The following is a 72,089-nucleotide window of genomic DNA, read 5'->3' on the forward strand; positions in this document are numbered from 1 at the left end:
ATGAAGAGGTAACTGCTGTTGAAAAGATACTTTGTTACAATGTCCAAGAGGAGGAGACACACCACACCACACCACACAGGGACACTTAGGGAATCACCAGGGTCAGTCAGGAGACAGAAAGAGTCAGGGAAAACTGTGAGCAGGAGCTTTTATTGTGGTTTCTGCAGGAGGGATTGGGAGAGGCAGGGTAAGTAGATTCAGCCTTAGCTAGTTTGAATAATTTCATCAGGCTCTGGGGCATAGGGGCTGTCCCTAGTTTTCTGGGACCTGTCCTTGGGTGACTAGGGCAGACAAAGAGTGGTCCCTGAGTGTGAGAGTCCAATAGAGGAGGTGGAGAGGTGTGAGAAAGCTGGATTGGCTAGTTTGCATATGAAAGGCACACTCTGGGGCCAGTTCTTTACTTTCTTTAGTACTTGGCTAGTCCTGGGAGGGGCAGTCTCTCTAGCGTCAGCAAAGCCACAAGATGTCAAAACATCAGAACTACAGAACATAAAAAGCCATGACTAATACAGCATTTGAAGAAAAGCATCAGGGGCCTATCTTCCCCAATGGAAGAGAATGAAGTGAGAATTCCTGTAGGGACTTTCAGAGAGCCTCTCTCTACACCCCCAGAAGGTGCCCTCACATGGATACGTGCCATACAGAGGACACCTATGGCCAAGTCAGAAGACAAAGAATATTTAGTGACAAGTTCTTGCCTTTTCCCTCTAATTTCGCTTCTTTGGCCTGGCCCTATCCTCAGGGAAACAGGGAGCAGTAGAGCTATGAGAAGAAGGAGGATAGAAATGGAAAGAGAATGGGGGAGGGAAAAGGGAATATGGTGCCACACCCACTGCCCACGCCCGGTGCTTATCCTTAGGGTGTGATGCGGGCCTGAGGCGTGATTTGAAGGAAACTGAGAAACTGTATTGCCTGTGAGATTGAGCTTGTTCTTCTTTTCCTTTGTGTTTGTTACTTTTTTTAATTAAAATATACATAATATTTATAATTTCAACCATTTGCAATTATACAATCCAGTGGTGTTAAACTCAGTGGTGAATTTTCCTCCTAGAAGTATAGTTTAGCTGGTATGAGAATGTCTCATGACTAAAAGGGACCAGAAAGGTTTGACCTATTCAACGCGTTACCACGAGGCAGGAAAGGAAAGGATGGAGCCACACTGAGCATCTTCATCACTAAAGAGGAATTTTTGTGGTGTGGTGGAGTCACTCCAGCCTAGCTCTAAATGATCTACTTTTCCAGATGATTCACTTCCTTTTCCTCTTCTTTGTGTTCACCAAGGCCCCCTTTGATCAGAGGTTATGCCTGATGCGTGCACCACAGCTTGAGTTGGCGTGCGTGGAAAATAAACTTAAGCATCTGTAATTCTTCACATTGTTATAAATAAAGTTTCGGTGCCACAGAAGAAATAGTGCTCGATATAAAATTTTCCTTCTCAGCAAGGCAATGTACTTCTATAGAAGGGTGCGCCCTTACAGACAGAGCAATGGTGAGCACACACTTGGACAAGGGAGGAGAAGGGGTTCTTATCCCTGACACACGTGGCCCCTGCTGCTGTGTCATTCCCCTATTGGCTAGGATTAGACCACACAGGCTAAACTAATTCCAATTGGCTAATTTAAAGACAGTGACAGGGTGAGTGGTTTGGCGGGAAGCACAGCAGGAAATCAGAATGAGTCAGGGTGGAGAATGAGTCAGGGCAGAGCAGGTAATTGGAATGAGTCAGGATGGAGCCGGTAATTGAAAAAGATTGCTTTACGAGGAAGTTAAGTTTAAAAGTAGAGGCAAAGAATTGAACATACTGACATATTGATTCTTTGAAGAGAAATTTAGAACACATATCTAACATTGCATTATTGCTCTGCCATTCTAAATGATTTTATCGGCTTCATGTGCTTTCACTGAGCATCATTTAAGCAAGCAAGAAATACCTTTTCTAGATATTCCATTAAAGTCCAAGTTCTGGATCTGGTGATGTAGAAGTGACTATGAACTGCCTCCAGTCATTTTTTTTTTTTTTTTTTTTTTTTTTGAGACGGAGTCTCTCTCTGTTGCCCAGGCTGGAGTTCAGTGGTGCAATCTCAGCTCACTGCAAGTTCCGCCTCCCAGGTTCACGCCATTCTCCTGCTTCAGCCTCGCGAGTAGCTGGTACTACAGGTGCCCGCCACCATACTCGGCTAATTTTTTGTATTTTTAGTAGAGACAGGGTTTCACTGTGTTAGTCAGGATGGTCTCGATCTCCTGACCTCGTGAGCCACCCGCCTCGGCCTCCCAAAGTGCTGGGATTACAGGCTTGAGCCACCACGCCTAGCCACCTCCAGTCATTGAACCATGGCACCAGCAGGGTTCCTTGGGCACATCTCCAACAGCAATTACTCTATCTCACCATGAGAGGTCTGTCTTCTCTCTGCCTTTCTTTTTTTTTTTTTTTTTTTTTTCCTTTTGAGACAGGGTTTCGCTTTGTTTCTGTTGCCCAGGCTGGAGTAAGAGGTGCAATCACGGCTCACTGAAGCCTCAATCTTCTGGGCTCAAGCAGTCCTCCTGTCTCAGCCTCCTGAGTAGCTAGAACTGTAGGAACACACCACCATGCCCAGCTAATTTTAATTTTTTTTGTAGAGATGGGATCTCACTATGTTGCCCAGGCTGGTCTTGAACTCCCAGGTTCAAGTGATCCTTCCACTTCGGCCTTCCAAAGTGTTGGGATTGTAGGCGTGAGTCTCCGCACCTGGGCTTGTATTATTTTCCAACTTAGATGTCCCTACATCAGAGCTACCATATTCTCAGAGTCAGTCACTGTGTAGCACTGTTTCTTACATATGGTGCCTACTCAGCAATTACTTACTGCATTTCACTGAATAGAATGTTTCCTAGATGTTTTTCTCAATTCATTGCACCAAAAGATTACCCACTACCTCCTTGTGGTCTGAGTCCTCTTCTTTCTGGAAGTAGTTCATCCTCAACCAGCTAAAGGTCAAAATATCTCCTCCAATTAGTGATCCCCTGACAGAGGGGCCTTTGATGCGCTTTTTATTTTTAGATGGAGTCTCACTTCTTTGCCCAGGCTGGAGTGCAATGGTATGACTTCGGCTCACTGCAACCTCCACCTCCTGGGTTCAAGCAATTCTCCTCCCTCAGCCTCCCAAGTAGCTGGGATTACAGGCATGTGCCAGCACGCCTGGCTCATTTTTGTATTTTTAGTAGAGATGGGGTTTCACCATATTGGCCAGGCTGGTCTCGAACTCCTGATCTCAAGTGATCTGCCCGCCTTGGCTTCCCAAACTGCTGAGATTACAGGTGTGAGCCGCTGCACCCGACCTATGAACTTCTTTTCCTTTTAAAAATTATTTTTAAAAATTGAGATATAATTTGTGAACCATAAAATTCACCCTTTTTTTTTTTTTTTGAGAGGGAGTCTTGCTCTGTCACCCAGGCTGGAGTGCAATGGCGCTATCTCAGCTCACTGCAACCTTTGCCTCCCAGGTTGAAGCAATTCTCCCACCTCAGCCTCCTGAGTAGCTGGGACTACAGGCATGCGCCACCACACCAGGCTAACTTTTTTGTATTTTTAGTAGAGACGGGGTTTTACCACATTGGCCAGAGTGCTCTTGAACTCATGACCTCAAGTGATCCACCCGTCTCGGCCTCCCAAAGTGGATTCACGCTTTTAATGTTTGCAGGTTGGTGATCTTTAGTGTACTTACGATGTTGTGCAACTATCACAACGCTCTAATTCCAGAACATTTCCATTACCTCAAACCCTTTAGCAGTTGCACCCCATTTCCCTCTTTCTTAGCCCCAGAAACTGCCAATCTCCTTTCTGTCTCCATGGATTTACCTATTCTGAACATTTCACACAATTGAAATCATACAACTTGTAGGCTTCTGTCTTTGAATCACTTCTGATTTCAATTTAACAGTAATTTAATGACTGATCCAAATAACCCATTAATCCATCTGATAATCACCCTCAGAAAAAAAAGATGAAAATAGTTCATTTCAAGAACGTTAAAGCCAGCTAAATAAAGACACCTATTGCCAACTTTTAAGTAGGGAATTAAGCCAGAATAAAAATTTACTCTAACCCTCCCTTCACTCGCTTAGTTTATTCCAATTTATTATTGCCTAGAAGGTTCAAGCAAAGGTGCCAACACATACAAGTCTATCATCATAATCCACACACTGCCCAGGGAACATTCCCCTCTGGAAACAAGAGCTCTGGGGTCTGGAGTCCTAGTACTTGGCCTGGAATCTTGCCTCCACGACTTCCTATCTGTTTGACTTGGGGCCAAATTAATTTACCTCTCTGCTGTTTCATCTGTAAATTAGTAGTTCCTACTCCATAGGGCTGTTGTGGAGACTAAGCGAATTAATGGATATTGAGAATATTAAAGAGGGCTGACCTCACATGGCAAGTGCTCAAAAGCTATTCATGTGGTAAGAGAAATAGATTGCTGTGGAAATGTTGTATTTAGTATTTATGTTCCTTCTATTAACTATGCTCACATAGGTGATGGCAGAGATCATTTCTCACACTTCTCAGAACTACACCAGTCTTTAGCAAAGTCTATTGCCATATCCAGGTGCGAGATCCAAAATAGGTAGCAGCTTTATGGGACAGGCTGTGCGCAGTCAGCACTGGCAGATGCTGCTTTGCATAAGTACCCTGGTGTGAACCTTTTAGCTGGATTGCGGGAAAGCCTGGGCAGGGGCAGCTGCTGACTGCCGGGATGGTTGCGGGGGACTCCCCAGGCACTCTGGGAAACAGCTTTACCCAACTGTAGGGAAGTGTTTTAATATTTTGTCCACTGGCAAACTGAATGTCAGCCTGACTTTACAACTACCGAATGAATCACGTTCTTTCTTACTATCCTAAACCTAAATGAAGCAGAAAATCAATATAATTATAAAATAGTTAATGTCTTTTACACTCCACCCAGTTTCAGGGGAGTTAAAGCAAATTTTCTTTTAGTGAAAAAAAAAGTGTAATGCAGAATTGTGTTTAGATTTTGTGTATCTCTTACACTTCCCAAAAGGATAGATGGACTAGAACCTGGGGAAATGGCCCTGAACTAACCAGTTCCCTCTATTTGCTCATCTGTGTGGCATGAGTATGTTAGATGAGGTAGGAGATGGTTTAGATTCTTTCATCTCTTTCAATTCTGTTATTTTCTTCTTTAGTTACACAGCTCCAGCCAGAGCTATAGCCCAGGGCTTCAGGGTGCAGTCCAAATCCAAGAAAGTAGGAATGCTACGACAAATCCATTGGGTAGAAAAATGCACCCAAGCCACAGAGTGATTCATTTGCCCCTGAAAAGGGTTTTGCTGTTACAAATTTTTGTCCAGAACATTTGAGCCGGTGGTAGTTCAGTCGAGACACAAAGTGGTCAACATTCTTTGAACAAATCTGCTTTTAATGTGTAGAGTGTTCTTGTTTCCAGTTATTATTCTGAGTGATTAAACAAACTGCCAAACTTTCACTGCAGTGGTCATCGTTTATTACTGAGATAGTTACTGGGGACTTAATAGCACTCCATTTGAGACAATATCTTGAGCCTTGTGAATTCAAAAGAAAAGAGATGTATTTTTGGCACAAATTGATGGGGTTTCAAGATTTCTGTAATAGATACATACACAATCATATTGTTGAGTTGAAAGAAATGTGTTTCCAATAAGTAGTATTTACTGGGGTTTAACAACGATGTAATAGTTACCTGTCTATTACATGGTAGTCAAAGCTAAAGAAATGTGTTTTTAATAATCAATTGGCATTTCAAATATATAAGATAACTGCCATATGAAATCGGAACCTAGATACAATCCACATTTGAGACTTGTTTTTGAGAGTCTCATTCATGATTCTGAAGTATTAATGATTGGTTATTGTAAAAGGAATATTATTATCAAAGGGATAATAATTTGTATTCATTTCTCTTATACTTTCTCTGCTTTTCTTCTTTCATTCTCCCTTTTCCTTTTACTTCTCCTTAGCAGTTATTTTATTACACCTTCTATTTTAATTGGTTGGGATTGCATTCGGCCTGTATAAAGAAAATGATCCTTCCTCCCAACCAGAAAGAATAAAAAGTAACTGAATGAATACCTTTTAATCCATGCCAAGAGGAAGAGGTGAGACAAATCGGAGAGCCTGAGTGATGGATACACATGCACTGGCAGATTCCCTTGGGATTAACCCTGCCTGTAACTTTGCAATAAGAATTTGTGCCACTCTGCCAGGTGCAGTGGCTCATGCCAGTAATCTCGGCACTTTGGGAGGCCGAGTCGGGTGGATCACCTGAGGTCAGGAGTTCGAGACCAGCATGATCAACATGATGAAATCCCGTCTCTACTAAAAATACAAAAATTAGCAGGGCCTGGTGGCGCATGCCTGTAATCCCAGCTACTCAGGAGGCTGAGGCAGCAGAATCACTTGAATCCAGGAGGCGGAGGTTGCAGTGAGCCGAGATCGTGCCATTGTGCTCCAGACTGGGCAGCAAGAGCAAAACTCCATCTCAAAAAAAAAAACAAAAAAAGAATTTGTGCCACTCTCCCTCCTTGGGCCACCTTGAGGCCATCCCATTCTCCAACATTCCCGCAGATGTTGCCTCTTATATTCATACATTTGGCAAGTATTTACAAGATGCCTTGCCAATGCTAAATTGCTCTACCAGATGCTGGTGCTACAAAAACAGAAGGCAGAGTACCTGCTTTCAAAGAACTCTCAGTCCAAAAGGAAAGTGGGACTAGACAAGCCATAAGGAGAACGCAGCGTGGAAAGAAGTGGGCACCATCCATGGGAGCCCGAAGAAGGCAGTGACCCACACAGCTCCAGCCAGCTTCATTCGATAGCACACACAGGTAAAGTATGGGGTGAGGACCATTCAAACAGTGATCATGGTGTTGACGCAACCTACTCTCCTGTATTACGTGGCTTAGAAAGCACCTCCTCCGCAGTCCTTCCCTGGCAGGAGCTCTTTCCCTCTCGCTGTCATTCTTCTGCCTGGAATGCTCCTTCCCTGATGGTCTCTGTGGCTGTGCTCTGCTCATACAGCAGATCTCGGCTCAGATCAAAAGAGTTTACCTGAGCACCCTCCCAAAAAGGGTCTTCCCAGTGCCCAGACCCCCTCATTTTTTCACATCAGACACCAAGTGCAAGCTGTAATGATCCCGTGAATGTAATGTTTTTTCAGCTGTCTCTCCCTAGAGCAATGCAGGCTCCATAAGGATACGAGCTGCTTTCAACCCGGTTGACTGCTGCAGTCCTCACAGGCAGGTAGAAGCGTATCTGGTGGTGGCAGGAACTTCATCCTCATTTGTTGAATGAAAGAATTCATGAATTCATGAATCTGCCATGTCGTGCCCAGAAGGCTGGATAATATATGCCACTTTGTGTCCATCATACGATTGCTTTGCCACCTGCCCAGCCAGCACTGCCTCTACAGAAGAAACTTAGAGTGCTTCGTCTAGGAAGGATCCCTGGGACTTGGTACTGAGCATCTTGGACTGGAACCCTGACAATGAGTGCTGACAGCCAATGTCTCCAGCCAGATGTGGCCTGATGTGGCTTCTCGGCATGGAGCTACCTGCAGCCTCCCCGGCCCCTGCCCTGAGAGTGGAGGTGGACAACTGGAGGAAGAGCAGGGCAGGAGGTATGCTCCCGTGATGCCAAAACCTCTTAGGAATGAGAGCTCATTCAGAGCATGTGCCTCAGCTCCCCGCCTCTGCCAAGTGTCAAACTTCATTAAAAGGCTTGGGGGAAGATCAGTTGCAGAGCATGGCTCGTCTGGGCCAAGGTAGGAGTTCTTTCCCCAAGCTCAAAAGGGCTTTGCTTAGCAGCTCTGCAGAGATTGGCAACTGCGGTTGAACTTGTCAGACTGTGAGCTTTCTTCAGGATTTATCCACCCCAACACGAGCACATTCTGAAAAGTAGAAATCTGTTGAGAGGTGATTCATTCCTCTGTGGGGCCTTCTAATTCTACCTCCCACCACTCCCAGCCTGTCTTTCCTCTCTTTTGGAATTCTGAGAGCCCCACGTTAGGAAGTGTTCTTTGCTGCTTAAGGTTATTGATTGTTGGAAGAAATTTATTCCAATAATAAAAATAATAACTTGAATTATTAAAATCCTTTGAAAAATGAGGAATAATGTTTCTAAAGGTACTTTTGAAATTATTGCTACACAAATGTTAGCTCACTTTGGGTTCTGAGCCTGATGAAAAATGTTAAGATAGTGGCATTCCAATATCCATGAAAAGAAATTGAGACTCAGAGAGGTTAAAAAGTTTGCCCAAAGTCACACAGCTGAAAAGCAATGGAGAAAGAACCACAAGACTTCTATTCCCTCTACCATTCCATCTCATTGTGATTCTCTTGGTAATGTCCCTCTAGATACGGTTTAGAGAGACAGAAAGCGAAAAATCCTTCATAACTTGGGAAATACTCCTTTCTTATTTAAAAAATCTAATAGCATACATATCACAGATAAACTGTGAGATTAAATATATCAGCAAACATTCACATATAAGCATGTGTCATATGTGTAAACGCAGCTTACGCAATGAGGTATATGTGGTTTTCATAGGCATTTTTAATATTTCGGAATATGTCCCCAAGGATGAATGTTCTGCAAATACACACAAGTTTCCCTCTTTACAAAGACCCCCAATTTTGTAACTTAATATTTACAAGAAAGTGATAGCTAGTTTTACACTGTTTATACTGTTTTACACAGTATTAAAATTATTACTTGATATTTTAAGCTTTTATGAATAGTGATCTTTTTTATTAGTTTCAGTAATACACATAAAAACTACTTAATCTGAACTCTACTAATTTGAAATTTATAGCCATTCAAACATAAACTCTTACCTTTGTTTGGCTAATGGGAAAAACAGGTAGGCAAATGTAAAATGTAAACTCTAAGTGTTTGATACACTTTAAAAAAATACATATTTCAATCTCTTTAGAACCAGCTGCTTATATTGTATACACATTTTATTTATTAATTAAGAAAAACCCCTAAGGGTTTCTGTGTGCCAATAATTATTGGTTTAACTATAAATTATGGTATAGTCTTGAGAGTAATGCTAATGATTTTTTTAAACTGTATTTTGAAATGTTACTGATTCAGGCTACTAGTTCAGATTAATAGCATTTAATAGCAGTGGAGTTTGAAGCCAGACAGATTTAATTTGAATTCCAGTGCTGCCACTTTTTAACTGATTGTCCTTGAACAAATGACTTAATCCTGATGAATGTCGTCATCTTCTAAACTGGGACATTTCTGAGAGAGGGTAAAGGAGGTGTCAATTACTCTAGGACAAGCCTAATCAGAGGCTGGCCTGGGCAAGCCAGACACATGGTTACTCTATCAAAATGTGACTCTCTCAGTCTTTGGCTTATCTAGGTTGTTGGTAGATGGTGGATGGCGTTTTGTTTCAATTTTTCTGTCACTGCTTTCAACTATAAGGAATCAAATCTCCTTATCCAAGCCCTATGATGTCATCTTGAGTCTGTCACATTGAGTCCTGGGAATTTTTTTTTTCCGAGACGGAGTCTTGCTCTGTCGCCCATGCTGGAGTGCAGTGGCGTGATCTCGGCTCACTGCAACCTCCGCCTCCTGGGTTCAAGCGATGCTCCTGCCTCAGCCTCCCGATTAGCTGGGATAATAGACCCCGCCATCATGCTCAGCTAAGTTTTGTATTTTTAGTAGAGATGGAGTTTCACCATGTTGGCCAGGCTGGTCTCTATCTCCTGACCTCGTGATCCGCCTGTCTCGGCCTCCCAAAGTGCTGGGATTACAGGCATGAGCCACCGTGCCCGGCCAGGAATATTCTTTTTTTTTTTTTTGAGACGGAGTCTCGCTCTGTCGCCCAGGCTGGAGTGGTGTGGCACTATCTCGGCTCACTGCAAGCTCCGCCTCCCGGGTTCATGCCATTCTCCTGCCTCAGCCTCCCAAGTAGCTGGGACTACAGGCGCCCGCCACCACGCCTGGCTAATTTTTTTGTATTTTTAGTAGAGACAGGGTTTCACCATGTTAGCCACGGTGTTCTCTATCTCCTGACCTCGTGATCCGCCCTCCTCAGTCTCCCAAAGTGCTGGGATTACAGGCGTGAGCCACCGCGCCCGCCGGCCAGGAATATTCATATTGAGGTTATCATTAAGTCACACTTTTAGGTGTAGAAAAGTCCTGTAGTCGAGTTGAAAACTTTATATGTTAATTCAAAACTTTCCTTCTCCCCCATATGAGACTTCACCTGTGGTCCTGGCATAGGGGGAAGTGTATTCTCTTTTTTCATTTCTCTTTGCCCTTTTAATCCTCCTTCCTCTTCTCAGTGTACTACTTCCAGCTCCCCTAGGGTGAAGGGAGTTGATAAGGAGATTGTGGGAAAGGGCCTGTGCCATCTGCTGCAGGCTTCCTCGGGCAGTGCACGCACTGTGCGCCATACACGGTATCAAAAATCTGTGCCAGTGGTGGCTTTGATTTGCATCCCTTTGGCTAACGGAGATACTGAGTATTTTTACACTTGTATTCTCCTCTGTAGATTACCTATTTATGTTTTTGGTTGACTTACCTTTCTTGAATTTTTGTAATCGTGTTTTTTTCACTCTCTTAACATAAAAAGGAAATAAACAACTATCTCTATACCTAGAAATGGTAACTATTAACCTTTTAAAACATTTTCTCTACCTTTTTGAAAGCAATTTTATTTTTTAGGGCAGTTTTAGGTTCACAGCAAAATTGAACAGAAGGTACGGAGATTTCCCCAATACCTCCTGCCCCCACATGCACAGCCTCCCCTACTATCAACATCCTCCACCAGGGTGGCACATTTGTTACAGTCGATGGACCGCCATTGACACATCATTTTTACCCAGAGTCCATAGTTTACGTTAGGGCTGACTCTTGGTGTACATTTTGTGGATTTGGACAAATGTATAATGGCAACTATTTAACCATTATAGTATCATACATATTAGTCTCATTGCCCTAAAAATCCTCCGTACTGCACCTATTCATCCCTCAATATAAATGGAGTAATTGACAGTGAGCCCATAGAGTTTTGCATCTGTCTGTTTTTAATAGAAGAAATAAAACACTGAAGATAAAATTGAGGCATACTTTAAAACCATGAAACCATAGGAACCATGAACTCTAGTATATTATTAATGTCCATGTTTTAAGTTTATATAAATGGTAAAATACTCTACCCATATTCTGTCATTTACATCCTTAATCAACAATGTGCTTTTTAGCCAGGAATAGTGGCTCAAGCCTGTAATCCCAGCACTTTGGGAGGTTGAGGCAGGCAGATCACCCGAAGTCAAGGGTTTGAGACCAGGCTGGGCAACAGGGTGAAACCCTGTCTCTACTAAAAATACAAAAGTTAGCCGGGCGTGGTGGCAAGTGCCTGCAATCAATCCCAGCTACTCGGGAGGCCGAGGTACAAGAATTGTTTGAACTCGAGAGGCGAAGGTTGCAGTGAGATGAGATCGCACCACTGCACTCCACTCTGGGCGATAAAGTGAGACTTCCTCTCAAAAAACAAAAACACAATGTGCTTTTTAGATCTTTCCATTTTGTACATAAATATATATTATCTCCACTATAAACATATATTTATAAATAATACTTATTCTTTCCACTATAAGACTATATTTATATATAAATGTATAAGTAAGAATATATTTTCTGTATTATATAATTATACATGTATTTATATATTATATAATTATATATAAGATTATATTTATAACAATATATTATATATTTATAATATGTAAGAATATATTAATATATCAATAATACAAGTAGATATAAAAGTAAATATTTATATTGTATTTATGTAAGTATATAAGTACATTTATATATAAGCATATTTAAATATATATTATATATAACAAATATATAAGAAGATATATTCTTTTAAAAAGTTTCTTTTAATTGCAGTATAGTATTCCAGATGTGTATATGATTATTTAAAACCTTATAGCTGCCCTATAAGATTCTATCACGTTTCTAAGGTTTTACTATTACAAGCAATGCTTCAGTAAACAATCTTTGCACTTATTTTCCTGTGTTTGTGTGCAAATATTTACTGAGGGTAGTTACTTGACGTGTACTCTCTGATAAGATACGTGCATTTTAATTTTGTGTGCTTCTGACAAAATTTCCCCACTCCTGCTAGCAAAGTATGGTACACCCCATGACTCCATATTCTTATTAGTAAGTGACAATAGTACCAAACATTTTCATTTTTATGAATCTGATGAATGAGATTGTTAAACTAAATCTGACCTGCGGATGCTTCTGGACCTGGAGTCCTTATGTAATAAACTGCAACCTAACTTGTTACACAAACAAGCTGAAAGCCTAGCCTACGAGTAGTCTCAGCCAATCACAGCAGCTGAGTTTTCGCAATCACAGACTGCAAACTGATCAGACCCGGAGCTGTTACCAATCAAGCTTTTTTTACCTCACTGGTGTTTTCTTTCCGTAAATTTACCTCCATGCGTGCATCCACCCATAATAAGCATAAAATCACTGTAAAAATCATAAATGAAAAGGCTGATATACAATTGCACAAAAATTAACATTTAACGCCTTCACACGTTTCGGAAGTGCTTCCTGTAGTTCTGGTTCTGAGGATGTCCAGTTACAGAATTGCTCTTTGCTCAATTAAACTGTGTTAAATTTAACTTGTGCAAAGTTTTTATTCTAACAAAATATGAAAGTGTTTTAATTTGTAATTGATTTATTATGCCTCACTGTCCTTTATTTCATTAATATTGAGTGTGACCAATGTTTAGCATGCTTAATATTCATTTCTGTTTCTTCATTTTTTGCCCACTTTTCCTTCAGGATAATAGTTTTTACTGAGCTTTTAATAGATCTGTACTTACTCAGCATATTAGCCTTCATTTTGTTTGATTGTGTATTCTACTTTTATGTATTCTTATGGTGTTTTGGACACTTAGAAATGCTAAGTTTTTGTGTAGTTATATACCTGCCTTTTTCTCTATGATTTCTATAGTGCTTTTGTACTAATGATGATTGGATACATGAAAGAATCTGTTTTCAGATAAGGATGGAATTTTGTTTAAAAAATCCACACTGATGAGGGCGGTGGCTCATGCCTGTAATCCCAGCGCTTTGAGAGGCCTAGACAAGTGGACCTCCTGAGCCCAGGAGTTTGAGACCAGCCTGGGCAACATAGCGAGACCCCATCTCTACAAAAAGTACTAATAGGTGGGCATGGTGGTGTGCACCTGTAATTCTAGCTGCTCAGGAGACTGAGGTAGGAGGATCAATGGAACCTAAGATGTGGAGGCTGCAGTGAGCCATGACTGTGCAATTGCACTCCAGCCTGGGTGACAGAGTGAGACCCTGTCTCAAAAAAAAAAAAAAAAAAATCCACACTATGTAAGTCATATTCTTAAACAGAATAGGAAGTAAAATTATATGAAAAAGTTAATGGAAATAAGTAAAAATATTACCTGAATTTTTAACAACATATGTAATTTGAGTTAAGGCCCCAGATAATGAACATAGCTACTTACCTAGTTTATCCTTTTCAGGTACCAGGATAGTCCCAGTTCAGTGAACCCTAAAACAATGCTTATTGCAATGATTACTTCTGGACATCATGTCACAAACAATAAAATTTTTTTTAAGAACTGTTTTGTGACATTGTACATTTGAGTAACATATTCCTTTTAGTGTATAGATAACCAGCAATGTAAGATTATTCCAGGAATAATTAGACACAACTACAACATAAAAACAAAATTATCATGTGGCCAAACTTGAGCATAATCAGCTTCTTTTAATAAGTGACATTTGAAGTTACCACAGTGAACCTTCCTGATATTACACACAGCCATTATCTGACTGACATTTCCTGTGTGTAAATTCTACTCCATCTGTAATTGTCAGAATTGATTATTTAAGACTCGGCTGGATGCTATACTTTTCTGGACCTGGCATGTGTCTGAGTCACTGCCTCCCAGGATACTATCCTTCATTTGGCGTGCACTAGTGTTCTGTGCCCTTCCAGGACAGGACACCTGGAAAGAAACCCAAGATTCATAGAACAGATTTGTATGGTGTGGTACCGGCATGGAGAAAACACAAATTGTCTACTGGACCGTAATAGATAAAAGTTAGAAGTAAACTATTGGTTTCCAGTGACTGGCATAAAAAAATAGGGCAACAGAAATTCTCATCCACAGTTACTAAATATTAAAATAGCTCCAAACCCAAGTCACTAAAGCTACCCACATGAAAGACACTTTGTGATTCCATGGTTGAAAACAAGCTCTAAACCCAATGGGAATCTTTACAGCAAAGCTGGCCTGTCATTAATCAGCTAAGGGATATGGGTTCAAATGTTTTCTGCTGTATCTTTATATGGGACAGTCTCATTATCTTATTTCAACTGATTCTTTGAGTAAAGATTATTTTCTCAATTTTCCCTGTGGCTGTTGGAATAATGTCATCACTTTTGCTTCATGGAGAATTCTTTTTTGTATCTGGTGGCAGAAGCTCTCCTATTTCCAGATGTAGAGAGGACAGAGCACTTTTGAAACACACACAGTGTCATGTGCTCAGCGCTGGCTGTGTTTTTAATGCAATTTGTTATTTAATCCTCACACAGCTCTGCAAGCTTGAGGTTGTGGTTCACAATTTTTACTGATTGGGCAACTGAGATGCAGAAAGGCCACAGTTACTCAGTTTGTATGTGAGCAGTCCAAGGTTCAAACCCATGTCTGTTGGACAGTAAACTACTTTTCTTTTTACTGTTACACTCTTATTGTACCTGTTTGGTACTCTCATTAAAAAATATATATAGCTGAGTGATCTCGGCCAAGCCACATTATCTTTCTGGCATACTTTATAGTGCATAAAATAAGAGGAGTGAATGAAATAAGTATAAGCGTTGAACCTCATTTTTCTTTCAAATATTTGTTCAGTATATATGATGTACTGAGGATCAAAATACTAAATAATAAATTGGCATTTCACTAGTAACAAAATTTATAAAAACATCCAAGAGTTAACTTAGTAAGAAGTGCTAATGAAAGCACTATCAAATTGACACAATTAACATTCATAAAATATACCATCCCGAAATAGCAGAATACACATTTCTCTCTAGCTCACATGGAACAGTCACTAAAATAGACTGAATTCCAGGACATAAAACACACTTTTATAAATTTAAAATATAGAAATCATACAACATATGTTCTTACACCACAATGGACTTGAACTAGAAATTATTAACAGAAAGAAAAGAACATTCTCAGATTTTTGGAGATTAGACAACATGCTTCTAAGTAATATGTGGATCAAAAAAGAAGTCTCAATATACACTTAGAAAATATTTTGAACTAGGTCCAGGTGCGGTGGCTCACGCCTGTAATCCCAGCACTTGGGAGGTCGAGGCCAGGATCACCTGAGGTCAGCAGTTCAAGACTAGCCTGACCAACATGGCGAAACCCCGTCTCTCCTAAAAATACAAAAATTACCTGGGCGTGGTGGAGCCTGCCTGTAATCCCAGCTACTCAGGAGGCTGAGGCAGTAGAATCGCTTGAACCCGGGAGGCAGAGGTTGCAGTGAGCAGAGATTGGGCCATTGCACTCCAGCGTGGGGGACAGGGCGAGACTCTGTCTCAAAAAAAAAAAAAGAAAAAAGAAAAAAAGAAACTATTTTGAACTAAATAAAAATAGAAATACAACTTATCAAAACTTGTGGCATGCAGTAAAAACGGTGCTTAGAGGGAAATGTATAGTATTAAATGCATATGTCAGAAAAAGAAGATCCAAGTCCAATCTCATACCTTATGAATCTAGAGAAAGAAGGAGTAATTTAAGCCTAAAATGAACATGAAGAAAGAAAAAGTATTTAAGTGAGGGTAGGAAGTGGTGAGAGAGTTGAGAGATTGCCCATGGGTACAATGTTCACTCTTTGGATAATGGGTACACTAGAAGCCCAATCCTCACCAGCACGCAATATACCCACGTAACAAACATGCACATGTACCCCCTGAATCTAAAATAAAATAAAATTTAAAATTTAGATAAAAAAATTAACAAAATTTAAAACAAAAGCTCAATAGAGAAAACCAGTGAAACCAAAAGCTGGTTCTTTGAAAAGATTCATAAAATTCATAGACTTCTAGCCAGGTGTATCAAGGTTAAAAGAGGCAACTAAAGAGGGGGTAATCATTACGGATCTCATCGGCAAAAGGAATTACAATATTCTACCCGATTTAAGGAATGGCTTGACCTTTTAAGAGAAGAAAGAGCTGGTGCTGCTAACAAAATGATCATTTTATTAACAGATGGATGGTGTTGGATGGGAGGATGAAATCATTTTTAGAAGAATATGTCACATCTCAGGAAGAGCCAGTAGATACTGTGGGACCATCAGCAAATGGACACATGAGAAATGAAGGAGCTGGACATGCCAAGGTCAGGATTGGTGGAAACAATCCAACCACAGGGCTATGCCACTCCCCTAAAAGAGAAATGGTCAGTAGTACAAATGTCAATTCCAAAATGAAAGTAGCTGGTGCTTCGCAGCGGCTTGGAAGTAGGTTTTCCTGAGCACCTTCCAGTCCCCTCAAATAAACAAGGAATGTGTGTAAAAATAATGAACTTGCCATTCATATGCAGTTTTAAGGAAGGCTCCTAGACAAATCCTTCCCCCCCTATAAAAGGCTGACCCTAGGACCCTCCTACGTAGAAATTCTGAAGTGGTCATTGCAGCCAGTGAAATCAGGAATAACAAGGAACTTATTTCAGTATCCAAAGGAGTTCCCTATGAGGATGGGTCACAGCTGCAGGAACGTCTCAAAAATCACAGCCACCCACATAGATGACACAGCACCTCATCATGGTTCCGGCTGAGCGGATGAATAATCACCTCCCTAGGGATAAGGCATACAGACCAGATCCCCAGCAGGAGTTCTCAGTGTCAGGGAGCTTGCTAGTGCTCTGTCACACTCACGGCAAGGCTGCTTGGGGGAACAGGGAGAACAGAAAAGGAAGACAAAATCTCAGTGGCGTGGACAGGGCGAACAAGAATACCAATTCCTGCCACAAACAAAAAGTGTATTTCAGATCTTAACTTCAAGTAATTTAATTATTATTATATTGTTCATTTTAAAGCTAAGAAAACAGGTCAGAGCAATCACTTAGTATAGCTAATAAAGTCATGTAACAATTAAGTGACAGAGCTGATTAAGATTCTCTGAACTGAAATAAGATTTTCTGTCTCTATCACCATATGGACTTCCTACTATTAATTCATGGTGTCTAATCAACATTGTCAGCTGTTGCCTTCCCCAGCACCAAGTTTCTGCAGCCGTCAAGCTGAAATTCACACTGTTTTCTAGTCATTCATGAGCAGGTGCATATTAACTTCTCTGGAGTTGTTTATTCCTAAAATGAGAGTAGAATTAATAATATCAACATTAGCAGTTGGGAATATGATACACTATTAATTAAGCTAATTGTAAGTGAATCTAAAATCTAAAAGATTTTATAATCTAAAACCTTAAAATCTAAAAGGTTTACACATATATTTGGTTAAAGGATTCTGTAAAGATGCATAACTTGGGGGAATAAGAGGTATATGTAATCATAAGAGCTGTAAATACAAATAAACTCTTCATAGGAGTAAGTTTAGATTTTGTAGAAAATAAAGAAGCTAGGAAGCCATTTACTGTTAGGGGGTGGAAAAACCTAGGTTATCTATTGTCATGAAATCCAGGGGCAACAAGTTCTCAAAAAAGCATGGAAACTCAGTATTGTTAAAAGCCCAGTACATTCAATGAAAGCAAAGTAACTGGAAGTGGCTAGAAGGAAATCTTTGACGATCTTGATGAGAGAATAATCAAGGAAGTTATTGGAATGAACCCCAGACTGCATGGAATCAAAATTGGCTTGAGGTAAGTGTAGCAGATGGCATAAATGACACACAACTTGGGGCAGGGACCACACACTATTTGCTTAAGTATCTGGGCAATGAAAGGAAGAAACAGCAGTAGTAAAGGGAAGTAATAGTTTTCTTAATAGCTGATGAGATCTGTGCAGTAAGAGTAGAGATGTAAAAAACAGATGGACTTAGTGTTGGAAGCAAAACTCCAAGAAGCTGAGAACGAATGGGATCATGAGCATGACTAGGGGTGTGACACAGTCACCTAGAGACAGAGCTATGTTTTGATGAAGAATGAGATGGATAAAGTTACAGAGATGGTTTCTCTTACTAGAAAAAACTTCAAGTTAGATTTCCTGTTGGGCAAATATTTCAGGAGTAAGCTCTATACCAGGGATCTCAAACTCAAATACCTTCTGGAACCAGGAAGGTGATAGCATGAGTGAGCTGATGTGACAGGCAATTACTTAAGAACCTTAACTTTACTCCAAGTGATATGCTCTCTCCCATTTTTCTTAAAGCACGCAAGCAACCTTCTTAGCTTATCTTTTACTTTCTGAATTTTGATAGAGACATGGTCAGGGAGGAGGGTTTTCCTTTATTGAGAAAACCAACGTTCCATGTGTGCTTATAAATACAACTGCCACTTGATCTCAGAGTCAAAGACACAATACTGAGTCCAAATGGAGTTAGAATGTGTGTCCTAAAGAGAAAGGCAACTAACCAGTTCCTACTCAATTTAATCATGTGAGTGTGTAGGCTAGGAACTGTCAGATATTTTAAGAGAAGCCAGAACTCTACATGTTTATGTGAAATATTCTCATTTTCAATGTTGGCTCAATTGAAAAGCAGAACAAGGCTAGGTAAGCCATCTGGGCAGCAGACCTGCCCATGCATCAATCTCCATCCTCTGTTGCAGACATTCAATTAAACCTGTCACAGACCAGGAAAACCACTTTTGATACCTGAAAGTCAAAGTTACTTGTGGTTTTCTTTGGTTGCACTGATTAAAGGAAAGAGGAAAAAAAAAATCCTTTAATGCCAAGTGAGCAATTTGGGATTAACGGTTTACCTAGACAATTGCTAATTGGGAAAACAGAGCAAGACGCTTAAGCTAAACAGGTTCTGTAACAGTTGAGCAGTTGTTTGTTTGACTTGGATAAAAGGAGGCATTCTTATGGTCGAGGTAGGTTTTGCTTTACCTGCTATGGCACAACTACATGATGTGGTCATCCAACAATGAGGTCTTGGTAAAATAAATTATGGTGAAATGCTATGCAGACATTAAAAAACAATGATTTAGAAAAAGGTTTATTTATCTTGGGAATTTCTTATTCTATATTGGTTATTGTTCCAGACAATGTTACCAAAATTTTAAGTTTTAAAACAGATTAAAATGTTATACGCAGCATGATGCCATGGTTTCGTACGTTATTATCATTATTTTTTAAAATTTTCTAAAATAAGAACTTCTTTTTCCTAGTAGTCTCTTGTTTAGGCTCTGGGATAACGGGAACTGATGCTGCAGAAAGATGTGACTCAGGATTGTGGAACTTTAGGAAACTTGGGGGTTATTTTATGATATCATTCATGCCAAGGGAGCCAAGAAATATCCACATCTATGCTGATTTCAGACTATTTCACAAAGATGCTCCCAAATTCCACATTATAATACCTTTTCAATTTCTTCCCTTCAATTCTGTCTCCCTCCATTTTTGGTGGAGACTGTTGTTTGTCTTCATATATCCATTGCTTCCATGATAGAATTTTAACTGGGCACTGGGATGCTCAAAAAAAAAGGCAACATTTTATCTTCCTTGGCAACTAGAAGTAACATGTGACTTTCTTTTTTTCTTTGCCAGTGTGGTAAAAGAAGAAGGCAACTTTCGGAAACTGTCCTATAGGGCTGTTGTCCCATGACCTGTGCCCTCTTCCTCTTTATAGTCTCTTTCTGCCTCTTCCTGCCTATGTCTGGATGCTGCCATCTTGAATTCCATGGATGACAGCTATGCTCTAGGGGTGACAAGGTTTCATCTGGAAGAAGAAATCTGTGAACATTTTGAAGCAGAGCTTCCAACATCTCTGAGCTATAGCCTCGGAGCCTAATTTCTTCCTAAGAAATATACCTCCCTTACTTACTCTAGAAATAGACATATCTGATATGTGTGCTGGGATGAGGCCCCTTATGAACCACAATCCTGCCTTTACTATTTTAGACAACCAATGACTAGATTCCTTGATACCCCCATTTAAATTTCTAAAATACTAAGTTGATATATTGGGTAAGTAAGAACATCTACTCTCTAATTTTTTTTGTCAGAACTTTGCTCATGGTTTTAAGAACCAAAATTAATAATGCAACTAAAAATCTGTCGAGTCCTCTTATAACCCTATTTACCTATATTAATTTTTTTGCTTTTCTTATGACTTTATTCCACAAAGTAAACATTAAGATTTTCATATTGTGTCCTCGTAAACTATGTGAAATTTTTAATGGCATTTTATTAAAGTTATGCTAAAATGAAGAGAATCTATCACTTTTCTATAGTAAACCTTTTCTCCCAATAAAATATTTTCATGTATTTATTCAAATTTTTCCTGTGCATAGCTATGGCTGTCTATTTTCAGTTTGTCCAGCTTTTTCTTGTTATAAAAATGGACATGATGGCTTCTAAGCTTTTTCCCTGTCAGGACTAAAACTGGAATATCTAAGTCATTTTGAATCACTTCTTTGTATCTCATGACCACTCCAATTTATGGCCTTATTAGTGTTTTTCCATAGCTTTCTAGGAGCTTCCTAATTGACCATTCTGCCACAAGGCTCTTACATTTCCTGACATACAAAACCACACTTCCATTATGCCGTTCCTCTGCTCATCAGCTATCAATGACCAGTTGTTGCCTACTTACAAAAATAAAACTTTTTTATTCCGATATTTAAGGCAGCTTATAGTTGCTTTGGTTTGAACGTGTCCTCCAAATTTTATGTATTAGAAACTGAATCCCCAAATTCATCTGTAGATTGGAGGTAGGGCCAATGGAAACTAATTAGAATTAGACAAGGTCTTCAGGGTGGTACTCCCATGATGGGACTGATGGCTTTATAAGAAGAAGAGAGACCTGAGCTGACAAGCATGCTCTTGTCTTCTTGCCATGTGATGCCTTCTGCCATGTTTTGACACAGCAAGAAGGTCCTCACAAGATGCTGGCCTTCCAAGCAAGACACTTGGACTTCTAAGCTTCCAGAACTGTAAGAAATGCATTTCTTTTCCTTATAAATTACCCAATGTGTGTTATTCTGTTATAGCAATGTAAAACGGACTAGGACATCAGTCTTTCTTCATAATTTGCCTTTGGCTACTTTCCAAGGAGAAGCTCATGATCCAGGCCAGGAATGCTGTGTCATTGCCCCTCCAATGTTAGCTATGTTCATGTTGACTGGAATACTCAATACATTTTGTCCAAAAATTCCTACTTCTGTTTTAAGTATTGTCCAGTTCCATATCCACGAAGCATGTACCTACCATTCTTTGTGCCATATGTTTTTACATGGATGAAAATTATAATATTCCTGGAAGAAACCCCAGAATTCTTTGGATTCCTGAGACAGGTGAAGGGGCTTCCTGAAGGACACATAGCTAGTTGAAGTCAGAACTAGGCTTACAACTCACTTCCCTTTTTCTTTCATCAATTTTGGGTCTCCTAAAGTAGTGATTTGCAAACTCATTGGCATGCAATGAGTTTAAAGAAAGAGAAAAAAAATATTCCTGGAGCCCATCTCCTGAGATTCGGACTTAGTAAATGAGAGTTGGTGCTCAAGATTTTAAATTTTGAGCAAAGAACTCTGATGCTGGTAATTGAAGAATTCACTCACTGTCAAACACTGTCATAGAGGACATTTACAGAACATAGAATGGTGATTGGCCTTCAAGGAATATCTGGCCAACTGGACTGGTAAAAGCATAGTAAAGAAAGTGACTTCCACCTGACTCTATTAAGTTTGTCCAGAAATGGCTGGGCACGATGGCTCACGCCTGCAATCCCAGCACTTTGAGAGGCTGAGGTGGGTGGATCACGAGGTCAGGAGTTTGAGACCAGCCTGGCCAAGACGGTGAACCCCATCTCTTCTAAAAATACAAAAATTAGCCAGGTGTGGTGGCAGGTGCCTGTAATCCCAGCTACTCGGGAGTCTGAGGCAGAAGAATCGCTTGAACCTGGGAGACGAAGGTTGCAGTGAGCTGAGATCGCACCACTGCACTCTAGCCTGGTTGACAGAGCAAGACTCTGTCTCAAAACAAAAAGTTTGTCCAGAAAATAAAAAGGCCTTCTCTTGAACTTTTGGGCTTCCAACTACAAATAAAAATCTTGTTGGCTTATTTAAACATGTATGCCATTAGTTATCAGCAAAATTGGGGAATGGCTTAATACAATTAAATTTTGACACTTTAAATACATGTGTTCACTATTAAACATAAGAAAAACTAACCTCTACCCTCACCCTTCATTTAAGTAAAGGCGAAATATATAATCATTAAGAAATTTGAGGAAATACTGAAAAAATATTAAATAAGAGCTACTATTACAATCACTGTGGAGAACATTGTGGAGATTCCTTAAAGAACTAAAAATAGATCTACCATTTGATCCAGCAATCCCACTACTGGGTATCTACCCGGAGAAAAAGAAGTCATTATACGAAAAAGATACTTGCACTTGCATGCTTATAGCAGCACAATTCGCAGTTGAAAAAATATGGAACCAGCCCGAATGGCCTTCAATCAATGATTGGATAAAGAAAATGTGATATATGTCTGTGTGTATATATATATATATATATATATATATATGGTGATATATATATATAGTGATATATCTATATTTATAGTGATATATCTATATATAGTGATGTATCTATATATAGTGATATATCTATATATAGTGATATATAGTGATATATCTGTTGTGATATATATAATGTGATATATATAATGTGATTATATGTGTGTGTGTATATATATATATATATATATATTCCATGGTGCATGTGTGTATATATATATCTGGATAACTGGACTGGTAGAAGCATAGTAAAGAAAGTGACCTTCACCTGACTCTACTAAGTTTGTCCAGAAATGGCTGGGCACGGTCATGGAATGCTACCCAGCCATAACAAGGAATGAAATAATGACATTCAAAGCAACATAGAAACCAGTTGACAATAAGGCCTACGGTAAAAGAATGCAGATGTAATGAGGCCAGCCATGGGGAGCTGCTGCAAGAAGGAAAGGAGGGAGCCCATTGTGAAAGACCATCAGAAGGTGCAGAGGGTGAGACAAGTAGACAGAGAGGAGAGGGAAAAAGAGAGAGAACACAGCAATGTGGATGGAATTGGAGACCATTATTCTAAATGAAGTAACTCTGGAATGGGAAACCAAGCACCGTATGTTCTCACTTATAAGTGGGAGCTAAGCTATGAGGACACAAAAGTATAAAAATGATGCAATGGACTTTGGGGACTCAGAAGAAAGGGTGGGAGGGAGGTGAGGGAAAAAGACTACACATTGGGTACAGTGTACACTGCTTGGGTAAATGATCAGTAAAGAACTTATTCATGTAACCAAACACCTCCTGTTCTCCAAAACCTATTGAAATTGTATATATATATATATATATATAAATTATCTACTATTTATTAAACTTCGTCTGTGAACATGCATGTTGGCACCTTACATGGATTATTCCATTTAATTCTTACAACTACTCTAAGCTGAAGGAAGTGAGGCTTAGAGAGGTTAAGTCACACCCAAAACACACAGCAGGTAAACAATAGCGCCAGGATTTAAACACGCAGGTCAAATTCTGAAGCCTGTGGCCTTAAACACCAGACTCCCTCTTATGGAAATCCTATCATTTCTAGCCCTGTTGATCACAGGAAAACCTTCTTATCATTTCTTGTACTTCCTCCTAGCCCTTCTTAAGAAATATGAATATAATTCTGAAAAGTCTGGGCTTTGGAGACAAAGTAAGCTTGATTCAATTTCTGACTTTGACATTAACCTTGATTTAACCTTTGACAGTAACTTTGATTTAATATTTCTGAGCCTTAGTTCTACCAGCTGTAAAATAGTGAGAATAATATTTACCTTGTGACTGAAAGCAATTTAATGAGATAATGGTCATGAATGACTTAGCACTGTGCTTAGCTGATTATAAGGACTCAATAAATGCTATTGTAATTAGGTATATAATTCAAATTTTATATATTTAAAAATTGAAGTTATACACAAAGTACAGGTTTATATACTATGTGTTCTGCTACATTTATGATCTAGTTAGGCCAAGTGTCCAAATGCCGGCACTGTATACACTCTTGTCTAAGAAAACATATCCCACCCACCATCCCTGGTATTGGATAGCGGTGATTTATCATAGGTAAATCTTTCCTCTTCCACTCCTCATTCTCAGATCTCATTCTCCTCCCACCCTTTCTACTGAGTCTCCAAAGTCCATTGTATCATTCTTATACTTTTGTGTCCTCATAGCTTAGTTCCCACTTATGAGTGAGAACATACGGTGTTTGGTTTTCCATTCCAGAGTTACTTCATTTAGAATTGGAAGGCACCTGACACAAGGGTAGACAATTCAGCCACAGGCTGGTAACCAACATCCTGGTACAAATAGTTGTACTGAGCTTTTAGAAAGACCACTGAGAAATGCTGTGAAATGAAACCAGTTGACAATAGGGCCTACAGTAAAAGAACGCAGATGTAATGAGGCCAGCCATGGAGAGCTGCTGCAAGAAGGAAAGGAGGTAGCCCATTGTGAAAGACCATCAGAAGGTGCAGAGGGCGAGACAGGTAGACAGAGGGGAGAGGGAAAGAGAGAGAGAACAAACACAGGATTCCAAAGCTGCTTCTGCCTCCAGCTCTGATTTCATTCATTTCCAGAAAGTTAGCCCACAGGGATTTTACTTGGAATTTTCAACATAATTCTTAAGTTAATTTGGAACTAAAGTACACATAAAAATAATTTTTAACAACTGAATATTGAAGAGGGTCTTTCCCTATCAGTTAAAAAATATGTCATAGTTAAAATAGCAAGATACAGTGTGGTGCAGACAGGCTGAGGAGTGGAACTGCAAATGAAGTCCAGAAACATATTATCAGTATAAAAATATTCCATAATGAAGACAACAATTTTAATTCATTGGGGGAACAATGGATTTGCCAGTAAATGATAATGAAGTCATTGGCTCACCAATTTGAAAAATAGCAAGCTGGATTTCTTCCTCATACTCTTTACCAGCATAAATTTCATAAGAATTAATGATTTACATTCAGAGAAAAAATAAAAGTTTTATAAGAAAAGGCAGGTGATTACATAATTTTGGGATGGGTGAAGAGTTTTCTAAGGGCAATATCAATGGCATCAAACATAAAGGAAAATATAGTGGATTTGACTACATGGAAATTAAAACCATTCGCATATAGAAAAGGATTAACTACTAAGAGGCTAATTATAAATTTGAAAAATGTTTTGTACAACTAACAAAGGGTAAGTCCTTTTCATATAGAAAAGACCCTTATAGGCCAGGCATGATGGCTCGCGTGGTGGTCTGTAATCCCAACACTTTGGGAGGCCGAGGCAGGTGGATCTTGAGGTCAAGAGATCAATACCATCCTGGCCAACATGGTGAAACCCGGTCTCTACTAAAAATATAAAAATTAGCTGGGCATGGTGGCACACACCTGTAATCCCAGCTACTCAGGGGGCTGAGGCAGGATAATTGCTTGAATCCAGGAGGTGGAAGTTGTAGTTAGCCAAGATTGTGCCACTGCACTCCAGCCTGGTGACAGGGTGACAGGGTGAGACTGCATCTCAAAAAAAAAAAAGGAAGACCCTTATAAATAATTAAGAAAATAATAAACCCCTATTAGAAAAGTGGGAAGTGGAGACCATATATGGAATAAGGTCCATTTTCTGTTATATATATTTTTTGTAATAGCATATTTATTTATAGGTATATATGTTTATATATGCTTTTTGTAAAAATATATATTTCTATAAAAAGAATAAATTTTATAGTTAAATAAAAACAACTAAGGAGATTTACCCCAAATTATAAAAAGTATAACAGGATGATGGGTGATTTTTATTTGCTTGCTTTTTATCTTTCTGTAATTTCCAAGTTTTTAGTGATAAATAGATTTTACTTCTGGAATGAGAAAAAAGTTTTCAAAAATAGAAGAAATACAAACAATTTGTGAATCACAGTCTAAGTTTGCTGTCTCTATCTTGTTTTCTCTTGATGCTTTGATTTGAGGTGACCACAGATGCTTTCGGGACCCTCGCTGAAGGTCCTCAGTGTAGCATTCCCTGGAGCCCCTGGATGTCCTGGGCTTGGCCAAGAGCTTGGAATGTATTACACAGAGGAAGCCATTGTCAGAGCTGGGCTTGCTGGCTCAGCCTGTCTCCTAAAGGCGGGTTCCTGGGACCAAACCAGAGCACAATGAAGAAAGAAGGGAAAATAGCCATTGGCTTTTACCACAATAGAGAGAGCATGGCTCTAAGAACTTTCCAAGGCGTTTCCAACTTGACATTTCCTTCCTTGACCTTTTAGCTTCTTACTTTCCTTCACATACAGTGGCCCAGAGTTAAATTTAGCATTATCTTTAGAAAAAGGCAATTTCCCCAAGAACTCAAAACTACAAACTTCTGAACTCAAGAAGACAGATTCAGGAATAGCGTTACATTTGGCTTATTTAACACAGAGTTACATATCCTTGGAATAGCTCCTGCCTAACTCAAGAGAGTCAGCAGGTGTCTTCCCAGGATTGAGTGAGACTTGGATATTTTGTGGTCTGTTTCCTGTACAAACGTATGATGTGCTGGAGTGATAACACAGACATTATTACAGCATTCTGCAATGTCTCCTCATTGCTATCCCTTGATCTGCATCCAAACAAACATAAGGAAAGAGATGTTGCTCTTGACTTTAACACTGATGGCAATCTTGGTACTTTGGGTGATGTAGGTGCTGATAGAAGTCAGCAAGGAGGGTCAGATCTTTACGGCTTTGAACCTGTCTACTGCTCCAGCATTATCTCTCAACAAGCCCCAGTCACTTCTTGCCTCCTGTGTTTTGATTTTGCAGAATTTCTTGGGTTGTCTCAGTGGCCCATGTTCTTTGAAAGCCTCTGGTCTTCCTCTTGGAACACTGGCCCCACCTCACCCTCTCCACCAGCAAGGCATGCCTGACCTCTTAGGCTTGCTCAGAGGCTCTTGCAAGCATCCATTGATTTCCTGGAGCCAAGACTTTATATGTTAATTTTCTGTTTACTTCTCTGGCTCCCCTACTCCCTGTGTGCTAAGTAACTGCCAAGTGGTACCACAGCAGACTGCCTAGTGCCTGGATTCTAGCATCCAAACACCTGTGTTCAAATCCCTGTCCTGGACTTGCATTGTTGTCTGTGTGCATTAAGTGGTTGACTCAACATTTTACCTTCTCTTCTTTTACTTGTAAAATGTGGATGAAGATAATGAAACCTATCTTACGAATTTGGAGTAGGGAAAGCACATGAACAACTTAGTCTAGTGTGTGGTTCCCTAGGAAATAGTCAATAAGCTTTAGCCAGTGCAATTAGCCAGTATCATTCTTGTCAGTTAATAGCACAGCCTCTACCACATACAAGGTGCTACTCATATTCCTGTTTGGTTGCTCTTCTCTTCACTGTCTGGCCACACCGATCTGTATGTTCCTAAAACAATTAAACTGTTTTCTGCCACAGGACCTTTGCACTCACTCTTCCCCATGTCTGGAGCACATTCCCCTGACTCTTTCCAGGTGTGGCTGACTTCTCCTCTTCCTATTTCAGCTAAATTGCCACCTCCTCCAAGAGCATTTTGGGCTAACACTATTTAAAGTAGATAACCCCCCTACCCTCTGTTTTATCTGCTATAACAACACTAGATTTATTTCTCCAATAGTTACTTCATTGATTTACTTCTAGAATGCCTGCTTCTTGCACTAACCTGTGTAACCTTCTGAGGGCAGAGGCTTATCAACCTCGTCTCTCAATATCTCCAGTGTCTATCTAGTGTCTAGCACACTACGTAGGTATTTGTTGGATGAATAAATGAATGAATTAATACAAGGACTGAAGGAATGCATGACTTGCAGAAAATTCAGCTATGCAATAGTTGGCAAACACCAAAAGGCCTAGCAGAAAATCCAAGCTCTCCTGCAGAGTCAGCTGCAAATATAGGTCTGTCTTCATTTTCCCTTATCAAGACTGACAAGACGACACAAAGTCCTTTGAGCTCTTTGGAAGGGAATAGCAATGCATAAACACAAAAGATAATCTTGTTTCTTTTTATGAATTCAAAATAATTTTTGAAAATGAACAGGCCCTCTCAAAGCATTATGCCCACACAATCTTTGCTTTAAGTAGCAAAAAACTCCCAAATAGTTTTATGATCTCTAATGTAATGCAGATGTAGAGGGTAAGAATTTGATGGTCAATTAATTTAGAAAGTATCCAGGGCCTAGCAGAGGTTCAACTTATTGACTTTGAAATTTGACTCATGATTCCAATGTTGCCCCCCACTTTTTTCCCCATCTCTAGATATAAAAAGAAAGGAAAGCTTGTAATATTGCTTATGGAATGTTCTAGAGGGGTTGTTAAGCTGTTCTTCATAAAAACTCTTGGACCAAGTTTTCCTGGCCCTTTCCAACTGGGACCGTTCCTGAGCATTGAAGTGAAGTAATATTAAACTGGCAGGCTGCTGAGAGCCGATTATTGTGGGGAGTTGAAAGGAAAGAGCTGGCATCTTTGTGCTTCATTAATCTTCGAAAGAAAGAAAGCTCTGGCCACTGGACCAAATGCCCACATGTCAGAGCTTGATTTCCTGTTCTTCTGGGTTTCAGTCTGAATGCAAAACAAATGTTTCAGGGAGCTCCAAGCAGCTAGGAGGTATGTTCCTTTCCCACGTGACCAGGACTTAAATTCATGAATTAATACCCAAGTCTGAGAAAGCTGATAGTTATCCAGGCTAGAGGCAATATGGTGCCGGGAACTGTAGGCACAGCTAGTAATTAATTAATCAATGAAATGGCTATTAAGCTTCCTTGATACTATTGGACAAAAGAAAATCCTCCTCTTGTTCTCCAAAATTCTTCACGCATGCCTCCATGTATACCATGCTACTACATGGTAATTTGCACATTTATTGCATTTGAATATAAAGTTTTCCTCAAGAGAGAACAAACTATGAAACTGTATATTTTAGTGACGGCTTTATTGAGTTATAATTCACATATCATACAATTCATCCATTAAAGTGTACAACTTAATGGTTTTTGGTACATCCACAGTTGTGCAACCATCAACACAATTAATTTTACAACATTTTCATCACCCAAAAAAGAAACTCTACACCTTTTAGCTATTGTCTCACCATAACCCATATCAGCTCTCCAGAAGCTCCTGGCAATCACTGATATACTTTCTGTTCCTATAGATTTGCTAAGTCTGGATATTTCATATAAATAGAATCATACAATATGTGGTCTTCTGTGACTGGCTGTAATAGCATTTTTTGTGACTTATTTATCTTGGTGACAGGCACAAAAAAGATGTTAATAAAAAATGTTATTTGAATAAATAATTAGCTTCTACTATCAATTAATCACTGTGCAATAACTGTACAGAAGGAATATATGACATAAATCTTGACCACAAGTTATGTTTAATCCAGATGATGAGGAAAGATTGATCCAAAATACTAAAATTAACTAAATCATATGCCCTAAAATGCTCAAATAAGTGGCACATAGGCAGGAAAAATAAGATGGTATATTGAAAGGTGCTTTTCTAGAGCAAATTTTGGGGCAAAATTTTTTAAGTAATATAGATGTAGTTTAAGCTTGGTAAAAAAAGATAAACCAGCCAGGCATGGTGGCTCACGCCTGTAACCCCAGCACTTTGGGAGGGCGAGGTAGGTGGATCACCTGAGGTCAGGAGTTCGAGACCAGCCTGGCCAACATGGTGAAACCCCGTCTCTACTAAAAGCACAAAAATTAGCCGGGCGTGATGGTGGGTGCCTGTAATCTCAGCTACTCAGGAGGCTGAGGCAGGAGAATTGCTTGAACCCAGGGGGCGGAGGTTGCAGTGAGCAGAAATCGCACCATTGCACTCCAGCCTGGGCGACAGAGCGAGACTCCATCTCAAAAAAATATAAAACAAAAACAAAACAAAAAGGACAAACCTTTGGATTCCAGGTTAAATTCTTATCAAAATATTACTCTTGGCTCCTTCATCCACATCTATATTTAAACGTACATTTATATCATCTATTTCTACTTCTATTTCTATACCCTCATTTTCATCTATAATTTTCTATCAAATATTCATTGTGTTTTTGGAAAAGCATCACAAAGTTTATTTTCTTTTAGTCATTGCCATGATTTCTTCTCCTGAAACATAAATAAGGAAACCCGCAGTTTGATTGATGACTACTAGACAACCTCAAATAAAATAACCCTTCAATGGCTCCCATTCTCTATTTCTCCTTCTGATCCTTGATTGGGTGTTGTCTAAATCTAGTCTTCGATTTGCTGACTTACCATGCAGTGCTCTACCTTTCTCGGAAGCAGGAGCCCCATTCTGACAAGGCTTTCCCACATGGATATTCCACTCTGCTTCAGACTCCCTGTCTTTCAAGTAGAGATGATTTTCATTTTTTTTCTCATACCATCTTCTTCAGTCTGTTTCAATGAAACCATGTGTGCTTGAAACCTGAGAGTCATACTTGGCCCTTCCTAGTTCTTCCCACTCTATATCCAATTAATCATCAAAGACTATTAATGCCTGCTGTAGATTATATTTAACCAGTTATTTATTTTTACTTGTGTCTAGCTCCCTAGTTATAAAATGCAGATAACTATTGCCAACCTCACAAAGGAAACTGTGAAGAATAAAAGGCACAGACAGTCAGCTCTTCACTTTAGAGAGTTCACATTCCTAAATAAGAGTCCTGATTCTGGAGTCTGCCTGAGGGTGGCTCTCTGGCTTTGGAGCAGTCACTTCTCTGTGTCTGATATAAAATAGGAGCATTTTATATCAGTAATTGCATGGGGTGGTGGTGACCATCAAGAAGGTGATCTATGGAAAGTGTGTGGAAGAATTCCTGGAAGTATGCAGAAAACACAACCTCTCAGTAGATACGCACATTTTGCATGCCTCACTTTGTCAAAGATGGAACCCTCATGGGCTGTCCTAAGCACAGGTCTGAGGTGTTTGACCTCCACCTGCATTCACAAGGTCATGACTTTACACAAATGTATGGGTGTGGCTCCTTTTATGCTCTGGCCAGTAAGACAGAGGTAGAGTTTAGGGCCTATGAATTGCGTGAGATTATTGGAGCTGTACGTTAATAAAGAGACACATATTTCGAACCATTTAACCCCACTCCCTGCTTTAGATTTTTGTTTAAACGAAAACATTTGGAATTTGCTGTGAGATAGTGAACCTGGCTGATGTTGAACAAGCTTCTACTAGCCACTTTAAATGGACAAATCCATGTTACGTGAAGTCAATTTTGAGCATAAAGGCTAATCTCCAGCTTCCGCAGGAACACTGAGACTTACCCAAACACTAAACCAACTCATTGCATTATAGTTACGTCTCACACTGACTCTCTCACTCTTTCTTTTCATTCTTCAGCCTAAAAGATAAGTATCCATGTTAATTATCCAACATATTTACTATTGTACTTCTGAGTGATTTTTGGCCCTTTCCAAAAAACATGTGTCACAGCCTTGGGGCCATGCCCACGAATAATCCAGAGAGGGTATGAGCAGAGGAAGCATAGTTTTTATAAGTGCACAGCTTCCCAAGCGTCCTGTGTTCAACATTTCTGAACTCATTTGTGTTTATATTATCGGAGATGTTTGATATAAGAAATCAGAGTCATTACCTACACACATTGGGAGGAAAAAACCCCCAAAATTTCACTATCTTTGAATAAAATCAACCTACTTTTATCCTAGACAGCCATCTCCAAAACGCTTTTTTTTTTTTGGCTGATGATTATATGCGTGTTCACAAGGAAAATCTAAAAAAGCCCATTCAGCAGGAATGCCTATGTGGCTTGAGAAGGAAGAAGAATTCTTTAAAAAGCTCCCTAAAACAGCCAGTTCTCTATTGGACTCCCGAATCCTTTCTCCACTGTGAGTATCAGTTACAAATGCATCAGGAAGCCTAATGGTTTTACCATCTTCTCCTAGCACAAACATCCAACAATATCACAGGGAGAGCTGTAGAGGCACACTGCAATCTGCAGTCTTTCCACTCTCCTGTGGCAAAGAGCCACCATTCTCTGAAGCAGCAGCACCTTCTCTGTCCCAAGATCTGGGCAGCAAACAGCCCTTAAGGCTATGGATATGAGACTTGCCCACTCTTAGTTCCAAATGGCAAGGAGATGGCAATCATTAAAAAGAGATCATTACTAATAGCATATTTTTAAAACCCAGCCTGGTTTCCTATTTTAGCCCTCATGAAAGAGTAATGTAAACCAGTCCTACTGCATTGGAACAACTTTTAAATAATGCCAGACACTCCCCAATAACAGCCCAAGAAAAAGGAAAAGTGTTGATTTAAGAAAACTATCCCCTTACACATGTTTCTTCTTCTTTTAGTATTTTGATGGGCATTTAGTAATTGTTATGTACCACAAGCCAGTGAGCAAGACAGCCATAGTATCTGCTGTCAAAGAGCTTACAGTCTAGCGGGGTGAACAGAAGAAAAAACTATTAAGAGAGGGTAAGTGAGGGCTGTAAGAGCATGTGGAGAGACATTTAACCCAGCTGTGGGAAGGTCAAGGATGGCTTGCTAGAGGAAGTGTAACCTAAATAGATACACCAAGGATGTAGGGAGAGTGCTAGAGAAGAAAGAATATTCCAGACACAGAGAAAGCTTGTACAAAAATCTGAAAGTGAGACAGAGCAAACGCATTGGAAAAACTGGATTGCAGAAAGATGAAAGAGGGAACTGTCTTCTTCAGATAATATTAAGGCATCTTGAGCAATCTGGGGTCAGTGTGTGTCTAGGTTGGCAGGGGCTAAATAGAGGAGTGAACTTAACCGGATTTGCCTTTTAGACAAACCACTATGCGGAATGGATGAGAGGTTGTAGGACTGCAAGCGGGGATGCCAGTGGCTGGCAGGTATCAAAATCTAGACAAGGGGATGGTAATCTGAACTAAGGTAGCACTCGTGGTGATGAGTAGACAAAGACAGAGTTCAAGGTGTCCAATAACACAGATGTTAACAACCTTCCAGTTGCAAGAAGATCCTTCTATGGAGGTAGCCTCCCTGCTATTGATGGGGCTGCTGAGATCTATTAATAGGAGACATATTTGACTAGAGATGCATTCCTGTGGATGGTGAAGCCAAATATCAGTTGATTGGGTTTGCTTTGTCACTTCCAAATGGGAGCACGTCCAAGTTAGGGTGACTGGGATTTGGGAGATACTACAGGCATTGAGCTTTTATCTTTCGGCCAATATGACAGTTTTTTGACTACTGTAGCTTTAAAACAAGTTTTAAAGTTAGGTAGAATTAGGTGTTCAAGTCTGTTTTTCAAAGTTGTTTTGATTACTCTAGAGTCTTTGTGTTTCCTATGGATTTTAGGATGAGTTTGTCAATGAAAAAAATACTGCTAGGAGCTAAAATATAATTGCATGATAGCAATTATGCCAAGATTAAGAAAATTTGCCTTTCACGTACCATTCTGAGGAACTTATTTGAGGATTCACACCAGCAAAAACAGAGAAAGATCAGACAGGAAATTGTGGAATGCAGGAAACAGCCCTAGATTCCCCTGGCATCCACAAAGCCTGGAAAGCATCTGGTCTAGATTGTAGCAAGAGGTCAGAGGGGTGGATGGACGTCCCCAAAAGACAGTGAATTCCTTGCCTTAGTAGATGACATAATGAAAAGACTGGAATATTTTGAAGATATAATGGGGGCATATTATGTTTTTGGAAATAAGAAAAAATGAAAGTGTTTAGAAACTCTTTCCTGCAAAGCAAGGGGAAGCTATACGGGAAATCTGTGGTTAGAGCATTAAACAATCATTTAAAATGAAATTTTTAGAAAAACATTTGTTAGAGTATAAGTAAAAGAAATCTATTTCACCTTGATTCAGAAAATATTCTACTTTGTATAGTGCAGAGATTATCATATTGAAGCAGTAAAGGAAATGTAATGCCTGTACAAGACAGGGCTAAGCAGTAAGAATAACTAACAGAATAGGAGTCTTTGCTGTGTGCCATGGGTTAATTATAGACTCCTCACAACAACCCCAAGAGACTGATATTATTTACCCTTTTTAGAAGTAAAGGACTGATGTAAAAAGAAGTTAACTGAGTTGTCCAAGATCATAAAGCTAGTAAGTGACAGAGCAAATTTCTTAAACATTGTTATGTGCTGTTTTTGTAAATATAGATATATTTATATATGAGATCTTTTCTGTACAGATAAATAATATTTCTGGTTTATGAAGTTTACAATCAACTTATAGATATGTCATTCTAGAACACAATGCTAATTCTATCAATCTTCGCAATGTACATCTAGATACTGATATTGTTAGTGGAAGTTGATAACTGGGATAAGGAAAGGTGGAAGATAGGGTAAGAAGAGTCATATTCCCATCGTACATGGGGAATGTGTCTAAATTTAATAATGTCTAAATCTGACAAACCAGACATAGAAGTATAAGCATATTTTAAATTATAAATACAATCAATGAGAAAGCGTTAATAATTATGTAACACCAAAAGTAGAAAGCAAGGAATAGGGAAAGATGGGGATTGTGTAAGTAACTAAGTCTTCAGTTCATAATGGCAAAGTAATGATAGTGTCTAAAATGGATGTCAAGCTATTTTTGTGTAAGTATATTCTATATCTCAGTGGTTCTTAACTCCTACAATGCATCAGAATTACCTAGTGGGCATTAAAAATAATACCACTGCTTGAGTCCCACCTCCAGGGATCTGGATCAATGAATATCAGGAAAAGGCAAGTATGGGAACTTCCAAAAACTTCCAGGTAATTTTTAATGTGAAGCCATAAAGGAGAACCTCTGATTTAAAAACAGGTAGATCCAGCCGGGCGCGGTGGCTCACACCTGTAATCCCAGCACTTTGGGAGGCCAAGGCGGGCAGATCACGATGTCAGGAGATCGAGACCATCCTGGCTAACATGGTGAAACACCGTCTCTACTAAAAATACAAAAATTTAGCCGGACGTGGTGGTGGGTGCCTGTAGTCCCAGCTACTCGGGAGGCTGAGACAGGAGAATGGCGTGAACCCTGGAGGCGGAGCTTGCAGTGAGCCGAGATCGTGCCACTGCACTACAGCTTGGGTGGGAGAGCAAGACTGTATCTCAAAAAAAAAAGGAAGATCCACCAGAAATATCAAAAACAAAAACCATTAAAACTGGTCACATCTAAAGAGTAGGATGTGGGCTGGAAAAAATTGGACTGGAAGGCTAGGCTTTTTTTAGCATAAAACCATTTGTATAACTTGATTTTTATTATATGCATTACTATACTTTATAAATATAAAAGAAATACATATACATAATTTTGTAAAACAATATTTAGATATAGATAGTAGATCACAAAAGAACTATACAAATAATATCATCCCAATCTTGTGGGAAATATATTTCCCACAAACACACATCAAAATGTTACCAGTGGTCATCTCGAAGTTGCGCTGCTTAGGTATATATTTTTGTTTGTTTTTTCTTTTCTGAATTTCTCATGAAAGTGTTTGTTCTCAGCCTGTGGTAGAACCCTATTTCTCTTATAGTTTTAAATGAGAAACACAATATTTTGTACATATCTCAGAGAATATGCCATAGGGCATATATTTCTCAGCTTGAGAAATAATTTCTAATGATACTAAAGTCATATTCTATGAATACGTCTTCCAACTGTGAATCATCAGTGCAAAACAGTTTTCATAGCGATGGCACAATAGAATATTAAAATGGAACTCCCAAGATTAGATTCCCAAAGCTGAGCAAAATACAATAAATCTCAAGTATCTTCACTCCTAAACTAAGGTGCAACAGCCACCAAAAATTGCAAATTAGGTTCTGCCAACATTAGCCCATAACCCACCTTGAAGGTATGAAGGAGCTAATGTGGAAGAAAGACGTAGAGAAAACAGCTTTGGAGAGAATTGTAGAATTGTAGAAGTTATCTATCTTCCTTCTTCCCCAAGATGGAGAGGAGAAGGTGTCTTCCTTGTACCTTAAAGCAAATAAAAGCACTTGAAGATTTTGGATCTATGTTCTCTGATGTTGGAGGCACAGTCTAGTGTGTGATGCATTCCTGAGAAAATGAGACTGACAGAAAAGAAGAAAGGTGAACAGTTGAAAGTGGGTTTCATATCCCTTGGTGGCCGAAGGAAAAAAATATAGGTTTTCCTTGGGATTAGATATGGATTCAATAGAATGAAGCCACCCTAGAATTGTTTTTCGAAAGGTTCCCATCCAAGAGGATGTCTGCAGCAGAGAAGGGATTTCAATAAAGAGTTAGATTCCACAAAGCCCAGGCATAACTCTATCTGAGTTAAAACCACAGTTGGAAGACACCAGAGGAAGCCCTATGAGAGACCCACAAAAAATGCCATATCAGAAGAATCAGTCATGAAATCTGCCACAGTAAGAGAGTTCCAAGATACATTCATTATAACTTTGCCATCAAAGTGAGTTTTTTCCCTGCCCTTTCTCCTTCCCCTCTTTTCCTAGGTCCAACGCTAAAAGACAAAAGCTGCTGCTAAGGAATTGGGAGTTGTAGAGCCTGGGACACAGTAAAGAAGCTGACTCCCCTGACCCTCTGTTCTGGGCTTCCTGATCTGAAGCAAGCTGTCTCAATTTATTTTGTACTGCTGTAACAGAGTACCACAGACTAGATACTTTATAGAGAACAGAAACTTATTTCTCATAGTTCTGGAGGCTGGGAAGTCCAAGATCAAGGCACTAGCTTCTGGTGAGGGCTGATCTCTGTTTCCAACATCGTGCTTTGAATGCTGAGTCTTCCAAAGGGAAGAGTGCTGTGTCCTCACAGGCAGAAAAAAGCAGGGCAAAAAAGGGACAAACTCCCTTCCTCCACCAAGCCCTTTCATAGAGACATTAAACCATTCAAGAAGGCAGAGCCCTCATGACCTAAACACCTCCCAAAAGGCTCCACTTCCCCACTCTGTTGCATTGGGGACTAAGTTTTTACCACATAAATTTGGAGGACACATTTAGACCTTAGCACAAGACAAGCTGAAGGAGGAGAAAAGGTTTAAACTTGAATGGAATTTGGAATATTTAAATCACTCTGAACTGGAGTTAAATGTTGATTAAGACAGGACTGAGATTTTTATTTTATGACAGCAACAGAAAAGGCTATGGAACCCATGTGAGATTAGAGCTAGGAGCAGATAAAGAACGTTTTTACAGAACAAATTTAATGGCAAGTGGTAAAAAAGAATAAGGTTGATTTCAGCCTACATCCCATTGAGTTCCTCTCATTCAATTAGCAAAATAATTTTTTTGAGTTGTTGTTAATTTAATGTTTTTAAAAAAGATTTATTTGAGGATAGTTTTTGTATGTAGACCAGTCCATTCAGAAATATTTCTGGTTTCTAAAATTAATATTAGTTACAGTTACAAAGTTGGAACCCTAGTTTTTCCTTATGCTTTTAAATTCTGCTTGTAAATTATATTATTCTCTTTATTCTCTTAACAATTTTTAACATTCACTTTTAAGGATCTTTTGATAGTACTTTTCCCAATTATAAACTTAATAATGTAATTCTTTTGACTATTTTAGACTATATATTTAAATTCAGTATATCTGATTTTCTTCTTAAGTGCTTTAATTGTCTAACTTAACAAACAAACCTTTCCTTATAAATCTAACAAACAAACTTATAGTGAATTTTGAGTGCTCATAAATGTTCCAATAAAGTTTGTCAACCTAGAAATATTTCAAATTAAAATCACAAGTTTAAATTAAATATTCAATTACCCAATTAAATTTGCAGTAATTGGGTGGCCACTTTAGTAAGCCAAGTTTTCTTAAACATAACGAGTTCATAAGCACCAACTATTAAGACTATGGTTCTTTTTCTTCTACATTTCTTTCCTTTTTTTCTTTTTTTATTTTGAGACAGAGTTTCGCTCTGTCACCCAGGCTGGAGTGCAGTGGCACGATAGCTCACTGCAACCTCCACCTCCTAGGTTCAAGCAATTCTCCTGCCTCAGCCTCCCCAGTAGCTGGGACTACAGGCGCCCGCCACCACGCCCAGCTAATTTTTTGTATTTTTAGTAGAGATGGGGTTTCATCATGTTCGCCAGGCTGGTCTTGATCTCCTGACCTCGTGATCCGCCTGCCTCGGCCTTCTAACTCTTCTCAGAGTTATGAGATACTTACCACTAAGGAGGATACTTACCCTTCTGAGTAACTGATGTGAATTTAATCACAACTTCTAATGGGTGTAAGACATATAGAGCATTGCATGCATTCAGGACAATTCTTTCTGCCAATTAAGGATACTATTATATTATCCCATGTATGATGTGGGGTTGCTTTCTCAGCACACTTGGGGTTGCAAAAAGAAAAATTTCAGACAGGATGCTAACAGAATTCTTGTCAGCAACTTTGATGTGATGTATTAAACCCTACTGATAATTGTTATGTCAATGGCTCTGTAACTCAAAGGAGGTTTTCACATGCTCCAAGGCCTCTAAATTCATGTCTCATACATTACCTAATTCCTTTTTCTACTCATAGACATCTGTAACTTGAACTTAGGTTGATTACCTCATTAGATTTCTGTTTCCTTGGATCTTAAATTATGCAGGTATATTTTCTGCCTACTTCTAAACATGTTTGAACTTGATGGAAGGCTGCATTGTCTCATCATCCTAGACCACCCAACTATTACACATATTAAAATAATAACCAATTGCATTTTCAGTATCTCACATAGCTACCAGGTCCTTCTATTAACAATTTGTACAATAAGAACTCAAATAAAAACATAAACAGGAATGTAGACATTAGTCTGAGACCCTGCTGTGATTAGTTTCACATCTTTTCATAGGAATTAAGCTGCACAGATGTTGTTTATTTTCTGCTTTATAGGTGAATACATTTGTATGTAAAAGTTAGATAACATATCCCAAAACGTGTAGATCATAAGTAGCAGAATTAAGACCTAAACCCAGTTCTGATTACAAGCGTACTATATATTCTATTGTACCTCTCCTTAAAAGTTCAGCAAAGGAGAGAGAAAGAATAAACACTTGAGAGAAAGTTTTCCAATATCTTTTGAACTGCATTTTAAAAATAGAAAAACAGCTTCATAAAAGGGTCTGCGTTATCCTTGTTTAGTCTCTCTGGCCAACTTTGATTCTTCAGGAACATGCCACGGTGTTGAAAACGTCTCTGTTACAAGCGTCGTTGATGATCTATTTGGAATGGATTTATGAAGAGTTGGTGACTCCATAGGCAGGAGCACTGGCATTTTTCTTTGCTATATTTCTTTTCTTTTCTTTTCTTTTTTTGTGAGATGGAGTCTCACTCTGTCACCCAGGCTGGAGTGCAGTGGTGTGATCTTGGCTCACTGCAAGCTCCACCTTCTGGGTTCACGCCATTCTCCTGCCTCGGCCTCCCGAGTAGCTGGGACTACAGGCACCCGCCACCACGCCCGGCTAATTTTTTGTATTTTTAGTAGAGATGGAGTTTCACCATGTTAGCCAGGATGGTCTTGATCTCCCGATCTCGTGATCCTCCCGCTCGGCCTCCCAAAGTGCTGGGATTAAAGGCATGAGCCACCACACCCAGCCTTTCTTTGCTATATTTCAAACTCAAGAGCCCAAGAGTTTGAGATTCCAGTGAGCTCAGATTGTGCCACTACACCTCAAGCTGGGCGAAAGAGTGAGGCCCTGTCAGACTCTGTAGAAACTTCTCAGAGCACATTCACAGAGGCTTTTGGTAGAAATCCATCCCATGCCACAAGTTGGTGTTGACTGCCGCTGTCCCCAAAGGTATGGAATAAAAGCCTGAAAAGCAAAGTGTCATTTTATGGATGTGATTTTTAAGTTTTTCTTACCCTTCTTTTTTAAAGCAGTGGAACTATTTCTTCACATTAAATCTTGTTTAGAAAGCCAATATTGGGAGGCTGAGGCAGGAGGATGGCTTGAGGTCAGAAGTTGGAGACCAGCCTGGGATATAGAGCGAGACCTTATCTCTACAAAATTAAAAAGTCTAGCTGAGTCAGGCATGGTGACGCACATGTGTTGTTCCAGCTACTTGGGAGGCTGAGGAGGGAGGATCTCTTGAGCCCGAGTTTGAGATTCCAGTGAACTCAGATTGTGCCACTGCACCCCAAGCTGAGTGACAGAGTGAGGCCCTGTCAGAAAGGGAGGGAAGGAAGGAAGGAAGGAAGAAAGGAAGGAAGGAAGGAAGGAAGGAAGGAAGGAAAGGAGGGAGAGAGGGAGGGAGGGAGGGAGGGAGGAAAGGAGGGAGAGAGGGAGGAAGCAAGGGAGGAAGGAAGGAAAGGAAGGAGGGAGGGAGGGGAGGGAGGGAAGAAAAGAGAGACAGAAAGAAAGCCAATTTTTAAAAAGCTAAAAACAAAGTGACTCTAGTTTAAATACAAGTTAGAGATCTGATTCCTTTCCCCTCTGTCTTCCACTCTTATGCATTTCCTCAACACCCACAATTGTCCGTGAAGTAGGGTTTAAATTACACTTTCAGAGAAAGAGCATGATGTTCTAAGCACACCGCTTCTCCAGAAAACACCTAAGGTGATCACTTCTTAGAAGCCTTCTGTCTGCCCTAAGGAGAGGAAGCTTGAGCGTGGTATCTATAGAGGTAAATGTCATTCTGACTCCTTCTCCATCATCTAATACTAGAAACAAAAGCATCATTGTTCCAGCCGTACAGAAGGCTTATGTGATGTTTGCCAGATGCAGCACATCTCTACCACTTTGTGTAAGACAAATATGTATTTGTCAAAGAATAATTGCTAAGTGTGACTGGTAGAGTCAAGTCCCTGTGGGAGAAATTTTCCCTCCCTTCTGTTTCACTTCTAATCCCAGATGTGATTTTTGCAAGTTAAGGGGGTTTATCAGAATAAAGCTTTCCCTTGAAAGGGGGTTAGTCTAGTTACTCCCTAATTCTGCTTTTCTCACCAAATCTTAACTGGCTATTAGGCAGCAGGCAGAGAAATAATGAAAAAGGAAGAAAATGTGTCCAGGCCAAACTTACCAGTTGACCGTGGCCTTGGGGAGACCCAGACTCCACAATGCTTGAATGCTCAATGCACATGTAATTTATAGTACAGTTATTGATTGCTTCTGCTACCTCAGAATTATGGAAACATTCTTGGAAGTCATCAAGAAAAAAGGTAGAGACTATTATTATAGCGCTTACACTATCCAATAGTTTGTGGTTTTCCTTTCACATAAACTTGGGAGTTGAAACCCAAGGCTAAGTGGGAATTACAGCCATAAAAAACATGGGCATCTATTTCATTCCCTCAAACCACATTGAAGAACTTTGACTATATTATCCACCCTAAAGTCCACCCCCCAAAAAATTTCAACCTCAAATCCCCTTAAAGATTAACAAGCTGACAAACCTTGCTAATGTCAGAGAGAGGAAAACAGCTCCCTGCTAACTGCCGGAAATGGACTCCAGACTTCCTCTTTCTTCAGCTGAGGACACTATGTAACTGTTCAGAAATGTGAAGGTTTCTTAAAGCATGATGACTATTACAGGACTGAGACAGAGGCTCCTCCTGGAGCCAGGTAGCCACATTCAGCCAATGAATCAGACCCCAGTCTGGCCTGATGTTCAACAAGGAGATGATTTATAATGGGATACAGGGACAGCCGGCAGATACACCTCAGAAGTTGGATAATCCAGACCAGCTGAGCGTAGATTGTGACATTTCTCTCTCTGTCCACGTCATTTTCTTTCTGCAGCATGTGAGGAGAGCAGGTCTTTGAGAGGGCAGCTTACAGACATGCAGCACATAAAGATTCAGGCTTATCAAGAACTGGTTCAACTATACGTCCTTCTGAAACCAATGTCAGCCTGGAGGAAATATCCCAGCAGAAATTAGACTCCATGGAATTCTGGAAATTGTAAAAATGTCACAATATATAGAAAGACTATTTTTTCCTTTCTGTATTTTTGGGGGGTGGATGGCTGAGTTTATAGAAAATCAATCTTTATTTCAAAAGGTTATTAATTTTATAATGTATAACATACTCTGAGCCATAATCATTATATCATTTTGAGTCTGTAGATATGTAATATTATATTTTAGTTACCTACCTTGGATAAACACTATATTTACTAACATAGCAATACACTAGGTGTACAATATTATTACTTCAATAAACGTGTTTAAATAATATACAAATGTAATTCTGAAATACATGAAGCCTATGGACTGAAATATAATATAAAGGACAATGTTCACAAAATAGTAAAACATACATATCATATTTTCAAAAATATCTCTAGACCTTTCTCTATAGAAAAAAAAATGAAATTTTATTGTGATCTTATTTCCAGTACCTTAACTGAATCTAAACCCATGAAGCTGAGTAAACATGAGCCAACCAGTTTTAGCCAGGAATCTCCACTGTATTTTCTTCTTCCCTGTTCTTTTCTACCCTCCTCTTTCCCCCTCCTAAAAAGAAAGAAAAGTAACTTTTTCCTCCTATACGCACACATTTCTGACACCAAATGTGTGGGATTAATTCCCCCCGCCACACACACCCATCAGTTATCCAGTTCTCAACATTTGCTGACTGGGTGTCCTCTAATTTGATTCAATTCTGACACTTTTTACCTGAGGTTAGCATCAGATTCCACAAGTTAAGGGCTCAGGCAGTCCCACAACACTATGCCCACTGACTTCAGACGCCAGTCACAAGTCCAGGTTGCCACCTGTGGTTCTGAACCACTAGTTATAAATCAGAGGTTCCCCTGAGCCCCTGTTCAGATTTGGTGATTTGCTAGAGCAGTTCACGGAGCTCAGGAAAACAGTTTACTACTAGGTTGCAGATTTATAATAAAAGGATACAACTCAGGAACAGCAGGCGGAAAAGATGGTGGAGGCAACGGAGCTTCCACATCCTCTCCAGGGGTGCCACTCTCCCAGCTCCTCCACGTGGCCACCAACTCGGAAGCTCTCCAAAGCCCTTCAGTTACTGGTTTCTTGTGGAGGCATTATGACATAGGCAGGACCAATTGTTAACTCAGTTTCCAGCCTGTCTCCCCTTCTTGGATGATGAAGAATGCGTCTGAAAATTCCAAGTTTCTAATCAAAGTTTGGTCTTTCTGGTGACCTGACCCCATCTTGAGGCTACTGAGGAACCCAGCAAGCATCACCTCATTAGAACAAAAGATACTGCTGTCACTCAAGGAACTGCAAGGGATTTAGGAGTTATGTGTCAGAAACCGTGATCAAAGACCAAGTATTAGAACAAAAGATGCTCCTACCATCACTTAGGAAATTACAAGTCTCTGGGGAGCTCTGTGCCAGGTAGGGACAAAAGCCAATATATATTTCTCATTATATCACAATGTCACACTCTTGTTTACTGCCAGCTCTCTGGCAGAACACATATTGCCCTAAAGTAGCTCATAATTTCCATCCCATTGCTACTCTATACTTTTGGAAAATGCTCTCTAAATAGCTTCGTCTTGGTTTTTTCTTTTTTGATAAGTTATCAAGACTAAATTAATATCTAAATTAATTTTTTTTTTGAGATGGAGTTTCACTCTTGTTGCCCAGGCTGAAGTGCAATGGCACGATCTCAGCTCACTGCAAACTCCGCCTCCCAGGTTGAAGCGATTCTCCTGCCTCAGCCTCCCAAGTAGCTGGGATTAAAGGCCCCTGCCACTAGGCCCAGCTAATTTTTTTGTATTTTTAGTAGAGATGGGATTTCACTATGTTGGCCAGTTGGTCTCCATCTCCTGATCTCGTGATCCTCCCGTCTTGGCCTCCCAAAGTGATGGGATTACATAAGCCACCGCGCCCGGCCTCTAAATTAAATTTTTATAATTAACATTATGTTTTAAAGTTCACAGGGAGAATTGAAAAGCTTATTATACAAAGAAAACTATCTAGTAAGTTATTTTCAAAGGAAATAAGAACCAGGGAGGGTTGACACTGCTGTCCTTCAAGATTAATTGCTAAAAGATATTGGAGAAATCCATACAGACTTTCGAGAGGAAAATTTGGGAACCCTCAAATTCCTGGACAAAATGTCATACATGTGTGAAGATAATGGAAAGAATTCCAGATATGCAAATTTCACAAAGTATACAATCCACATACTTATCCTGAAAAATGTCTTCCAAAGATGAACTCGGATGTCATAAGAAACTGTAACATTTTTTGAAAACTCAGGCTCAGTAAAGAGGAAGTAGAATAAAAAGTTTAGAATAGAAATTTGATATTGTTTAAATACATAATTTGGTTTCACAAACTTACAGTTGCAAAGAACTATGAAAATACCATAGTTCATTCAGAAAGAAAAGATAATGCTTTCAAATGAGAATTATAGTAATCAGCAACCTCTGAAATCTCATACATAAAATGGGAAGTGAAAATAAAATGAAATTTTCTAGTTTTCTTTCCTGAATTGCAGAGACTATTTTATACTTGAGATTGACCATTAAAGAGCTAAAGGATGCATTAAAAAATTAAACTGTAATTAAATTAAAAATAGAGTTTATATCTTACAATTCCATAGAGAAAATAAATAAATATACATAATCTATATAACAAAAGATAGTAAAGGAAAAACAATGTACAAGCATATATTAAAAAAAATAAAGCAAGATGGCATGTGGAGAGCAAATGTAAATTAGAAACTGGTTAAACATAAAAAGACAAAGACCATCAACTTGTATTACAGAACAGAAGGCAACTATATTCTGCATCCAAGAGCACACTGAAAACAGAGGAATCTAGAAAACTTCACATCCAAAGGGTGTGAAAACATGTCAATGAACTCAAGTTAAAAGAAACCAAGAATCAGCTGGGCACAGCGGCTCACACCTGTAATCCCAGCACTTTGGGAGGCCTAGGTGGGTGGATCGCCTGAGGTCAGGATTTCGAGACCAGCCTGGCCAATATGGTGAAACCCTGTCTCTACTAAAAATACAAAAATTAGCCGAGCATGGTGGTGGGCACCTGTAATCCCAGCTACTCGGGAGGCTGAGGCAGGAGAATCACTTGAACCTGGGAGGCAGAGGTTGCAGTGAGCCAAGATCATGCCACTGCACTCCAGCCTGGGTGACAGAGCAAGACTCCCTTTCAAAAAAAAAATATTTTATACTTCATGTTTTATTAAGATCAGAAGGCAATGGGACATCCTTAAAGTGCTTTTAGAAAGAATTCTATGTGCATAAACCGTATATGTCAAAAAGAATAGTGAAATAAAGATATTTCAGATAAATAAAAAACAGGAAATTTGTTACAAAAGACCTGAACTACAATATATAATAAAATATACTCTTTGGACTGAAGGGAAATGGTACCAGATGCTAAATTGCATATACAGGAAGGCAAAAAAAGCACCATAAATAGTAAGTATGTAGGGAAATGAAAGGTGACTGACTATGGTATGTAGAAGTAAAGTATTTGGCACTGGCACAAAAGAAGCAAGAAATGGAATTACACTCTGGTAAGGTTCTCCTTACATAGCATGTGAAATGGTATATTAATTATAAGTAAACTGTGATAGGTTAAGAAAGCATATTGTAATCCCCCAAAGCCCAGTAAAGATAAAATAATAAAGACAGAAATCAGTAAAATGAAAAATAATGTAGAAAATCAACAGGTTAATACTTGGTTTTTTGAAAGGATTAAATAAAATTGACATAGTCCCTAGGAAGACTAATCAAGAAAAAGAAGACACAACACAAATAACCAATTTCAGAAATAATAGAGCTGATACACTTCCTATAGACATTAAAAACGAGACGAGAGGGATATTATGAACAACTTTTCACTAACAAATATGATAACATACATAAAAAGGACAAATTCCTTTAAAAATGCAATGTATCAAAACTGACTCAGGAAGTAACAGAAAATTAGAATAGCTTAACTCTATTAAAGGTATTTCATTCATAATCAAATAGTTTTCCCCCAAAAAAACTCCAATTGTATGAAACATTTAAGGAAAAAATAATACTAATCTTATATGAGCTCTCTAAAAAATATTGGAGGAAGAAATGCTTTCCAGTTTGATGAGTCCAGCGTGATGCATATCCCAAAACTAAGTAGACATTATATTGACCCATACGACTTAATAAACGTAAAAACGATCAGCGAATAAAATCCAGCAATATACAAAAAGGATCATAATATCAAGTGGCTTTGCTCTAGGAATGCATGGCCAGTTTAACATCTGAACCTGTTTGGAATTTTGTGGCTCTTTTGTTAAATTTTGTTAATTTCTTGTTTTATTGTATTGTAACCACATAAGGTAGCCTGTATATACTTTTCCTTGTAGAAATCACTGACAATTTTTTGTATTGTAGATTATAACCAATTTTCAAAATTATCCCTGGGGTTTTGTAAAGAATATCTATTCCCTGTTGGTTAAAAAGCTTGACATATCTAGTAAATCAACCTTATTTCTTTTATTATCCAATTAAGTATGTTATGTCTACTTGACCAAATGTGGTGTGTTAAAACCATCAACATTCATATTTCTGTTAATGCCATCGTCTACACTTAACAAGAGTTTTTACTTTATAAGTTGTGAGGACATTTAATTTGACAGATAAAGTTACATGCCAATTATATCTTTATTTCCATGGATAATTATTGTCAAACTGAAACAATTTATTTCCTTTTTAATGCATTTTCTCTGCATTTCATGTTTTATGTTGTGTAATGGCAATATTGTCACTTTGTTATCCTTTTTACTCAAAATTATGTAATACGCTATAACCTTTTTTTCCCCCCCAGAGTCTCCCTCTGTCTCCAGGCTGGAGTGCAGTGGTGCCATCTCGGCTCACTGCAACCTCCACTTCCTGGATTCAAGCTATTCTCCTGCCTCAGCCTCCTGAGTAGCTGGGACTACAGGCGCATGCCACCACGCCCAGCTAATTTTTGAATTTGTATTTATTTATTTATTTATTTTGAGACGGAGTTTCACTCTTCTTGCCCAAGCTGGAGTGCAATGGTGAGATCTCTGCTCACGGCAACCTCCACCTCCTTGGTTCAAGTGATTCTCCTGTCTCAGCCTCCTGAGTAGCTGGGAGTACAGGCATGCACCACCATGCCCGGCTAATTTTTTTTTTTTGTTGTTGTTGTATTTTTAGTAGAGACGGGGTTTCTCCATGTTGGTCAGGCAGGTCTTGAACTCCCAACCTCAGGTGATCCGCCCACCTTGGCCTCCCAAAGTGCTGGGATTACAGGTGTGAGCCACCGTGCCTGGCCTATCACCCATTTATATACATATAGTGATACTTTGGGGTGGAATTCTTACATTCATCACACATCTGAAATTCTTAAAATTAATTTGTGTGCTTGAAATTAAATTTTTTTATTTTGAAATAATTTTAAATTAACAGTAGGATACAAAGAAATTACAGAGAGTTCCCATACACTCTTTAAACAACTCCTAATATTAACATCTTATAGAACCACAGTTGCTACACAGATTTCGCTAGTTTTTTCACTAATGTCATTTTCCTTTTCTGGATCCAATCCAGGGCACTATATTGTACTGTTAATCATGTCTTTTTGCTCTCCTCTAATCTGTGACAGTTTCTTCATCTTTCCTTGTTTTTCATGACTGTAGCACTTTTGAATGGTACCATTAGGGTCTTTTGTAAACATATTCCTCAATTTAAGTTTGCTTCATGCTTTCTCATAATTAGACTGTGGTTATAGATTTTTGTGGGAAAATATTACAGAGGACGTACCTGCTCATCACATCGTATCAGGAAATACATAGTATCAACATGACTTATCACCACTGATATTTATGTTGATCATTTGCTTCAGGTGGTGTCTGCCAAGTTTCTTCACTACAAAATCATTATTTTTCCTCTCCATGTACTACTTGTTGGAAGCAGTCGCTAAGTGTAGCTCAAATTCAAGGAGGGGGGAATTAAGTCCTACCTCCTGGAGGGAGGAGTACCAAGGAATTTGCAGACATATGTTAAAACCACACAGGAATTAATAAATACGATGGGGAGAACTTTGAGCCTATGAAAACATCCTGTTTAAAATATCCTTGAAGTTTCACCCACTAATTTTAGCATTCATTGATGGATCTTGCCAGCAGCCGTTATTACTTTGGTATTCTAATAGTGATATTTTAATTCCCTTATTCCTTCTCCACTTAGTAATTGGAATTTTTCTTCAAGGAATATTTGTCCCTCCTTCAGCTATTCATTCATTAAATCATTTGTTTATACCAGTAGGAATTTGTGGATGTTTGTTTTATTCTTTGGGTTATAATTCAACACTAAATATTATCACTTATTCTGTTGCTCAACTCAGTTGAGCTTGGCCATTGGGGGCTCTTTTGGGTTACCTCTTGTAGCCTTTTGACATGCCCTCATCCTTTCTTCTTCTTCTCCTTCTTCTTCTTTTTTAATACGCTTTTCTTTCTGACACTAGAAGATCCCCCAGGCTGATCTTGTATTTTCTCTGCCCTGGCCTTAACCTTATAATTTATTAGCTATTTCTTTAGAGAGCCCTGTTTCCTTTTATTGGAGAATAGTATTTAAAAACTAAGATCGAGGTGCTGGATGTGCTCATTGCCACTGCGGTGTTACTTTTAGGGAGCGCTCAGTATGCAATATGTGTATGTGTGTTAACTCATGTCTACTGTACAAACATTTCTATATTTCGGTATCTATCTGCTTATCCATATATCAAATATGCATAAATTCATACTGGAAGCTCTGACTTTTATCCAGCACCAAAAGGAAACTTCTAGCCTTCTCTCCTTCCTTATTTCTAACTTCTTTCTCTGATAGCGAGAAGCTGATTCCCCTTAACTACATTGCTCATTTATTTCTTTGGCTGTAGCGCACTTGTAGTTTCAGAATTGCTCACTCTTACCCATGTGCAAAATGACTTTATTAATATTTCTGTATTCTTCATTTTCCTTAAAGCAACCCATCAAAACTCTCTTCTCCAATTTCCTTAACCCATCACCTTTTCCTCCCCACTCTGCTTGTGTTTTTGCGAAGGATTGAAACACGAAAACTCTGTGGTCTTTTCTCACTCTTTTCTGGAGTTTTAACAGAAGAAAAGAATTCTGATACTAGCCTGATTTTTACTTCCTTGAGTTTGGATTTTTTTGCTACCTGGACATATTTATAGCAAATTCCTTAAACTCTAAAATATAATCAACGTAAGTTTGGATTTTAGTCTTGTTTCTTAGAATTAACATGATGTCTTTCTTTGATTTAGGGAAAATTTTACTTTTTCATTTGAGGCGAACATGAAAACTCTCTACATGTGAAATGCCTGCATGCCTGGGCAGGCTCTGGGATGAGGAAGGTGGTTTCCTCTTAAGAGATGAATACAGGCCGGGCACGGTGGTTCACGCCTGTAAACCCAGCACTTTGGGAGCCCGAGGCGGGCAGATCACCTAAGGTCAGGAGTTTGAGACTAGCCTGACCAACATGGCGAAACCCTGTCTCTACTAAAAATACAAAAATTAGGTCGTGATGGTGGGCGCCTGTAATCTCAACTACTCAGGAGGCTGAGGCAGGAGAATTGCTTGAATCTGGGAGGCAGAGGTTGCAGTGAGCTGAGATCACACTATTGCACTCCAGCCTGGCGACAGAGCGAAACTCCGTCTCAAAAAAAAAAAAAAAAAAAAGGAAAGAAAGAAAGAAAAGAAATGAATACAAAGACTGGGAGAGAAGCATATTTTGCATATTTTGTCCTTAGCCCCAGTAAGTTTTCAAGTGGGTCCTCAACAACAGCCATTCCTTCTGAAAACCCTGATGAAGGCAAAGGAGCCACGGCTGACATCATCAAGGCTGAATTTACCCAAACTGGAGCTGATAACCGTGGCTAAAATTAGCGTGGCTGTGAATGAGACGCCACTTATGAAAGACAAAATCAGTAAGTGGCCCTTGAGCTAAGACTTCGTGGTAAGCTTACTGGTATTTTGGTCTCATGATAACAGCTGATTCAACATCAGTATAAAACTTGGGTTGAGAATTGGTGAAGAGGCATGTACTTCCACTCCCACCAGACGTCGTGGAGACACGGAGATGCTGGGGATTGGCCAGAATGGCCATGCGTGTAAGTGTGAGCTTGTGAGTAGATGCTTGGGTACTGCTGAGCCCCTGAGTGTCTGAATCCCCAGAACACACTCCTGAGGCCATCTCCCCATGTCCACTCCCAAGGTGCTGATCCAGTCCCCAAAGGTCAGGAAGCCACCTGCACTCCCAGCTTGGAAAGGAGAGTGATGCTGGCAGAAGACAATGAAGATTGGGAAGGGTTGGCTGGTTTCTATTCAGTTACATGTTGCAAGATCACTCTGGAAGGGAGGCGAGTACGTGAGTAAGAGTGAGTAGGAGTCTTTGTTATGTAAATGGTGTAATATTTGCTCCACAACATCAGAAGAGATAGATCATTCTCGACTCCTCCAGTGTGGGAAGATCAGAGTATCAGAATCTCAGATTACTCAAAGCACATCTGGAAGGTTTTACTGCATGGGTCTATGACCCTGGCAGATGCCCTGTCTGGATTTGGGTCCTGGGTCTTCCTCTATGTGGTCTGGGCAGATCGCTCAGTTTCTTCAACCATAGAGTAGGGACAGTCATCTTTGTCCTGCCCACACAGGGATGTCCTGAGGCTCACACAATAGACAGAATGTGAGCATGTGTGAGGAAAGCTGGCACTGCAGATACAGCTGTCCACCATTGAGAGACAAGGTGAGGCAGCATCCAGGAAACAGCTCCGGACTCTGACACCAGCATGATTATCCCTGCTTTGGCCCTCAGCAGGTGTGAACTGGGAAAGTTGTTTAATCGCTGTGCCTCAGTTTCCTGGGAAAGGGACACTATCCATCCCTAAAATTTTATTGAGAACCTGGTACATGGAAGCCTAATTTCTCTGTGCCTGGCATATGGCAAGTGTAATTAAACAGGCCCTATTAACCTGGAGCTGTTAACCAGCCCTAGAAGGTTCCTGCATCTATTGAACAAACTGAACTTTCAGAAATTCCTAGATCTTTCCAAATTAATTGGAAGAAAGACACAGAACTGCCTTCTGGCCTCCTGTGAAATATATGTCTCCACAGAGTCCTCCTTATTTTCCATTTCTTAAGGCATTCCATGGCTTGCTTATCATGGATAGTGGGTTTTAAAACTAAAAGGGATATTTTGGTTCCTCCAACCCAAATCCATCCCTTTGTAGAGAAGGAAATTGAGTCAGAATGTTCAGACAACTTGACTACAGACATATAGCTAAGTTTCATGCTGGAGCCAGGCTTTCTCACCCTGAGGCTAGTGTTCTTTCCATTAAAGCTTAACACGTTTCAATGATATTCACAGGACTAAAGTGCCCTTAACATCTAGCAAAGACTGGACTGAACCCCCTTTCTCACGACTTGTGGAAAGTCCCTAAGGTTTCTGAGGGTTTCCCAAGAGCTTGGATTCTTATTTCTCCATGAATTGGCATCCTCTATGAACGCGCTTCCCGTCTTGCATTGTGCTGACCTTATTCCATGCTGGGCTGACCTTTTCTGCTTCATTTCAGTTTCAAATTCAGTTTCTTTTCAGTCTCCAATTCAGCTGCACGCTCTCCTGTCTGACTTCTCTCTTTGCTCCAGGCCTTCCTCCTTCCTTTCCCATCCTCCTTTCATGATGCTTTGTGTGTTACCAGATACCAACCCTGGTCTTTCAGTCCCTCAAATTACTCTCAGACTAAGTTGTTGTGTGGCAGCCCTTTAAAAAAAGGATTCAGTTTAACAGGCATTAGTTAAGAAAAGCAAAAACAAACAAAATAATTCTCACTTTCTCATATGGAGCAATTCAACTGCTAAACACAGTTCTGGGCCACCTCCCTTTGGCACTCTAGCTTAGAATTCACCACTTAATTAGATTAAGCTTACAGACCGAGAACTCTTTTTTGCTGTGTGATGCAATATGTCTACCACAGCCCCTGAATCATAATTTAGTTGTTTAGCAATTCTACCTGCAAGACAGTTTCTTAATAGTCCTGGTAGAAAGCCACCTGAGAAGACTGATTATCCTAACTTGAGACAAATGTTCATTCCTGGACTAAAAGTTATGGCCAGAGGTGGGGTTTAACTCTGCCCAGGCCAGTGCAGCAGGCCCAGGCCTGCAATGGTGGCACTGTGGTTTGCAATCATGCATCCTAGCCATGAGAAAGTGCTCCCTACTGGGAAGAGGACTTCTGGCATCAGAAGTGGGGAAGGAGTGCTGGACCAGTAAGAGTGATATCCATCTTGGACACGAACAATAAGGCAAGGGGTCGCTCTGACTAAGCCATTTTTCCACATCGCCACTGTGTTAATCTCCCCGAGTACTGCACTTCTGAATTTCTCCCATATTCAAAAACTTTCAAGACTTCCCTTTGCTCAGTGATAAATCTGGTTCATTGAGTTGAGGAGAATTATTCAAGGTCATCTACAACTTGCCTCCAGCTTACCTTTAATTTTAGATCCTGTATCTTCTTCTACCCTCTTTTTTTTTTTTTTTTTTGAGACGGACTGTTACTCTGTCGCTCAGGCTGGAGTGCAGTGGCGCGATCTTGGCTCACTGCAGCCTCTGCCTCCTGGGTTCCAGCAATTCTCCTGTCTCAGCCTCCCGAGTAGACTAGCTGGGATTACAGACCTGAGCCACCAAGCCCAGTTAATTTTTTTTTTTTTTTTTGAGACGGAGTCTTGCCCTGTTGCCCAGGCTGGAGTGCAGTGGTGCAGTCTCGGCTCACTGCAAGCTTTGCCTCCTGGGTTCATGCCATTCTCCTGCCTCAGCCTCCAGAGTAGCTGGGACTACAGGCGCCTGCCACCACACCCGGCTAATTTTTTGTATTTTTTAGTAGAGACGGGGTTTCACTGCATTAGCCAGGATGGTCTCGATCTCCTGACCTCGTGATCTGCCTGCCTCAGCCTCCCAAAGTGCTGGGATTACAGGTGTGAGCCACCGCCAGTTAATTTTTGTATTTGTAGTAGAGATGGGGTTTCACCATGTTGGCCAGGCTGGTCTCAAACTTCTGACCTCAGGTGATCCACCTGCCTTGGCCTCCCAAGGTGCTGGGATTACGGGCGTGAGCCACCCCACCCGGCCTTTCTACCCTCTTTATAAAGCTTTTCCTTTGGACAGGTTGGCCTGGTTGCTGTTCTACAAATATACTTTATGTAGTTCTGCACCCGGGTCATTACAGAAGCTATTGCACCTTTGTAAGGGCTGCTTTCCTTCACCCATCAAATCCTTACCATCCCAAGAAGCACTTTCAAAACCCCCTCTTTGTGAAGTCTCTCATGATCATTTACTTTTCACCATCCAGTAATAGACAGTTAATGGAAGATGGGATGTCTGTGGACAGAGCTTCCTCCTCTCAGTATAACTGCTTAAGAAGTATCATGTTTACATCTAAAGTTACTCACACTGTTACTCTTCAGCAAAACAAGAGTGTTGGACTAGATAATCACAAGGTCCCACCTAACTCCAAGGGACTCCAAGGGATTGGCTAGGAGAGTTGCTTTCAGGAAGATATAAATAAACACCTGCCTCTCACAGTGTTCACTGCCCCCTCAAACAATAAATGGGAGACACAGTTTGAATATCAGCTTTTCTGCTTATATGGGGAGAATAGAAATAAAGTTCACTTTGATACATATCTGTTTTTCTCCGTCAAATTCATCAAATTTCAGAATTGCGCTTGTTCATCCACTGACTTTCCTAAGGGTGGGATAGTAACAAATTCTGCCAAGAAAACAAGAAGCGAAGTATAATGAATAACAGAACCAGCTTAAAAATTTGCATCCAAGGTGATCTTTAAACTATGGTTTATTAAGCATAACGTATGAATAATTTTCCAAGAAAGGGGCCACACACAAAGGTATAATGAATATAATAATCTTCATTTCCAACATTTCATTTTGCAGCTCCATTTACTTGAAATGATCAGAGGCAAAAAATATTGTACAACATATTTCGTTTTCATGAACATACTTACACACTATGAGAGAATATGGGATCATTTCAGTTTGATGGTGGGAAAAAAGTAAGGAAACATGTAGTGTAGATGTCAGGCTCAATTCTGAGTATTGTGTTTTGTTCAGCAGTCAAACGAATTTCATATTATTTTGTCCCAAGGTATCTTGTCACAAGGTATCACTCCCACTGAAGTATTGGGAAGTGTCACTCCACTGTCAACCTGTCTGACAATCATATTAGTAAACACTGGCGGCTCGATAGGTCATGCACTGCTCTGGAATACACTGAGATTGTATTAACATATACAGTATCACTTTGTCAAACCTGCTTGTTAATCTACATTTACAGATGTACAGTAGTTGATGGGGTTGAAATGCTTCCCTGGGCAGGTGCACAATGGTCCCAAACCAAAAGAAGCAGCAGAAACAGTAAGCAAGTCTTGAGGTTGGAGTGGAAGTTATCTCCTTTATTTGATGAATTTCAATACCTGCAGACTGCCGACAAAGTCTGTACACTCAGGTTTTTCTAACAAATGGTTCTTCCAAAAGAGCTTAAGAACATCAAACAGATACCATTTTTCTTTCAATATAGTATAGAATGTGTACGAACTAGGAATCAGTACTTCCAATGTATGCTACTTGTATGGCCTTTCACTAGCAAGGTTACTTACGTGCTCAACCTCAGTTTTCTTATCTGTAAAAGGGGGATTCATCCATCTACCCATTTATCCATTCATGGACATCCTGTCTCCTGAGACTCACATGTTCCAGAGATGAAGAACTCTATGATCTTTATTTACTTTTTATCCTTTACTCTGTTCTTTCTCCCATGTAACCTGACCACCTTCCCATTTCTATCTATGTGCTAGGTCCTAAGTTCTCATGTGCTGTTGGTTACCTAGTAGGTTACCATCTCATATTTTTCCTTGCTGTCACCGTATTACCATCCCCCCTGCATTCCTGCCACTTAAAATCACAGACAGCAGCCTTACACTGTCTATTATCATAAGAGCCAGCCCTCCCATGCCCTATAATTTTTCCAGGTCATTAAGTGGGGCCTCCTTACTTATGTAACATGTTTTCTGCTTTACCCAGACCGGTTGTCATTCAAATTTACATTGGAAAAACATGTAAGTCCTACTGAAGAGGATGCAAGCACTGGCAACATAGGGAGAGAGATACCTCTGTGGAATCCAGGAGCATGTAAGCCTGGGGCTGAAACAGCACCCAAGAAAGAGACTGAACCACGGACAATGGCTGTTGTAAGATAAGAAATATCCAACCAGGGGAATGAGCAGAAAGAGAATGCCAGGTCATGGAAGCTAACATGAGAATAAGAGACATGCTGCTGATTGGATAAGTCAAAATACTCAGAGCTGATGAAAATGGTAATGGTGCTGCATTTATTGACATCGTACCGTGCCCCAGACCCTGTGCTAATTGCTTCTCATGCATTGTCTCATTTAATCCTCAAAATGACTCCAGGGTGATTATTACCCCCATTTCAGAGATGAGGAAACTATGGCTCATGGTTAAGTAATCTGACCACAGACGCACACACGCTGCCAGTAAGTGGCAGACCCAGATTCAGATTCAAGCCAGACCTCAGGCCCTTAGCCACCACTTTTACAGTCTCTCCTCAGCCAAAAATCAAGAAAGAAAGACCAGAGTTAGGAGTGGCTGGAAAAACAGTATTTCTACCCCATTCATGTTAGAAACTTACACTCTGCATTTTTGCAGGTTTACTTTATCTATCCAAAGAAATAATTTCTGCTTATCCCTTTTTTTCTTCCTCAGGCATAAGGTTAGAGGTATCAAGATGCTTTGCATTATGAATAAGCAACACCCACACACAAGAATTGTAAGCAATAAAGGTTGTCTTCTCTCACATAGCATGAAGTTTGGGGACAGGACAGTCTTGGAAATTTTATTATTTATTATTTATTTTTTATTTTTTGAGACAGAGTTTTGCTCTTGTCATTCAGGCTGGAGTGCAATGGCACGATCTCGGCTCACTGCAACCTCTGCCTCCCAGGTTCAAGCAATTCTCCTGCCTCAGCCTCCCGAGTAGCTGGGATTACAGGCGTCCACCATCATATCTGGCTAATTTTGTATTTTTAGTAGAGACGGGATTTTGCAATGTTGGCTAGGCTGGTCTCAAATTCCTGACCTCAGGTGATCTGCCTAACTCAGCCTCCCAAAGTGCTGGGATTACAGGCGTGAGCCACCATGTGTGGCTGGTCTGGGGAATTTTAATCCAGCGACACGACTGTGCTCTATGCGCCTTTTACATTTTCACTCTGCCATCTTAGCCTTTTGGAGCTGTTGCCCCTCATGGTAACAAGATGGCTGCAGCACCTCCAGGCACCAAGCACAGACTACAGATGTTCAGTAAATAAATGGGGTATTTCTCCCATGCATCTCTATTTGGTAGAAGAAAAGACCTTTACCAGAGCTTCTTTGAAAATCTCCTCTTGGGCTTTATGTCCATGGCCAAGCCTAATCACTGGCACAGAGGAGGGAATTGCTATAGGTAGCTTAGATCAATTGTGATTCACTCTCTACCCACAAGGGATGGAAAAATCCAAAACAAAACTAAAGAGGAACATGATGAGAGCACATGGGGAAGTGAGGATGGGGGTGAGCAGGAAAGGAGGCTACTGAGTAAGCAAAAGATAGTGACTGCCGTGCAGACTAAGGGAAAAGGAGATGGCTAGATGGCCTTGACTCCTTATTATTTTTCTCCCATAAAGCTAATTATGCAAATTGGGGATACACACACACACACACCAGAAGTAAAGAACCTCAAATAATCACAATGGGAACTAAATTCACAACACAAATGACTACCAAGTTTACTTAAGTGCTCAACCTCTGTTTTCTTGTCTATAAAATGGGGATTCATCCATCTACCCATTCATTCTTTCATTCACGGACATTCCTTCATGGACTTTTACCAAATAGAGACGCATGGGAGAAATACTCCATTTATTTACTAAATATCTGTAGTCTGTGCTTGATGCCTGGAGGTACTGCAGTCATGCGTGACCTTCTATTTCTTCAGTGGGTATATATGGTTGTGAGTAGCCTCTGTGGACCCATTAAGAACAAGGTGATGTTCAAACCCTTCAAGGTTGCTGTCTTATTCCCATGGAAGAGTTTCCTTATGTGTATCTTTTCACTAAACTGCTGCAAGAAGACACAAAAAGTAACAAGAAAACAGTAGTGGCCGGGCGCGGTGGCTCACGCCTGTAATCCCAGCACTTTGGGAGACTGAGGAGGGCGGATCACGAGGTCAGGAGATCGAGACCATCCTGGCTAACACGGTGAAACCCCGTCTCTACTAAAAATACAAAAAAATTAGCCAGGCGTGGCGGCGGTCGCCTGTAGTCCCAGCTACTCAGGAGGCGGAGGCAGGAGAATGGCGTGAACCCGGGAGGCGGAGCTTGCAGTGAGCCGAGATGGCGCCACTGCACTCCAGCCTGGGAGACAGAGCAAGACTCTGTATCAAAAAAAAAAAAAAAAGTAAATAAAATAAAAAATAAAAAAAAAATCATCCTATCAGAATCACACCCACTTCCACCCACATTTTCGTCTTGATGAGGAGACCAAGCAACTCAAGTCTGTCTTATTTCTCATTTGCAGCACACTACAGGTTAGCTGCTATAAGTCATGGATGTCGCTTGTCTAATAGCACTTGTATCTCTACATAGGAGACGGTGGGAAAGTTAATATCAAGGTGGCTTTTGTGCATCTGAGATATATTTTGTGTACCAGAATGGTTCCAAAGAGAACCTTTTAGTTTTAGTGTGAACTGCATAATGATACACAGTCAACTGGGCCTCTGTCTGGTGACAGTCTTCAAAACCAAAACTAAATTTTCCCCATGGAAATATGTTTAGGAATAGAGGCCCCACAGTGATATTTCTACTCCTAAGAGGAAATTGTTCACATCAGCAGAATATTAAGTTCATGTTAAAAATATAAATTCCTCTACTGTCTTTCTCTGTACTTAATTCTGACCACACGCTTCTTACTCAGGAAGACCAAGGTAATAACCAGCTCTCTAATGGGGGTCACTCAAGGCTACACTTACCTTCTGCTCTTGAATCCTAGCTATCAGATCTTGGTCCTTTAGGAAGCCCTTTTAGGGCTTCTCACCTCAGATCTAATGCTTTTCACACAACATTTTTTTTTCCATCTGTACTGATACATACTAGAGGGAAGTCCAATGAAATAAAAATGTATTTATGCAGAAGTATGATGCATATAATAGTCTATGGTGGAATTTGAGCCAATTTTTTTGAGCTGAGCAGAATTCAGAAAAGGAGAAAAGGTACAGAGAAACCATAAAGACTGGAAGAGTATGAGCAAAGAAGGTTGCACATGTCACTAGAATGGGTTGGAGGCCAGCAAGAATATCTGTATAGACAGCTTTCATTCAGAAGCCCTGCCTCTGTGAGCTTGAAATTCTGGACTCCAAGGTAATTTCCTGGGCTTTTGTTTCCTTTTTCCAGAGGTCCAGATTCCAGATGAGGGAAGAGTCGCCTCAAGTTCAAAGTACCCTGTTCTTAATGTTTCACATGTTTTTCTGATAGCTTTTGGCACTTTCTCAGCGAGATGTCAGATGAGTATACACATTCAATATGGCAGACATAGTTGGGAAGTATAGCACAGTCAACAAATTTGCCTGCAGCACATAGCCTGTGAACTGATTTGGACACAAATCCTTTGCCTCTGATTTTTTTTTTTTTTTTGAGACGGAGTCTCGCTCTGTCACCAGGCTGGAATGCAGTGGCATGATCTCGGCTCACTGCAGACTCTGCTTCCCTGGTTGAAGCGATTCTCCTGCCTCAGCCTCCCCAGTAGCTGGGATTACAGGTGTGTGCCACCACGCCCAGCTAATTTTTTGTATTTTTAGTAGAGACGGGGTTTCACCATGTTGGTCAGACTGGTCTCGATCTCATGACCTCATGATCCGTCCGCCTTGGCCTCTCAAAGTGCTGGGATTACAGGCATGAGCCACCATGCCCGGCCCTGAATTTTTTTTTTTTTTAACTCTTCCTACTATACAAAGTTGTTTCGCGTATTCCAGGACTAAAAGAATTTGAAAGGAGAAGAAGTGAAGAACCAATGTCTCTTCTAATAAAAAGTCCAAAATGCACCCCTCTTCCCTCACTTCCTCAAACCCTGACAAAATATGACAAGAACCAACAGAAACCAAGCTATCAACAGCATGAGTTATCAAACTGTTTATAAAAAGCCTGTGTTTACATTTGTTGCCATTTCGAGCCTTTCATACCCATAGTTCCGTAATGTAAATGTTACTTTATCTTACAGAACCCTTGATTCCTGGCTGAAAGCTGCTCTGTGAACATGAAGAGTCTCCTTTTTTGACCACCTTCCTTCTGGTACCCCAGACAGTAAATGGTTCTTGTGACTTAGAAGCTGTTCCTCTTTGCGCGGACACTCAAATGTGCCTTTCCATGGGAGCAGAGACACTGAAATTGATGAAACTGACACTGAAATCTATGCAGATTCTGTTGTTTTTCTCTAGCTGAGAATGAATGAGTAATGAGTGAGTGAGCATTCACCTGCTGAGTATCTGTGATGTCTCAAGCACTTTGATAGGCGCTTTTTCCTGGCCTCTTTTTTAGACCTCACAGTGACTGACCAATGTGCTTCTGAACAAATCCCAGAGGAATTAAATGATTTACTCCAGTTCACTTAGAAAGCAGCAAAACTGTGTGACTCAAACCAGGCTTCTCAGCTTCTCCCCTCAGATCTAATGCTTTTCACACAACATTTTTTTTTCATCTGTACTGATACATACTAGAGGACAATCCAATGAAATAAAAATGTACTTATGTAGAAGTACGATGCATACAATAGCCTATGGTGGAATTTGAGCCAATTTTTTTGAGCTGAGCAGAATTCAGAAAAGGAGAAAAGAAACAGAGAAACCATTAAAGACTGGAAGAGTATGAGCAAAGGAGGTTGCACATGTCACTGGAATGGGTTGGAGGCCAGCAAGAACATCTGTATAGACAGCTTTCATTCAGAAGCTCTGCCTCTGTAAGCTTGAAATTCTGGACTCCAAGGTGATTTCCTGGGTTTTTGTTTCCTTTTTCCAGAGCTCCAAAGAGCACAGCACATTGTTTGCCCGTGTTACCCATTCACTCGACAGATAGTGATTGAGTTGCTTCTTTATGCCTAGCCTTGTATTAGACACCTTGGATCCAACAGAGAACAAGACAGGCATGGTGCTTGCCCGTGAAAATTCTAGAGAGACAGTAAGCAAGTAAGCAATGACTAAATAAGATAATTGATTGTGCTGTGAAAGCAATAAATAGGGAAATGAGATAGAGAGTAACTGGGAGAGGGCGGGAAGACCTCTCTGAATAGGTGACATTTGAGCTAAGACCTGAGGGACTAACGGGAGCCAGTCATGCAAACACAGAGATGGCATTCTCAGCATCAGGAATGACCAGCTCACTGAGAAGGGACATAATGGAAGCTGGTGTGCTTGGCATCCAGTGAGCAGGCAAGATGTGGTGTGGGATGACAGGAAGGCAGGAGGCAGAAGTGGAAGGTCATTTTAGGTCATGTGAAGGAGTCTGGATTTTATTCTAAGTCTAATTGGAAGCGGGAAAGTGATATGATCTGATTTACATTTTTAGCAAGATCCCTCTGGCTGTTAGAAAATGGGCTGGGAGGCAGGGTGGGACTTAGTAATCACATTCAGGGAGCAGATGTGGTCACTCGTAGAAAAAGGAAATCCTCTAGAATAACCTGAACAATATAACAATCACACTTTTGATACCACCTTTTTCCTGTTGTCAAGAGAGCAGCTGATTCATGAACATCTTTTGTTGTCTTGTAATAGCAATAGCAATTTCTCTTTAAAAAACATATTTATTCTGCTTTGCAACTTGCTTTCTAAAAAGTTAACATATTATGAGCATATATTGAATTTATTATTTTACTACATATTTTTTGATGGTTGCATATTATTCCAGCATATTGATATGTTTTTGTGAAATAAACTTTCACTATTATAAATAGTGCTGCAATGCTCAATCTTAAAGACAAAACTTAGTGAATATCTTTGACATTTTCCTAAGAAAAAATTCCCAGTGATAGAACTGCTGTTTTAAAGAAAAACTTTCTGGAACCTTTCTTTTGATGCACATCGCTAAATTCTGCTCCAAGAGTTCTTATTTATTCACACTTTTATCAACTTTTTCCAACACAGAAAATTATCAAATTTTTTAAAGTAAAATGCTGGTCCCTTGATAGCTATGAAACAGTACTCTAATTTTTTGGTAAATATAACATTGCTCAAAAAATAAATTCTATTAATTAAAAAAATCCTTGTGCCACTTAATTTACATTTTCTGGTCTAGATGTTTACTTTTTCCTTATTTGCTCAGGCATATAAGCAAGGCATATAAGCTCAGGCATATAAGAGAGGCAAAAAACTAAATTCAGATCAAATCAGAATTTCTTTTGAGTTGCAAAACTTCGTGAAACTGGAACCAAGCCTTAACCTTGACCTAAATTTGAATACGGTACCCAAGGCAGCATCCTGTGAATGGGTCTGTTTATCCTCTGAAGCTTCCATAGACATGTGCTTGTTTTAGGGGAAAATTTAGGAGAAAAGGAAAAGGAAATACAGACAGGAAAAACAAAACAAAACAAAACACCAGCTCTCAGATTTTACTTATCCTCTTCAATCTTTCCTATCAAACTTACGTTTCCATTTTTCTTATACACAATTTTTTTAAAAAGCTGGGTCAATTCAATACCTGCTGACCACTTACACCATCCCAGGCCCATTGCTGTGCCCAGGGAACTCAAAGGTCATTCAAAAACTATCTCTGCCCTCGGGATTTCAGAATGTCATGTGGGAGATAAGCTAACGAAGTTGAAATGAGTGTGATGAGAGCAATGTTAGAAAGTTGCAGGAGGCACACAGGATTCATCAAGAGGGCAGGAGGAACTGTGAAAACCAGCCCTCCCCAGCAGAGACCAAGCCAGGAGTCAGCTGTGGTGAGGTGAAGACAAGTGCCTTGAGCTGGTATTGGAAGGAAGGGCATGAAACAGCCGAGGGGTAGAAGTGGAGAAAGCAGAGAAGAGGCCAGGATGGAACAGTGAAAAACACAAGACCAGGAAGTTAGCAAACCATGGCCCACAGGCAGTCCTCTGCTTGCTTTTTACAGCCTTCCAACTAAGAATGATTTTTACAATTTTAAGTGTAAAATGCAAAAAACAAAAGACTATTAGCCTCTCTGTGAGCACAGTTACTCAATTTGGCTTTTTTTGCACACAAAATCTAAAATGTTTGTTATTTGGCCCTCTGTAGAAAAAGTTTGCCAATCCTTAGTGAAGAATTTTGTGTTCTATGCTCAGACTATTGAATTCTATCCTGTGGGTGACAAATGCCATTAAGCAGAGGATAAACATGTTCTGTTTTGCATTAAAAACAAAACAAAACCTCTTTGGGGATAAAATGTAGAAGTAAACTCAAAGGGAGAGGCAGGCTAGAAAAACTAGTTAAAAGCCTACTTCTATAGTCTAGGAAAGGAGCAACAAGCAAAGAAGGGTAATTATTTTCATTAGATGCTTAAAAATACATACACCATTTTTTCTAATACATAAGTGAAAAAATCTTGGATTTGAAGAATAACTTCCCCAATCAAGGCAGCCCTTCTTGGGGGAGGAGAAGAGAATTCTTAAAAATGACCATGACCCTTGACTCTACCCATAGAGCCTAAACACTATTGCCACTACACTGCAGCCACTGGACATGGTCATTCTTGAAAATGAAGATGTCCAGAAATTAAAACTCTAGATTGTGTCAATGTCTATACAGAGCTGATGAGGAAAAACTCAACAGGATACAATTAATAGAAATGGAACAAATATTTAAATTCTTGTTCAAGCCATAATTGGACACTGTTCCCTCCTCAAAGTAGTCCCTGTAGGGTACCTCAAATTGTAGCACATAGAAAACAACCTACACTTCCAGGGCATGGATTTGACCCTATCCCTGCTTTCCTCATTAATTCAGACTAAAGAAGAATAGGATAGTGTTTTAAGAAACTAAATGACAGGGTTGTGGACACTGGGGCTAAACCACAATGCAAACGGCTATTTTCTCTCAAGCTTTCCTGGAAAGCAAGAGAAGTATGTGGTCTGCATCCTTTTAAAATGGCACAGTCTAGACCCTGTCCTTAACTGCATTAACTGCATTCCTATGAGATGGAAAGACTTTAAGCCAGCAAGATGCAAATTTCTGGGTGTTTCCTTTGCTTTCTTTTCAGTCTTTCTGATTGGCAAAACTGGTCTCCAAAGCAGAACTAGACTGATGCTGGTGAGGATGTCCTGCCTTTGCTCCAAGCTCATGAGGAGTCTAGATCCAGGCTAGAGTTCAGTGTCATTAGCACCGGCTGGTTCAAGCCATGCTTCATGGGGCTTCTGGAATTCCGGCAAAACCAGGTCAGTTGGCAAGAGTCTATCCCTGTTCCTCATGCATTCAGGTTGATCAGCAGTGACTGAGAAGCCTCTCTTGCCTTTGGAAGGCTCATAGGAAGTGGAAGATTGAGGCCCTCCTCACACAATCTCACATCTAACGAGGCTTAGTTCTGCTCTGGTCCTCGTCCAGGTCTCCTCGCCCTCTGTGGCTGCTGGCAGGTGTTAGGCAGCTTTCTGGTGGCCATTTCTTTTGATAACCATCTTCCTGTGTCCCATTGATGTCCAGTCACTCTCGTGATTCTCTATCCACCCTCCTGACTTCTTGCAGAGCCTCATGGAGAAGTTTCTCACTGAGCCCTCTAAGTGATACATCTGTTTGCATCTCCCTTCACAGGCCCTCAGTGGCCTGATAAAGAAAATATGGGAAAAACATGGGGGCAATGATCAACTCTGATTTTCTTGTATGTTGAGACCTTGTCCCTTCTGTGGCTTGGGGTGTGTCTTTACAATCCCTAGGTGTGTTTTTCTATGATAATGTAGGTAAGCAACACTTCCCTATATGTCCATGCCAGCCTACAACCTCTAATCCTTCCCCCTGTGTCTCCTAACATACAGGACAGAATTGCAAATTGTATGAATAAATAACGTTAAGTATCTTATGGTTCATTAGGGAAATTGGAAAGATTATTCCCGCTTGTTACAGATTTAATTACGACTGTGTGGTGTGACAATTGGCATTGGAGAAGGTAAATCAGAAACCATAGAATGGCCTCATATTACTCATCTATCTAATAATGTTGACCTCACTGAAATAGCCTGTAATGAAGACAAATGTACTGTTTGTAAATTTTAAAGTGAAAATGTAAAGAAAATTGATCAAACACTACATATTAGGGTAAGAAAATCATCAAAAATTTGAACTCCCTGTAACCGGAATTAAAGAATTGAAGTTAACCATTATTCTTCAAAAACTTTAGTTAATAAAGCACTGTAATAGAAAAATGCAATATTGTCCAGTAATTGTTCTGGATTTCTCAAGAAAATTGATGAAAGCACAAAGAGAGAGAGGTGTGGCAGAGACATAGGAGTGGATGTGTTCAGAGCTGAAACAAATCACCCCCAAAATTTAGTAGTTCAAAACAACAACCACAGTTTATTTGTTCATGATTCTGCAGTTTGGACAAGAGGGACCATGGCGTGAGCTGGGGTCTCCACAAGGCTCTATACCGCTGGGAGTTGGAACACCAAAGATGTCTTTGCTCCCATGTCTGGAGTCTGAGCTGGGCTTGCTGGGCTTCTCTCTCCAGTGGGACAGTTAAACTACCTGAACCAGAGCTCAGGGCTCCTGGAGAGGGAAGGGTTCTTAAGGAACAGAGCGCTCTATTATATTCTATTGATCAAAACAAAGTACAAAGTACAAGGTGAGATTCAAGGAGTCAACTCCACCTCTTATTCGGAGGAGTGACTTGTGGATACAGAGATAAGAGGATGTACTGGAGACAACCTACCACAGATGCTTTTGTGTTAGAGCACTGATGAAGACCCTCTCCTCAACCAAACTCCAGTCATCCTCCCCTAAGCAGTCTTCTCAACTAGGCCTCAACCTTGGCCTGTAAGAACTGCAACTTTCAGCATAAACAATTCTGTCTACCCCTCACCCATCCCCACTAAGAGGCCTGAACAAATACTAGCACAGTTTTTGTCAGCTCGAGCCCATGCCCCTAGGGTGATGACCCCAACCTCCATAAATGCCCACTTAGAAAGCTCAGCACTGCCAAAAGAATTTACTCTCTGTTTCACCCAGAACCTGATTTCAGGCCTCTGACTTCCCTTTCCTTAGAGCATTGACTTTAGAAAACTTGTAACTGTAAATTCTTTCTTTGTGTCTCTAAGTTGCATCTTCTATAACCCAGAAATGTCTTTCTTAAGAACCTAGGAGCCATTCCTTTGAAATTTAATCATCAGGAAGGATAGGATTCCTGTCTCCCAGTCTTTGTGGATGGGTAGGAGCCTATTATAAGCACCAGTTAGCAGACACAGATGGCCAAATCTCATGGACCAATCGCTTTCCTCTCCTAACTTTTTGTAATTTTCCACTTTCTGTCTTTGCTCAAGTTCCCATTGGCTCCTCCTCCCCACTCCCTCAGTCTCAGTTTAAAGTGACTTTCACCTTTGCACAGATCAGAATTGAGCTCCATCTCTCCTCCCTACTGCAGCAGTCTAAATAAAATATGTCTTATGATTTTCAACAAGTGTCCAGTTAATAATTTTTTTGACACTAACCTTGATGAAAGATGATTTTCTCTTGTAATTACATTGAGGATATAGAGAAGTAAACAGAGCTGAGATGTATTCAGAGGCTGATCAAAATTTTTAGAGGCGAAGGGAAAGAGAATGCATCAGAAGTCAAAGATCAGGTTCAAGATTCAGGCTTGAGCAACTGCAGAGATAGGGGTACCGTTCATTGAGACTGGCAACATGAGGAGAAGGGCAGATGTGGGGTTAGTTCAGACATGCTGACTTGGAAAAGGCTTCCAAATGGAGAGGTCCATTATAGGCCATTGGGTATATGGATTTGAAGTTTTGAAAAGAGATGAGTTGCAGGAGAACATCTTGAACCCTTAAACATTCCAGGAACTAATTAAAGCCATGAGTGTAATTGAGAAAAACTAGAGGGAGTGTTCGGAAGAAAAACAAATAAAGTCTTCAACATTTGGGGGTGAGAAAACTAAATATTGAATGCAAAGAAAACTGAGAAGGAGCAGCCAGAGAGCAGGCGAGATGGAATTGATCCACAGATGGGCTAGACAGAGTATTGCTAAGCTTGTATCATGGCATGGGAATGCAAACCATTGCAGAAAGTGAAGGGTGTTCTTTCTGAGAGCTTGCAGTGACTCTGTGAACTAAGGAAATTTAGACTGCTGAGAATGAGAGCAGAGGAAATTGGATAGAGGAAAGTAGAAAAGGTTTGAAATATCTGTTATAGGAAATGAGAGCAAAACCGAACCAAGTTCAAGGTTGTATTATCAAGACTCTACATCAGATGGTGTAAAGATGGAAATGAACACAGAATTGGCTGTCCAATATCCAGGATGGACAAGACTAAGTGTTGCAAAGAAAGAGAACTAACTATAGCACTGAAACATGGAGTCTCTCCATATATCTTCCCCCAAATAGACCGATATATACACAAATATATTCTTTATTCTTAGAGAGAGATTATCTGTCTAGAGGTTGGGAAACATGTGGGAAATGAGAAATCCTATTTTTTGTTTTTTCCGTTACTATATTAACATTCTCCAAATCACATGATTTTCCCTACAGTGAAGAGCAGCTCAAGAAGTTTGTTCACGTTTTTATATTCATCTGTATGATGCCAACATAATCAATCCTAAGCAGAAGATTTTTCTGTCCCCATAAGCTGCCCTGCTCTTCCCCAGCTGCTGGTAGGGCTTGGGTATGTGCCCAGTGTTCAACTCCTGTAACCTGCTCTTACAGAGTGCAGAATAGATGCCTTAAATCAACAGCAAATATTGTGAAATGCCTATTACATGCCAGCGCTCTGCTTCCTTACTCCTAATAGCTGAATGTTTCAGTTCTTAGTGTTAAGGGTATTAAAAAATGAACCTAAAAGAACTGTTTAGATGGGATTTACTTTAGCTGCTAATTCATTCCAGACACAAGGCTAGAAACATTTGTGTTTGAAGGCCACATTTGACCCTTAACCTGAATTTATCTGTCCTTGGAGAAAGGATCAAAAACCAGAATACTGAGATAGTCCCAGGAATGTGAAAACACCATGTCACACTGAAAGCTGACTTAGCCACAACATCTGAAGAGGGTGTAGGAGAGAGAAGTTTTTGTGTGGAAATCATCTCCCTTGTGCCTTTGCCCCTTCTCTCTGTCTTTCTTATTGACTGACAGTAAATATGGACCAAATGTACACTGTTTTAGTATTTAGTGACTAGAATTACATACTCCTTTTTAAGAGTTAAAAGGTGGCCTTCAAAACTTATTCCTCAGTGTCCCTTAAATTTTTTTCTATAGCTTTTTTTTTCATATGGCTCATAATCTGTGAAAGAAATGCCCCATTTCAGTACCAGACAAGAAAGTTCAGATGAAACTTGTTAAATGATCCAATTTTTAAAGGAAAAGTTGGCAGGAGCTGATGTGTCCAGATTGTTTTCTTTTTTTTTTTTTTCTAATTAGCCTCATGGCTTCTTTGAAAACACACAGGGCACAAACATGATTTCAAATGATGTCAGCTGGTAGACAAATTTGCTTTCCTTTGTGTGTTACAATATTAGTATATTTATCTAAATCGTAAATAAATATGTTTGTCTATTAAATGTAAAAAATATTGAGGGCAGGCCGGGCACGGTGTCTCACGCCTGTAATCCCAGCACTTTGGGAGGCCGAGGCGGGTAGACCACGAGGTCAAGAGATCGAAACCATCCTGCCGAACATGATGAAACCCCATCTCTACTAAAAATACAAAAATTAGCCAGGTGTGGTGGTGGGCACCTGTAGTCCCAGCTACTCGGGAGGCTGAGGCATATCCTCTTCTGAGGAGGATGGCGTGAACCTGGGAGGTGGAGCTTGCAGTGAGCCAAGATAGCACCACTGCACTCCAGCCTGGGTAACAGAGAGAGACTCTGTTGCAAGAAAAAAAAACAAAAACAAAACATACATACATACATATCTATCTATCTATCTATCTATCTATCTATCTATCTATCTATCTATCTATCTATATAAATTGGTGCTGCAATGAATATATGTGTGTGTGTATTTTATAGTAGAATGATTTATATTCCTTTGGGTGTATACCCAGTAATTGGATTGCTGGGTCAAATGGTATTTCTGGTTCTAGATTCTTGAGGAATCACCACATTGTCTTCCTCAATGGTTGAACTAATTTACATTCCCACCAACAGTGTAAAAGCGTTTTATATATATATATGTGTGTGTGTGTGTATATATATATGTATATATATGTGTGCATGTGTATATACATATGTGTATATATATGTGTGTGTATATATATATGTATGTGTGTGTATATATATATATGTATGTATGTATATATAGAGAGAGAGGGCAAAGATAGTGACTCTTAAATTAGATTTTCATGGAACACCTAGTATGGGTCCTTGATCTTAAAGAGCTTCATAGGATAAATAAGTATTATGATCTCTTATTTTTTAAGCAGATATATTTTATTTAGACCACTTAAGAGTGCCACCAGCTCCACAGATATGGTAACTTTCTGGCTAGAAAGTAGCAAGTTTTATTTTCCCAGAATAAGGCTAAAGAAATAGCTTTGGCTGGGCGCGGTGGCTCACGCCTGTAATCCCAGCACTTTGGGAGGCTGAGACGGGTGGATCACGAAGTCAAGAGATTGAAACCATCATCTGGCCAACATGGTGAAACCCCGTCTCTACTAAAAATATAAAAATTAGACAGGCATGGTGGCGGGCTCCTGTAGTCCCAGCTACTCGGGAGGCTGAGGCAGGAGAATCACTTGAACCCAGGAGGCAGAGGTTGCAGTGAGCCGAGATTGCACCACTATGTTCCAGCCTGGTAACCGAGTGAGACTCCGTCTAAAAAAGGAAATAGCTTTAATTCTTTCTGGCTTAGTTTTCTGCTGGAATTGTGGCTAGAAAGATAATACTATTAAGAACTGATGCTTGTTCAGTGATGGTTATGGACCAGACACTGCTACTAGTTCTCGGCATGAGTAGCCTCACTTAATTCTCCCAACAATGTTATGCACCTATGAGACAGGTGCATAATAATGTCCCCATTTTTCACATAAAGGGACAGAGGCACAAAGGCATTAACCCTGTGACACTGTGGAGCCGAGTCTGTGCTGTTAATTGGCTTCTGGTGCTGCCTCTGCCTGCTGATGAGTATGGCACAGTCATCACCGGTAAGGATGGCCCTACCTACATATATATAATAAAATGTGGAAATGTGACAATAGAGATATGTGCTCTGTGTTATAGCAACTCAGAAGAGGATATGCCTGATGCAGATGGGGGAGAGGGTGGTCTGAGAAAGTTTCCTGGATGAGGAAATTGCTGAGTTGAGCCTTAAAAGGCTCAACAAGCCTTGCATGACCAGAAGTCATGAAATACACAGAGGCGGGGAAGCGCATCTGAGGCAGAGAGAAACACGAACCAAAGCAGCCAAGGGAAAACTACGCATAGTGGTGCATGCAGGGATCAACACATTTCATCAAATTTAAGATGCATTGATTGTAAAATCACATATGTACCATAAAGAAGGAGAAAGGCCACCAAATTACCCTATGATTCATCATCAACTGAAGTATGCATCTTCGCTTCAGAGAAATCAAAATGTGAAAAAATGTGCACCCTAGACTAACGAAATATGGTACAAATAGTTTGGAATAACTAGCAATTTTTTTTTTGAGATGGTGTTTTGCCCTTGTTGCCCAGGCTGGAGTGTAATGGCATGATCTTGGCTCACTGCAACCTCTGCCTACAGGATTCAAGCAATTCTCCTGCTTCCCAAGTAGCTGTGATTACAGGCACCCGCCACCACGCCTGGCTAAATTTTTGTATTTTTAGTAAAGACAGGATTTCACCATGTTGGCCAGGCTGGTCTCGAACTCTTCACCTCAGGTGATCCACCCACCTCGGCCTCCCAAAGTGTTGGGATTACAGGCGTGAGCCACCACGCCCGGCCAGGAATAACTGGCAAATTAAGTGAAAGGAAAAACAGAGGAGGTTGTTGCAAAACTCAGCCCTGTGGCAGTGGGGGAGCAGAAATGAGACCAGATTTAAGTTGTTTTTGAGCTCAGATTAACAGGATTTGGTGGCTGTTTGGTGTCTTCAACTTCTAAATAGTAAAAAGCAAAAGATCTATACGATCTCAAGAGAAATTAGAGTATTGAACTTCTAAATAGTTGTTATTTGTGGTAAGTAATACTGGGTTATCATCTTTTCTTTCTTTTTTTTTTTTTTTAATTTACTTCTATTTTAAGTTCCAGGATACATGTGCAAAACATGCAGGTTTGTTATATAGGTAAACGTGTGCCATGGTGGGTTGCTGCTCCTATCAACCCATCACCTAGGTATTGAGCCCCACATGCATTAGCTGTTTATCTTGATGCTCTCCCTCCCTGTACCCCATCCCCCCGACAGGCCTGGTGTGTGTTGTTTACCTCCCTGTGTCCATGTGTTCTCATTGTTCAGCTCCTGCTTATGAGTGAGAACATGCAGTGTTTGCATGCCAGTCAGAATGTCGATTATTAAAAAGTCAAGAAACAGCCCAGGCTTGGTGGCTCACGCCTGTAATCCCAGCACTTTGGGAGGCTGTGGCTGGTAGATCACCTGAGGTCAGGAGTTGCAGGCCAGCTTGGCCAACATGGCGAAACCTCATCTCTACTGAAAATGCAAAAATTAGCCAGGCATGGTGGTGTGCGCGTGTAGTCCCAGCAACTTGGGAGGCTGAGGCAGGAGAATCACTTGAACCTGGGAGGCGGAGGTTGCCGTGAGCTGAGGTCATGCCACTGCACTCCAGCCTGGGCGACAGAGTGAGACTCAGTCTGAAAAAAAAAAAAGTCAAGAAACAACAGATGCTGGCAAGGCTATGGAGAAATAGGAACGCTTTTACACTGTTGGTGGGAAGTAAATTAGTTCAACCATTGTGGAAGACAGTGTGGTGATTCCTCAAGAATCTAGAACCAGAAATACCATTTGACCCAGCAATCCAGTTACTGGGTATACACCCAAAGGAATATAAATCATTCTAGTATAAAGATACATGCACACGTATATTCATTGCAGCACCAACCCAAATACCCATCAATGATAGATTGGATAAAGAAAATGTGGTACATATACACCATGGAATACTATGCAGCCATAAAGAGGAACGAGATCATGTCCTTTGCAGGGACATGGATGAAGCTGGGTTTTCTATTTATATGCTCATGATATAAAGTTGCTTTTAAAATATCTAGTTAGATAGAGAAGGAGATAATCCATTTAATGGAAAAAATTAAGTTAATTATAACATGTGGCATGTGGTCATAATAAATTTTGTGAAGGTAGATCTGATAAAATTAATGAAGAATAACAGGGTTTTGGCCTGGAGGTATAGATATTGGAGTCTTCATCATGGAAACGGTAGATGGGAATATAGGGAATGATGATTTCACCCAGAGAAAGTATGCAGACCTTAGCTACAAACTGATATTGACAATAAGAATCTTCAAAATGAAAAGGCAAAACATTTACATTTATCCCAAAGCGGGAGAATCACCGTTAGCACAGAGTCTAACCAAAAGATCTCTTAGATAAATACAGCTTGCGTTTCCTGAATTGACATTGTGAGCTCATAACCTAAGTTTTGCCAAATGAA

At 40.0% G+C, this 72,089-nt stretch overlaps 2 long non-coding RNA genes across 4 annotated transcripts; one reads left to right on the forward strand and one right to left on the reverse strand.

The window, feature by feature from the left end:
* Positions 1-17,298: 17,298 nt before the first annotated feature.
* Positions 17,299-43,214, reverse strand: LOC109023840 (uncharacterized). Of its 3 annotated transcripts, none has more exons than XR_008673009.2 (4): positions 43,112-43,214; positions 41,654-41,746; positions 40,124-40,423; positions 17,299-17,442 (listed from the first exon to the last, which is right to left on the reverse strand). It is a non-coding gene; the product is annotated as an uncharacterized lncRNA (long non-coding RNA). The 3 variants fall into 3 exon arrangements; XR_002003300.2 differs by lacking the exon at positions 17,299-17,442 and adding an exon at positions 39,321-39,479; XR_010131662.1 differs by lacking the exons at positions 17,299-17,442; positions 40,124-40,423 and adding an exon at positions 39,321-40,073.
* Positions 43,215-43,316: 102 nt separating this feature from the next.
* Positions 43,317-56,068, forward strand: LOC129527918 (uncharacterized). The gene is made up of 3 exons (XR_010131663.1): positions 43,317-43,573; positions 55,314-55,606; positions 56,016-56,068. It is a non-coding gene; the product is annotated as an uncharacterized lncRNA (long non-coding RNA).
* The last annotated feature ends 16,021 nt before the right edge of the window (positions 56,069-72,089 follow it).

The sequence above is a fragment of the Gorilla gorilla genome, chromosome 19 (assembly GCF_029281585.2).
Source record: "Gorilla gorilla gorilla isolate KB3781 chromosome 19, NHGRI_mGorGor1-v2.1_pri, whole genome shotgun sequence".
NCBI classification, from domain to species: Eukaryota; Metazoa; Chordata; class Mammalia; order Primates; family Hominidae; genus Gorilla; species Gorilla gorilla.